At 37.4% G+C, this 72,089-nt stretch overlaps 3 pseudogenes across 2 annotated transcripts; 2 read left to right on the plus strand and 1 right to left on the minus strand.

Moving 5' to 3' along the window:
• Nucleotides 1-16,877: 16,877 nt before the first annotated feature.
• LOC149836103 (dehydration-responsive element-binding protein 1E pseudogene) lies at nucleotides 16,878-17,954 on the plus strand (annotated as a pseudogene). Its single transcript, XR_016432676.1, has one exon. The product of XR_016432676.1 is annotated as a dehydration-responsive element-binding protein 1E pseudogene (transcript).
• Nucleotides 17,955-35,932: 17,978 nt separating this feature from the next.
• Nucleotides 35,933-36,834, minus strand: LOC149836104 (ethylene-responsive transcription factor ERF027 pseudogene; annotated as a pseudogene). The gene is made up of 2 exons (XR_016432453.1): nucleotides 36,450-36,834; nucleotides 35,933-36,383 (listed from the first exon to the last, which is right to left on the minus strand). The product of XR_016432453.1 is annotated as an ethylene-responsive transcription factor ERF027 pseudogene (transcript).
• A 3,064-nt stretch (nucleotides 36,835-39,898) lies between these two features.
• LOC149836105 (calcium-transporting ATPase 1, endoplasmic reticulum-type pseudogene) lies at nucleotides 39,899-40,306 on the plus strand (annotated as a pseudogene).
• The last annotated feature ends 31,783 nt before the right edge of the window (nucleotides 40,307-72,089 follow it).

The following is a 72,089-nucleotide window of genomic DNA, read 5'->3' on the forward strand; positions in this document are numbered from 1 at the left end:
GAAGATGACCGTGTATGGTTGTTGATCACACCTTGCTTATGAAAACTTAGAATGGATGTAGCATGCCAAATTTTAAGGTTTAAGGTCTATTTCGGTTTGGATTAGAGTGCATGGTCCTCCATCTGTTTATTAGTGCAATGATGTTTTTTGTTTGATAACATATGTGTTGGAGGGTAAGCTGAATGTTGTTGATGAAAAGACCTCTGCCCAAGTTCGTTTGCACTTTACAAGGATTCTCGTAGAAGTTCAATCTAATTCGTTGGTTCTGCAATAGTCTTGCAGAGTTTAATATTTTGGCTATAACTCAAGGTTGGGACCTGATTTTTCTGATATGTAACTTGGGTATGATTCTAGACAGGTAAGGATATTTTTTTCTAAAATTTTAGATTTTTTTATGGTAGAGTCACTAGATGACAATGATCATAAGTCAAGTCTGGGTTTAGCATCAGGTTCAGGACAGGGTCTGTAAAAATATATGATCTGACTGTAGTGTGGAGCGACTCAAGCTCAATGGGCATCCAATATTGGTTTGAAATTTTTACTTAAGGTTCTAAAGAGGCAGAAGAGATCACGATGATTTTTTATGGTCTTAGGGCTTCTGATTTGTCCATTTTTTTGGGATTAGGGAACCATAATTGATTATAGTTCAAATCTAAAAAAACCAACATAACAAATGCCTGACTTGAGACTAGAAGATTGGGGCTTATACTACACCAATCGAGGCAAAATAATATTTGATATAGAATTTTGGGATGTGAAGAAGATTTATCCAAAGTTTTAGCTTCCAAATGGATGACTGTAGATCAGGGTGGACCAAACATATTTAGGTGTTTAGACGAGACTGGATCTAGCTACTGAAAGGATTTTGGATGTCGTGCTTGCGTTTGGATGAGTGTAGCCTTACTCCATTTATAGATCAAAGATTTGTCTGGTTCGAGACCGCTACAAGGAAAAGACCCAACCTTGATGCATATCAGATGTAGTGGTGCTTTCGACGAGGTTGATCTCTGCTTTTAAGACTGCTTTGGTAGATCTAATGGTGGAGATGTTAGATCTAATGGAGAAAACACTGGACCGGATTTCATCTTTGCTTTAGCAATTGAGGACAACCTGACTCTAATACCAAATGTTAGCAGCCCAAGTAGGGATGACATGAATGAGGTTGGAGATGGCGATGATTAGAGAGAAACAACTAGGGCCTTATTTGATCCCTATTGTCTTGGGTGAGTTCTATAAGGAATACCTTCATATTGAAGCAGAATCAAGCACACATATTTGTGAGGTGTGTAAATCAAGATCACATGCCATTGTAAATTGCTCACGCAATAATTCAACATCTAATGTATCTGATCTTATTAAAAGGTGACAAAAACATAAGCACAAAGCAAAAAAAGTATGGGTTCTGAAAGTCTTATCTCAAAAACATAATTCTTTTAAGACTCTAAAGGAAAATCAGGATGAGAAAGTGGCTGATATTTCCCACAACAGCCAATTGAGGATGTTGTTGCTCTTGATGATGCTTCTTATCCTAGAAAATAACATGTTCCTTCTGCTGTTCAGATTGATGGTTGTCCTATTCCAAAGAAAGAAGTTGATGTTTGCCTCTCTGCCCCATACATTGATAGCCCAACTTTTCTCATCTTTATGCATGTGCATCACACTAAGAAAGATATCATTGAAGAGACATTTTTTTCCAACCTTTTTTATTTTAACCCTGTTTCTCCTCCCGGCTTTTGTCATCTTAAGAAGCAAGGGTTCAGATGGTGGATAAGGTTTATGGCAGAGATCCTTTGCATGATCTTGCTCCATTACCTTCAAGCATGGTCTTCACATAATCTATTAAGAGGACTTACTGTACCTTTGCACATATGCTTCATAATGCCCAAACTAGTTGCAAAAGCATTTCTTCTATGCCCTCTATCAAGCTAGTGCTCGAGAGCATTAAAAAGATGTGCAGGCAAAAAAAAAAAAACTGGAATTAAGATGCTAAATGTGAACCCAATGTAATATGCCTGAGGTGTTCAAGGAAAAAGACCACGAGATGCACTTAGTCTACAATCTTGTTGACTCCTTTACTAATGAGATGAGTAAGCATCATCTAATGTATATCTCTATCACTTAGAATATCCTATGTAAATATTTTCATCTTGGGAGTTAATACATAATTTTATTTTTCTTTAAAAAAAAAAAACGGATGGTGTGTACTTGTGGTAGGTTGCTTTCTTTCTCTCTTCTTAATAAATTGGGGAATGCTGCTGGTGATTGATTTGTTTCATGCAGTAAGTTGATTAGATTTTTTCCTATTTTATTCTTAGAGTGTATTATCTTGACGGGTGGGATTCATGGCTTGTTTTTGAAAAATAGAAACTTTTACTACTTATTTAGGTGAGGTGAAAAAAAAGGAGAGCAGATCAAGTGATCCGGCAAATGTGATTTGGCATCCTCACCGTTCACATACACAAGAACCATGAGCAATGGATGGTGAAGATGTCAATTCACTTTCATAAAGTGAATCGACACATCACCTGATATGCTCTATGAAAAAACCATTTTTGGCCCACAAGGTCTCTTCTCATTGGTAGGGGTGACTTGTGAATGTCACCAAGTTGATGGGACGTCGCAAGTTTAAAACCCACAAGTGGCGTCCCTTGCTTTTCCTTTGGACTATAAAAAAGAAGAAGAAGTAATAGGCCATTTTTTTAGTGCAATAGCGACTTATAGTAGAGTTCATCCACCAGATATGACATTCTTGAGATTCTCACCACGATTGGCACCACCGTGAATCTTCTTGACCTAGAGTTGGACATGCTAGTACATGCTGACATGGACACTGACACGTGCAGATATTATTTAGTATTTTAAATAAATTTTTTATTATTTTAAAGAATATCTCTTTAAATTTGTATTTTTATGTATTAAAATACCAAAATATAGTTTTTGTCTATTAAAAAATAATAAAAAAAATCTGTGCCTTGGTGTTCCTTTTCTCAGAGAAGTTTTTAATTTATAGGTCACGTTTGCATCGTGTCTGGCAATACCCCTATTTTATGCGCACATTTGACTGGCCCCAAATGAGATTTGGTTTTCTTAGGATTCTCATCTGTCTCTTTCATCACGTTCAAGCAACAATGTGAGAAATTCAGGCAATGAAATTTGAATTCACATCAAGGATCATTTTACTCACTTTTCATGAGATTCTAAATCAGCTTGTGTACCTTGTGTTTTGAAATCACATGAGCAAAATGTGCCCTTCTTTTTTTTTTTAATGAGAAAGTGTAGGGAGAGGGACCCAACCCTTTTTTGAGAAACTATAAACAATATATGCAATTGTAGAGTCACTATAATACGAGAACTAGAAATATGGGCATTTTAGATACTTTTTTTTTTTTTCAAATTCAACCACGTAGATGTGCTCGCATAGTGAATTTGCTAAGAATCAACCATGGGATCGTGTATTTTCGATGATGACAAAAATGTGATTTTTGAATGCTTGAATATTTATAAAAATTATGAGTCATTGATTTTAAAGCCTTAAATTAATCATCAAAATCCGATAATTCAATAACGAGTTTTTTTTATAAAACCAAACATGTAGATCACATCTGTATATTTAGATTCAAGAGAAAAGAATGAAAAATCCATAAAAATTGCGGTTCACACTTTAGTTCTCATATTCTAGTGACTCAGTCAACTGTAAAGGGTAACAAAAAACATTGACAAAAGAATGGAAATGAGATCAGGTCAGAGCGTTTACAGTCGCCGTTAGAGCTCCTTTGAATACCATTGATCTCAAGATGAACGGCATCCAAACCTATACGGATGAGATGCCCATCACTTAGATGGGCCCTACATTTTTTCCTCATGTCATTTGTGTGATGAATGGTTTAAAATGATCGTCTCACAATCAGCCTTATTCCATGTTTGATGGGTGTCGTTTGTTTCTAAGATGAACGGCATCCAAGGCACATCTGAAGGTGTCTAAAAACTGTGGGTTAGAATCAGCCAAAAAAAAATCTGTATACTTATGTCAGACATATGGACACGTGATCCGGGTTTGACCTACAAATTTTGTTTGAAAGGACACAGAATTTTTTAATTTTTTAATCAATAAAAAAAATATATTTTTTTATTTTAACATTAAAAATACATTTTTATTGAAATAATACTCTAAAAGATTTAAAAAATACATTTTCGGGGTCGATTCAACTAGTTTTTTTATATTTTTTATTTTTTAATGACACGTGTCGTCCAATGGTAAAAAGTACCGATTCGATTCAATTTAGAGGTTTTTTTTTTTTTGAGAAACCGATTCACCTACTGAACCGATTTTAACAACATTGAGTGGGATCACCGACTCCGACTCCCAAAGCCTCGCGGGGCCCACTAGTAAGGCAAACCCCACATCCACCAAAGCACCGTCAATAGGTCGGGTTTGACCCGCACCAAACTCTATAAGGTCAAGGTTTTGGTGATAGAGAAGGTCATATTAGAATCTAGGTCAGACCCAAAGGTTTCGATTAATATATGGAGCCGGGCATGGTTTGTGAAATTCCATACCTCGGGTCCCAGTAGAGTTCCCATTAAGATCTGTGATTTTTCAATGTATAAAAGATACAAAAATATTTTTTTACTGGGTATGAACCGGGTCTGGTTCATGCAATCTTTATAGGACCCGGGTATGGTTTTTTCCTCTGGTAGGCCCGATAGGACCTGAGTTCGAATCGGTGCTGTCACCTCAAAGTAAGACTTGGGTTCGGATTCACTTGGGCCTGAACCAGTTGATACCCATAATCACGGCTGAACAATGAAAAATGAAAAAGGTATCTATACACACACACATGATTGAGCGTAATAGTGGGCTCTTAATCGTCAGATGCTGATGGAACACACATCGCGCGTTGATCTGTCTTAAAAAAAGAGGCATTCGCGACAGTCGGCCTAAAGCCTCCAGGGGTTTTAGCAGCGGTTACAACTGCGATAAAGACTTTTTTTTAAGATTGTGCTGGAGATCAGTGGCACGAGTGCGCAGCTGACGTAATGTCAAACACATTGTGTGTTACGTGTATATATAGGGGTGAGCAATGTACTTGGGGACTTGATGGGCAAAGCTGATCCAGCCCACCATGGGTCGGGTTTGAGTCAAGGTTTTAGGTCCTGATCCGTTAACTACTAGGCCGAAACTTGACTTGTTATATACATGGGCCGGGCCTGGGCCAACTCGATGGGCTTAAGCTACTTAATAAATTTTTTAGTAGCTGGTTGCATAGTAACATGATAACTATTACTATTTACCTAATTAGTTGCATTGATTATATGAGAAATATAAAGATAATTAGTTGGATGCATTAATCTTTCATTTAATTCATTGTTTTTATATTATATGAATTAATTTATGAATTTCATTTGAAAATAACCTCTAAAAGGGTTTGGGTTGGACCAACCTGCTGAACATTAACTCATTGAGTCAATGCGTTGTGTCATGGGCAGCTCTTCAAACCCGAGCCCATAATTAAGAATCAAGCCAAAAACCCAACCCATTAATAAATGGGCAATGGGTTGGACCATCTTCAGACCGTGCCACACTTAAAACCCGATGGGTTAAGCTCTAACACTACAAGAAAAATGTTAATTAGCCACGGAAATTTGCGACGGATTTTTTCCGTCGCAAATTAGCGACAGATTAGCTAGAGAAAACTTTCTGAATGAATCTGTCGCTAAGTAGCGATGGATTAGCGATGAAAGTTGTTTCATCGCTAATCCGTCGCTAATTAGCGACGAATTAACGACAACAATTATTTCGTCGCTAATTCTCAATACAAGAAAAACATTTTAGTGAGGGAATTTTTCCGTCGCTAATTAGCGACGGATTAGCGACGGAAAAATTCCCTCGCTAATCCGTCGCTAATTTTCGATTTAAACCGAGCGCGAAATTTTCCCTCTCTCTCCGTTCGAAATTTAAATCGATCGCGCTCGATTTAAACCGAGCGACGTCGGAGAACGCGTTGGAGAGCATGTACATGAGAGTGGAGGACGACGACGCCGGAGGACAGTCAGCGATCGCTGGAGGACGTCGGCGCCGGTTCACGGAGGACGACAACGCCGATTCATGGAGGACGGCGACGCCGGAGGACAGCGACGCCGGAGGACGGTCGACAATCGCTGGATGATGTCGGTGCCGGTTCACGGAGGACAACAACGTCGGTTCACGGAGGACGGTGACGGCGGAGGACGGTCGACGATCGCTGGAGGACGTCGGCGCCGGTTCACGGAGGACGGTGACGGCGGAGGACGGTCGACGATCGCTGGAGGACATCGGCGCCGGTTGACGGAGGACGATGACGCCGGTCTACGGAGGATGACGGCGACGCCGGTTCACGGAAGATGACGGTGCCAGTTCATGGAGGACGGCGACGCCGGAGAGCACCAGTTCATGGAGGACGGCGACGCCGGTTCGCGATGAGACAGAGCGATCGTTCTGTGCATGCAATGCCTGTCGGGTGCGGTATAAGTCCGGCTTAGTGCTGCCGGAATATCGCCCGACAAGGATCAATTTTTTTTTTTTTAAATTTAGCGACAGATTAGCGACGGATAATATCCGTCGCTAATCTGTCGCAAATTAGCGACGGAATTAACGACAAATAATTTTTTTCGCTAATTAGCGAGCAAAAATTCGCGATGGCCTCTATCCATCGCTAATCCGTCGCTAAACAGTTTAGCGACGACTTAGCGATGGATTAGCGATGGATAGAGGCCGTCGCTAATCCACGGTTTTCTTGTAGTGTAAATGGGCTTAGCCCAGATCGGGCGGGCTCGATGCCCACTCATATATATATATATAAAACCTCCTCAATGAAAAACCCTCACGAACCTCTTCAATGGGCATTTTATTGGAATTTTGGTATTTTTTCAAAATTCTAACCTTAGAGATGTGATTTATCTTGGAGCATTCGATTCTGATTCATGGTTGGTTTTTATAAGGTTCAAAATCAACAACGTACAATTTTCATATAGTTTTGATGTTCCAAATACCATTTTTCTATCCATCTGATTATGCTAAACAAATTCAGTGTCAATTTATAGTAAATCAATCATGGTGAACAACAAAAAAATTTCATTGGGGGACGGGGGGGTTCATTCTCTTGAATCTAACGGTACTGATGTGATTTACATTCTTGGTTTTATAAGAACCCACTATTGAATCATCATATTTTAATGCATAAATAAGATTTTTTAAGGTTTTAAAATCAATGACTTATAATCTTCATAAATACATTCAAAAATCGTATTTTTCATCCAAAATACACGTTGTTGATTCCTATCAAATTCACCATGCCAATCACATCCACATGGTTGAATTTGCACAAAAAGTATTGAAATATATATAACATTTGATACTAATGAAGGTAAGAAACTAATGAGGTAAAAGTTGTATAGACTAACTCTAACCAAGTAAATATATTCAACATGGTTTGTTTGCTAAAGGTTAAGCCTTGGATCATGCTTTTGTGAGGTATAAATGTGGTCTTTTGAGTTCCGAAATTTTGACACATTGTGGGCTGTTGACTTTTGGATACGTCTAAAAAACCTAATTACTTGTCATGATCACATGATTCAAAACTAGTTTCGTCATCACATGTGTAAAATTTGATCTGCGAAAATTTAAAAAAAAAAATTGAAGAAAGGAGTGATTTCTACTTATTAATTGCCTTTTATATATATAAATGAAAAATTAGAATATGTTTAACGGGGTTTGCTGATTTGAACCAACCATAGCCACTCTCTCTCTCTGGCAAAAAGAGGAGGGAGGTTGCCCATTCCGCGTTAGAGGAGGCCCCTACTGAAGCCCATGAGCCATCCGTTGGACTCTGTCAATGGCAACGCCCCCTCGAGCCACTTCAGCCATGACGAACTCAGCTTGTCGCGTGCCTGGCCTGACCAAGGCATTTTCAAGTGTAGTTTTTTTTTTTTTTTTGAGCTGAAATCAGCTCACCTCGAGCCTGGCCTAAACAACGTGTGTTCAAGTTGGGCTTGAGCTGAAGCCGGTGAACATGCTGAACTTGAACATGCCAAGCTCAGTATGAGTTCAGCTCATGCGCATTAGTAAGCACCGGTTCTTTGCAGGTATATCTTTTTCATGAAATACTATCTAGCTGGGAATCATTGATGATGCATCAATAGGGATGGCAGTGGACCGGGGCGGGGGACAAGGTCTCCACCCTCGCCCATCTCAAAATCCTACCCTTCATCCCCGTATGAGTTTTGATTTTAACCTCCATCCCCGTTTCATGCCCTCCATCCCCGATTCAAACGGGGCAAGGCAGGGCGGGGCCCCGTTTTCCCTCGGCCCACTGCCATCTCTAAAGAAGCATCGGGAATGGGGTGGGGCAGGGCAAGATGGAGACCGAGAACGGGGGAAAGCGTAAGTCCATCCCTGCCTCCATCCCCGCACAGGTTTTGATTTTAGCCTCCATCTTGGTTTCATGTCCTCCATCCCCGGTCCAAACGGGGCGAGGTGGTGCTTGACCCCGTTTTCCCCCGGTCCACTGCCATCCCTATGCATCAACTCCTTATGGCTCCATCGATGTGTTTAACTTGATCTGTTTGCAGCGGATAGCGCCGTGGATTAAGTTTCTCGATGTAAAAAGTGTAATCTGTAAACCATGAAATGTTGATATATTACGAGTCATTGATTTTAAAATAATATGATTGTAGCTAAAGGTTGATATAGGGCTAAATATTGGCTACTAATGAAGGTACAAAACTAATGAGTAGAAATCATTCTCTTGTTCCCTTTTTTTATTGGAGCAAATGTTACAGTCTACATGCTTTGTTTATTAAGAAAATCATGTATGTAATTATTACAAGTAATTAGATTTTTAAAAGAGTTCAAAAATCAATGGCTCACAATGTACCAAAATTTGGTAACTCAAAAGATCACATTTTTATATCAGAAAAGCATGATCCAAGGCTTGATCATCAGTGGTTAGATTGAGTCGATACAACTTGCACCTATGCTCCTTAATTAGTAGCCAATATTAACCCTATCTATAGACCAAATCACATGGGTAGTAGCTGGCTTGGGGAGAAGGCACTGACTCCTTCGTACCAGGTTCGACTCCCACTGAATGTGTGCGTAGCTTTTACTGGTGGTCTCAGCAATGGCTTGGGTGTGGGTGACTCCACCAAGAGATTACCTGCTTCAGCAGAGAAATACTCATTTGATGGGGTAATATTTGGTATTAATTATGAAGCTATGGAATCATTAATTAAAGTTTGCATTTTTTTTTCACTTTTCTTTTTTTTATCAGACTCTACATGGCTAGTTAAGCAAAAAAAAGAGGGTTTTGCGCCATTTGACTAAGAGCTTCAAAAAATCACTGGCCCCACAATGTGAAAAACTTCACAGTTCAAAATATCAATACTCCTAAACTACAACAACATGATCCAAGGCCTCATCCTTAGCACTGGTAAAACAAGCCAAACTAACTTAACAGGGCATGTTTGGGTTTGGCTTGTTTACCAGTGGATTGAGCCCATGTCTCAGCTTGTGTTCATGTTTAATCGAGCTGAGCTAGCCCCTGAATGAGATGAGCCGAGCCGAGCCGAAGATGAGGTGGCTTGTGTAAAAACATTCAGTGTTATTTATACATAAAATATATATGTTTTTGACACATTATACTTAAAATATTTGTTTTATATATTGTACTTAATAGTTCATACTTTATGTATATATTTTTCATGCATCATTTTTTTTATATATATATTTTATGTATTCTTCCTTCCATATATATATTATACTTAAAATATTATATGTATGTATGTATGTATTTATTTATTTATATGAGTTCTCTCAAGCCAAGCCAAGCTAAACACCATGTGTTTGGGCTCGACTCGTTTAATTTAAAAAGTTGCTTATAGCTCAGCTTGCCAATACGGATGGAATCATGAACGAGTTTGTGATGAGCCAAACCAAACCGAGTCATGAGCCGCTCAATTTGTTTACCAACCCTACTTAGGCATCATTGAGGCTATACAACTTGCACCTATTATTTTCAACGCAATAATTCCAAATCTATATTAGTACAAGTATTTATCTTTGCCAGAGCCAACCCAACTTGACTCAACCAAGTTAGACCTTGATCCATCCCTATCCCTTATGTCTTAAGCTTTCAAATTCATTTCACCAATAAAGCAGTGGAAGGCGGGACCCATCTCACTTTTTCCCTACTTATCTTGTAACAGAGGATTGATGGTGGTGCCAATTGGTTGAGTCAAGGTGAAGCCTTTCACTCTAATCATAAAACAGACGTAATACAATGAACTAATCAAGCAATTAAATGCGCGTCTGCAAAACAAGGGGGGTTAGTGTTGCTTGACCCCACACCCATTTTGGTCGCGTGCCAAGCCCCTTTGGCACGTGACACGCGGTTCATGGAGGGCCAGCCAAACTGCCCACTCCCTTAACTGTCTACCCGTGTGGGTTCCCACTGGCTCAATTATGAGCAAGCGTCCCAGTCGCCTTACATGTGGAGCGGGCTCATTAACTCACTCGGTTCTTGCTAAGGTTCCTCGTTATTAGGGGTGGCAATCGGGTCGGGTCGGCGGGTCAAAATACCTCAACCCGAACATGACCTGTTAACTAAACGAGTCGGATGTGGCAAACACGAACACGATCCATTTATTAAACGGTTAACCCGACATGACACAGTTAACCCGTTTAATAAACGAGTCGGGTCGACACCCAATTACACGACATCGATAAGGGTTTTTGAGTTTTTTCTGATAGCTGCCGACACAAAACCCCTTTTGTTGGAAATGGGTTTTATGATAAGATGCTTGCTGAGGCTCAATGCCTCGCCGGCGATGTCCTATGTCTCACCAGGGTTCATCGTCATGCTGACAAAGTTTGCTGTCGTCAGAGACGCAGAAGGAGCTTTTCCTCTCTTTGGTCTCAACGATGGCCGGCCATCAGGCTACCGTCGATGGAAGGCTTCAAGAACCTCTTTCGGAGGCCGTCATCGCAGGGTTGTCGGATGGTCGTCGGTAAACGACGTGGGTCACCAAGCATTGGCCGACGTTTTCTTCTTTTGACCCTGATCATGATGCTAATGGGGGACGGTTGCCATCGTCAGTGGCCTTTCAGCTGGCTGTCGGTGCCGGTGACCTCTGGCTGTCGCTCAGGCGACATGGGTTGGCGATTGATCTCTTGCGGGTTGACGGGTTCACATAAACGGATTGACCTGCCCGCCTAACCCGTTTATTAAACGGATCAAACGGGTTGGCATACCCCTAACACGAACCCGACCCGTTTAATAAACTGGTTAAGCAGGTCGACCCATTTGCGACACGAACCTGTTTAAGCCAAACCCTAACCCGGCTAAGAAGCGGGTTGGCGGGTCGGGTCAGATTTTGCCACCCCTACTCGTGATCATAAAATGAAAAAAAAAATATGAGCGAGTGAGCTTTCTGGTTTTGCCCTGTTAGGCTCCATAGTTTGAAGCGTTTTATGAAAGATCTGAACGGGTAGATGTGTTTAGCATGCTCGATTTAGTGGGAATAAACACTTGGATCATGTTTTTGGACATAAACATATATTTTTATGAGCCATGAAAAACTGATACCTTCGTAGCTATTGATTTTAGATCATTGAAAAAACTTATATATAGGTCAGTTTTTTGTTATCCAAAAGCCGGTTCCCACTAAACAACACCTATAGATCACATCTATGGTGTTAGATGCCAGAAAAAATACAAAAACTATGATTTTCGAAGAGGCTTAACAGGACAGAACAAGACAGAACCAACACATTACTCTTATATATATATATATATATATATATGTGTGTGTGTGTGTGTGTGTGTGTGTGAGATAAGGTGGTGGCCGCCAACTCCAGTGCTAACCTGGCTGTCAAAAGGGTTTTTCACGTTTTTCTTAAATCTAACCACACAGATGCCTTCTAAGTGCTTGAATTTATTGGAATTGACTCTTCAATCATCCTATTTCAATATGCAGGTAGGTTTTTATAAGGTTTAAAAAAATCAACAGTTTAAGATTATCTTAAATATTTAAAACTTAAAAAAAATGCATGTTTTTCATCAAAAAATTTATCCAAGTATTATTATACATTTATAGGTCACATTTAAGTAATACATGGGAAAAACACTTCAAAAGCCTAGCTAGCACAACTGTTATCAGCTACCACCTTTTCATTTTTCCAAATTTTCCTTAAATCTGACCATACAGATGCAATCTACATGATTGATTTTATAGGAATCGACTCTTGAACCATTTGATTCCAAGTAGGTTTTATAAGGTTTAAAAAATCAAAGGGTCTCAAATTTTCTAAAATACTCATGATTTAAAAAATCATATTTTCATCAAAAAAATGATCCACATTGTTTCTTAGTAAATCGACTGTGCCGAACACATCTTTATAGTTAGATTTAATTAATAATACATGGAGAAAACTCTTTGAAAACCTGATTAGCACGGTAATTAGCTAGAAAGATGCTTTTCTAGCTAATTGCCGTGCTAATCAGGATTTCAAAGCATTTCCCACATTTTCCTTAAATCTGATCATACAGATATGTTTTACTAGATTGTTAGATCATCCGATTTTGATATGCAGGTAGGTTTTTATAAGGTTTAAAAAATCAACGGTCTAAGATTTTTTTTAATATTCAAAGCTTAAAAAATCATTTTTTCATCAAAAAAAATTATCCAAGTATCGTTTCCTAGTAAATTGATCTTGCCGAATACATTTGTATGGTCAGATCGAAAGCCGGGTTAGCAAGACAGTTAGTTAGAAAAGTGGTTAACTACCACATTCTCTCTCTCTCTCTCTCTCTCTCTCTCTCTATATATATATATATATATATATATATATATATATATATATCTTTGTTCCCCTACTGTAGGGAGCTGTCAATGGGTCGGGTTTGTACCAGTTACCCAACCCAACCCGAATCCAAATTTCCGGGCATGGGCATGAAAAGTGTTCACCTGAATAATATTTGGGTCAACCCGAACCAGACCTGAGTAATGTGAGGGCCGGATTTGGGTTATAATTTTCACTGGGTACCCAACCCGGCCCGAGTATTTTATATGCATTCTCAATAAAAGAAAATTTGTGAAATTACCCGGATCTGGGTATGGGATTCTATTTTCGTGACCTGAAGAAACCCGAAACTGGCTAACTGTTATATGGGTGGGTTCAGGTATACTCTGATGGGTCGGGTACCCAACCTGTTGACAATCCTATCTAGGGGTGTCAACAGTTCGGACCTTCATCAGACCTGGTGGTTTCAGACCCAGATCCAGTTCTGTGGCTCTGGTATTTGGTCTAACGAACTTGGCCTCAACTGAACTGACCATACGGAAAGCATGCTCGAGTCCTACAAAGATTATATAAACCAGATTCATTCCCTGCTAGTAAAAATAGTATCTTTTATGTTTTTTACATTAAAAAATTACAGATCTTAATCAAAACCTGGTCGTTCCTAGGTCTGTATAAATTTTTATTAACTATCCCCGGCTCCATATATTAATGAGTCCTTATGGATTCATCCCGAAATTTCAATCGGATCTCTTTATTTATTACCAACCTTTGGATTCTATTGGATCCAGTATAGGTCGGGATTAGGGTCCTTATGGATTCATCCTGAATTTTTAATCGGACCTCTTTATTTATTACCAACCTTGGATTCTATTGGAACCAGTATAGGTCGAGATTAGGTCATACCCGATAATTTGACACAGTTTTGATGTTCTCGCCATTTTATTGTACTAGTTTGAAAATATTGCGATTTTAACGGCTTTCAAAGGTGTGCCAAAATGTCTTTCCAATATCGCCGATATCAAACCTTGCTGGTGCACCGGTGTATCCGTAGCTTTTAGTAGGGGTGGCAAAACCTGACACGACCTGCCAACCCGCCTCTTAGGCGGGTTCGGGTTGGGCAAAAATGAACCTGTTTAATAAACGGGTTGACCCGCCTAACCCGTTTATTAAACGGGTCAGGTTCGTGTTAGGGGTATGCCAACCCGGTTGACCCGTTTAATAAATGGGTTAGGCGGGCGGGTCAACCCGCCAACCCGACTCGCCAACTCGCCGACCCACCAACCTAACCCGCTAACCTGCCAACCCGTTTACCCGACCCAACCAGTTTATTAAGCGAGTTGGTGGGTCGTGTCGGGTTACCCGTTTAATAAATGGGCCGGGTTCCTGTTTGCCACAGCCGACCCATTTAATAAACGGGTTGGGTTCGGGTTGAGGTATGCTGACCCGCCAACCCGACCAGATTGCCACCCCTAGCTTTTAGAGGTGGGCCGCGTAAGGCAGGGTGGTCGTGGAGCTCCACCCGGGGTTTTCCTCATTTCGGCAAGGGTTTCTCGTCATAAAAAAATATCCTGGGAATCACTATTTAATTTATCACGATAATGACATATTTTATCTTTTATAGTTCTTATATTTTTGTGTTTTATATATTTTAATAAACTAATTATGAGTTTCTCTTGCCAAGAATATCCCAATTACTGAGATTTGTTACAATGGGCCTGATGTGCAACCCAACCGGACCAGTACTATGCTCCCCGCATCGAACTCGGACTCGCGAGCCAAAACATGCACTCAAGTGGGGCTGGCAGCGGGTTGGCCTCTGCTGGATCTGGACGGATCCCAACCAAGGTTTTATTTTGAAGTGCTAGTATTGAGTCATGATCCAGCTCAAACCACACCTGAGGCAGGATCCAGGTCTGGCCGCACTTGACTTAGAAACAACCAGACCTCGGTCCTATATATTAAAGAGAGCACAAACCACACCTGGTCAAATAGCAGATCCTAATTGAAACACGGGTCTATAAGGTACATGTGTCTTACAGGTTGATCCGATCCAATTAGCTAATGGGACCTGTGTCATTAAGTGCAAATGGGATCCTAGCAGTACCAAGCCAGATAACTGGGTCATACCCGACCATGGATCTGGATATTACTGTTTCTTGGTGTTTCATATTCTTAATTTCGACCAACTCGAAATATGATTGATCCAGATGACTAGGTCAGACCTTAAGATATGGGTCCACGTTTGTATAGCAAATCCATTAACAGCCTTAATATTTTTTTACCATCATATCAAACTTATTAGAGTGTCTCAATGACATGGGTATGTATTGAAGTTGGCATGGGACCCATGCCAGGTTCATGTTTGAGATCTCAAGTTCGAGGTCTGAGATCCAAAATTTTGGAGAGATCATGAATTTCTTGCCCAAGGAAAGGGGTCTCTCTCTCTCCTTTGTCCTTGTGCAACTAGGCTTTAACTCAAAGTAGGCATGCAGGGGTATGGATTGCCCTTGTGCAACTAGGCTTTAACTCAAAGTTGCCATTTGCACGTTAGCTTTAACTCAAAGTAGTGCAGGGGTATGGATTTGATCTCCTTTGTCCTTGTGCAACTAGGCTCGGGTCGATATCCATATCATAATTGCTCTAGTGAATAACTAAGGAAAATAGTGGGGATAGAAAAGAATTAATCATGAATATATATTTCTTAGAGGTTCACTAATTACTTTACTCTTTGTTCGTATGTGTTGCCCTTAAATGACTCAATGATTATTGGTTCGCTGGAACCATAAGTAAAGATTTTGGGTGGATAGGGGATCTCATAAAAACTTTATTCTAGGAATGGGCCAGACCCAGCCATTTTCTCAGGGACAATAGCTAAGGGCCCTGAAACCTACATAAGCGCTTATGCTCATGATTTGGATAGCCATACCAGTGATTTGGAGGAGATCATCTGAGAAAGTATTTAGTGATCATTTGGGTCAACTATCCATCATCTTTCTTTTAGCTAAGCCCGTTTTTTCAAGTATGGCTGATTGACCCTACTCACATCAGACCCAGTGACCAGGTGCTAAGTGGACCATAGAACATGCATTAATTGCTCCATTGGTAGTCCCAAGTCACATCCTCTTCATATGGGTCCATCTCAAAAGTTTGGACCCAAAGAGAGAGAGAGAGAGCTCATAGTTTATTTAATGCATGTAATGAACCAGCTATGCTCTGTGACTACAATCATCTAACCCTTTTGCAGGAGTCCAAGTCAAAGTGTGCTACCCGTAATACCAAAGTTCACACCTGTGGTCCCCAAATGCATCTGGATTCGAAACAGAGTACACCCTGAATCTAGCAAAACGTCACCGACCATACATTGAATGGGGGATCAGGTTCAATGTAATAGCACAATTTCAGTGTGCAGATGCACCTGATTGCCCACCATCTTTGGGATACAGCCTGTCAGCTGGGCTGGGATATTAGATATGATACAATCCCATTGTACACTTTGAGTGTGCTGCTACACCTGGCTGCCCTAAATCTTCTCTTGAGCCATACAACAGTCTGCCAGCCAAGGGCCATCAAGGCGCAGCGGCCTGGCACAATCAAATTGTGCAATGTGATTGCTAGCTGTGGAACCCAATGATCATAAGCAGCAGCATACTAAAAGCGTGCAATAACACCGCGTGCCCACTGGAAATCAAACACGGCTAGGACCTCCCCGGCATGGGTGTCGTGTCACGCCCCGTTTGAAGAGTCACTTAGGAATCGTTAAAAACCGGGCCCACTGAATCAACAATTCCTGCCACATCAGCACCAGCTCCGTTTCTCCTCAAAACGCGTGGTCCACCTGGGATCCTGCCATCCACGTAAGCACGACGAAAGTGACGTGTGATACAGCTGGCGCTCAATCAGCGGGCCCAGAATCATCCGTTTTCTGTCCAGCCTGGCAATTTGCGGATAACCGTGTTCGCGTCTGCGCGCCCCCCCCCCCCCCCCCCACACACACACACACGACTATAAAAACCCCCCAAACATTCCCCTTTGAGGAGACAACCAAAAATCTTTCCCACAAAATAAATCATCCAAACGTACCAACCGAAACAAAACGCCCTCCACCAAACTCCACAAACTCTCATCTCTCTCTCACTGCGATCATGAACGATCCCAAGCACCGCTTCAATCTCCCACCACCGGAATTCCCGTTCCCCGTCATCGGCGTCGGCGACAGCGAGAAGCTCCACATAGACAGGCCGGTGGAGTCCTCGGTCTCCGACCCCGGCGCTCTCCCACCGAAACGCCGGGCCGGCCGGACAAAGTTCCGCGAGACCAGGCACCCCATCTACCGCGGCGTCCGGCAGCGGGACGGCGGGAAGTGGGTCTGTGAAGTCCGCGAGCCGAACAAGAAGTCGAGGATCTGGCTGGGGACGTACCCGGTGCCAGAGATGGCCGCGAGGGCGCACGACGTCGCCGCACTGGCACTGCGGGGGCGGTCTGCCTGCCTGAACTTCGCCGACTCGGCATGGCTGCTCCCGACTCCGGCGTCCCCCTCCTCCAATGACATCCGCCGGACGGCCGTGGAAGCTACCGAGAGGTTCCGGCCTAAGGAGAAGGAGGCATCGGCGCTGGAGCTGCAGGAGCAGCAGGCGATACCTGGAGTAGCATCGTCTTCGGCGGCAGGGGCGGGCAGCGCGCTCTTCATGGACGAGGAGGCGGCCCTCGGTGGGCCCGGGCTGCTGGACAGCATGGCGGAGGGGATGCTCCCCTCTCCTCCCTCAGCCGTCGAATGTGGGTGCCTCTTCGATGATGTGGACGGCGAAGCTGACGTGCAGCTGTGGAGCTACTCTATCTGAACAACTCGGCAAAAGGACATCCCGGGTCATCAATGACTCGCTCTCCCCTGACGAGGCGTGTCGCTTGTGCTAGCAGAAACTCTGTTTTTTTTCGGTGTGGAGTCGGGAAATATTCGGCAAAAACTCGGCTCATCTTAGTGGAAGAAAAAAAAAAAAGTGTGTTAAGTTTTATAACGGTGTACATATTCCAAAATAACAATTTTTTTGTGTGGAGTCAGGAGTCTTTTTTTATATTATATATTAAAAACAATTAAAAAAAGAGGAGGGAATTTCAAGCTGATTTTCACCGCAATACAAATCAGAAGCAGGTTATATGCCCCCCCCAAGATGCACTGTTTGCTACAGTGCGTGTTCGGGGATCTGAATGAGTGCCACGAATATAAGCACGTGGGGCTCGTATCCTCATGTGTCTTAGCATCACTTAGCGTCGGAGTCCGGTGCGATTGCAAGACTTAATTAGTACCCTTTTCCGCCATTCTTGTCATGAAACGACGGTTCAAGAAAAAGATAAAAATGTATTTCATCCAAAAAAGGGAAACAATGATTCGAGAAAAGGACAAAAATGTCCTCCTTCAAAAAAGTCGAGGATGATGTTAACTTTTTAAAGTCCAAACGTTCCATTTTCGCCCTAAGCAGTAAACTTTTGCACCATCTACTGTAATAGGAGCTCCCTTTGATGACGCACCCTTTGCTATCGTCTGTTGTCATCGGGCCTTCTTTTGTTGTCGTTTGCTGCCACCGAAACACCCTTTGCCGTTATCTGCTACCGTCAGAGCAAGCTTTGCCGTCGTCTGTTGCTGCCAGAGCATATTTTGTCGTCGTCTGCTGCCGCTGAAACATCCTTTACCGTCGTCTGCGTAGTGGCAGTATCGTTGCCACCATCGGCTGCGTCTAGCTTCTGAGTGTTTCTCCTCCACTGTCGGATTACCAAAACTCGTATCATTTCGGTAAGTTTCGTATAAGGTTTCGTTATGCAAACAAATCGATTTATAAATCTGAATACTAAATCTTACAACTGGTTGTATTATTCATGCTAAATAACACCTATTTTCATACTAAAATAAATCGATTTATACTTATCCACCTTCTGAGCGTCGAAAAATAGTTAACACGATTTGTTCTTATGAAGCAGTAACACTTTATACATTTGAAGCATTAACGATTTAATGAAATTACCACGATTTGTACTTAAGTTTGATAAATCGTACAACAATGTTTACGTATGAAGTCCAAACGTTACAACTATATGTACTTATAAAGGTTGTGATTTCTACAATGATTTGTAAGTTTGAAGCAACAATGATTTATACATTTAAAGCAATAGCGATGTGTATTTATGAAGTTACCTCAATTTGTACTTAAGTTTGCTAAATCTTACAACGATGTTTACTTATAAAGTCAAATATTACGATAATTTATAATGTTGGTGATTGTTTAACGAATGAGATAATTTGTATTATTATATACTTGGGGAGGTGGTTGTAACATATAATGATGCAGTTGAATTTATGTGTTGTGCAGGTCAGCAATGTCTAAAGCTCGTCTGACAAAAAATCCCTCGTCGTTCAATGAGATGACTATTAGAGAAATTATCCGCCAGTCTCATCTATATGAGCATTATGAAATGTACCAAAATATAATGAAGATTGAGAATGATAAAGACAAGGACAAAGCGTTAGAATTGTATAATGCAGAGCATTATCCATCAGATATTGAGACAAAAGAGTAAAGAAAGTATGAGGAAGAACTAAAGATGAAGAAGAAGAAAAATGATGAAGAGAAGGAAAAGCAAAGAAAGGAGGAGGAGAATGAAAAACAAATGAAGAAAAGGCAAATGAAGGAGGAGGAGGAGAAGAGGAAAAGGGAAAAGGAAAGGTAAAGGCAAAGGAAAAAGGCAGAGGAGAGGAAAAGGCAAAGGAAGAAGGAGGAAGAGGCGAAGGAAATGCAAATAAAGAATAAGGAAGATGAGGAAGAAGAAGAGAAGAAAAGACAATTAAAGAAGAAGAAGAAGGAAGAAGAGAAGGAAAAACAAATGATAAAGATAGAAGAGGAAAGGCAAATGAAGAAGCATCGGGATGAGGAAGAGAAAAAAAGGCGAAGGAAGGAGGAGGACAAGGAAGAGAAGAAAAGACAAATGAAGGAGAATATAGTGATTAATATGATAATGATTAATGTGATAGTGATTACTGTGATAGGTATTATTATGTATAGTGATTACTGTGATAACGATTACTATGTATAACAATTATTGTGATAACGATTATTGTGAACAATTTACTATTATAGGTATGATTATGTATAACAATTACTGTGATAACGATTACTATGTATAGCGATTACTGTAATAACGAGTGTGCAACGATTATTATTTATAGCGATTATCGTGTACAACGACGTGTAGAAGTATAAATGAGACTAATTTTGATTTGATACAAATAATTTGCTATTTTGTGTTACAGGGAGGTCAGAAGAGAAGTAGAGCACCAGATGAAAAGCTTAGAGAACGGTGTCAATGACCTGTAGTTCTATCTTGGTATGGACAACTGAGTGAATATCAGAAGCATCAATTACGAAATATGCACTTCAGTGACCTTCTGGACTAGCATTATTTTAAAACGTGCTGGAACACCATGACCCACCTGGTAAATAAGTGAAATAATAAGACGAACACATTCAAGTTTGATTCTTTTGATATCACCATGACCCTAGAAGATGTGGTGCGGATTACGGACCTTAAGTGCCATGGAAGTGCTGTCCTATTACGAGATTCAAACTATAATACAAGGGACAAGTACACGACCCTTCTAGGAATTTCGATGGAGGACTGGAGTCAATGTATTTTCAGTAGAATCAATTCTACATCGATGAAAGTTTATTCTTTTCGTAATAAATGAAAAGGTCGGTCCGCTACATGTGCATCTGAAAGAGCTGACCAAGAGTTGCGCGACTGTCTTCTTTATTTTTTTGGACTTACTTTATTTTTTGATTTGTCTGGTTCAAGGATAAGTTACCTGTGGCTGCAATTCTTGAAAGACTTAGATAAAGTTGACAACTATGCATGGGGTGCTGCTATGCTCACACACTATGCAGTCAACTTTACCGTGCAAGTAAGGGTACAAAAACCATCGCAAGGTTTTGACCATTTATCCAGGTAATTGTTTATTACATATTTTGTAGTTGTAGACTAAGATCGTTGATGGTTATAGTCTTACTAATATATTGATTTTGTAGGCCTGGTTGTGGAGTATATTATCTCCTTACGTCCTTAGTGTGGCTCTGCGATTTATGATTTTTCAAAGATCGACCGGTGGGCTAGAATAAATGTTAAGAAAGATAATGCTAAGTTCATTTTAGATGGTCTGCAATTAAATGAGGTAAATGGTTTAAAATCATTTACAATCGTTTCAGCATTTATCATTCATTAGTATAAATCATTGAAATGTTTAGTATTCTTAATTAATCATCGCTACAAGATTTTGTCTTCGTTAATACAAATCGTTCTAATGTTTAACATTCTTAAGTAACGATCATTGTAGGATTTTGTATTCTTTAGTACAAATCGTTATTGCTTTAGTATTTAACTTTTATTAGTGTAAATCGTTGTAATCGTTAGCATTCTAAGTAATGATCATTGCAGGATTTTGTATTCCTTAGTACAAATTGTTATCGCGTGTAAATCATTGTAATCATTAGCATTCGTAAGTAATGATCCTTGTAGATTTTTTTTCGTTAGTACAAAGCGTTATTATTTTAGAATTTAGCATTCGTTATTGTAAATTGTTGTAATATGTAGCATTCATTAGTGTAAATCATTTTAATACAAAGGTCTCATTAGTAACAATTATTGTAATATATTTAGCACTCGTTATTGTAAATCATTATAATATGTAACATTCATTAGTATAAATTATTTTAATATTTAACATTCATTAGCATGAATAATTATATGTCTATACCTAAACCATAATCTCCAATATACAAGTTATTTGAAAACCGTATGGAGATGGGGAGGACAAGGACCAAAATGTTGTTGCTCAGGCTGCGATATTTGGCTGTTTAGCAATTATGAAGCTGAGTTACAGCATGGAAGTCGAGTTCTCCTATAAGCTGGCTTGGGACAGTCTACCCCAAAGCAGTCTATGGAAGTAAGAAGGAAGATGAATAGTGGCAGGGGCAAGAATGTGAATTGGCACAAACGTTTCAGGGAACAATTGGATAACTGAAACAAAAGAGGTGTTTGTGCCATAGCATATGATTATAAAGAACAACAATATGACCCCAACTATTTCAAAAAATATTGAAAATCGAAGCGTCAAAATCTGGAGATTGAGAATAAGCAACGTGAAAATGTTGGGAACCCATGCGTCCCTTTTGTCTCCCATCATGTCGTCTCCCAACATAGAAAATATGTCTATTATGTCCCTTCAGCTACAACAACGATTCCCTTAGTTGCAGTACACGATGATAAGCGAACACAACTCACAAAAAAGAAGGTAGTCTTCGCCACAAGGTTGGAGATGTTGGAGAGGGAGAATAAGAAGTTACGAAAGCAGGTGAGGAATTTGGGGAGGCAAATGCGGTCACAATATGATACACTGATAGAGATGATTACCAGTGTTTATAATAAGATCGATGGAACCAAAAGGCCACCGAGGAAAGAAAGTCTACCAAGAAAAATAAAGAGACCATTTGTATGTCATAGTCCATCTAAGTCGTCAAGTGCCACTGAATAAACATTATATAAATTTTTTATCCCGATATTTATTTATTATAATTCTATGATTCTTTGTTGTAATTCTATAATTCATTTTTATAACATGATAGAAATAAATGTATAATTCTTTTTTTAATAAGCATAACACACAAGTGCCACTGAACAAAGCGTTGTAATATTCGATCTTCATAAAAAAAATTGAAGAAGCGTTTAGTGTTGTGTACTGCATAAATTATGAAACACTTTTATGAGCTATCTTTATATCGTGATTTGCACAAACATCGATAAAAGACTGAAATGATTTATATGTATAAAGATTACATACTATCACGATTTGCTTGATTCTGATTGCCTTGCAACCAGTTTTATAAGAGATCACTATTTGTTTTTTTATAGAAGATGTTCCATCATGATCTATACAACCATCCCACAAAAAACCATCAAATAATCGAACCAAATCCGTTTGAATATCCTATTGTGATTTGCCTTTATGAGCTTTGTCTAAGCGAATGATACGTTCAATCGCGATTTACACAATGACTGATTCATAAATGACAAAAAAGAAAAATAAACAAATCGACACAATGTTTAAACTTAGTAAAGAACAAATCAAGTTAACTTCAATGATACGGACGCCATTGTGTAAATTGCTCTGGTGTAATATTTGGTATAACAATTCAGATATAGTATATGTACAACGATTTGTCTTATCGTGATTTACATAATGACTGATAAAAGGCAAAAAGTAGAAAGGAAAAACAAATCGACACTATGTTTATTGGTGAAGTACAATTCTAGGTAACTTAATAAATGCAAATCGACTTAGAACCATAATTCTTTAAGTTTCAAAATATAATAATATTTTTTCTTACCATGATTTGCTTTTACGAGCTATGTCTATGTGAACGATATATCCTATTGCGATTTACACAATGACTGATTCATAAAAGACGGAAAAGAAAAACAATAAACAAATCAACACAATGTTTAGACTTAGTAAACTACAAATCGAGACTTAGTTGCAAATCGATTTCACTGTAACGATACGTGCTATCACGATTTGCTTAATACTGATTGTTCTATTGTAAATTACTTTTATGAGCTTTGTCTATGTGAACAATATGTCCTATCGCGATTTACATAATGATTGATTCATAAAAGGCGAAAAGAAAAAACAATAAACAAATCGACACAATGTTTAGACTTAGTAAAGTACAAATTGAGGTAACTTCAACGATACATCATGACCAATAGTTTGGCTTAGATACAATACATGACTATCATCATCAAAGAAAACAAACATCATCATCAACATCACCCCCACGTCCAAATAGTGATGTACTTCGAATGTAATCCAGTTGCGCATGAAATCCAGCTTGTTAGTGCAGAAAACTTCGAGGCAGAACTGACAAAGTTGCATATGGTATGAATTCCAACAAACAAAGAAGATAAAGCTCACACGACTGTAGAATATTTGTCATGAAGTATATCGAAGATTAGACAGATATTAAGTATAATATAAAAAGAAGAATTCATGAAAAATATGAATTGTTTAAGTTTTATTTTTTTGGATACGCATGAACTATTAAGTTTATTATATAAAATATATATTAAGTATAATATATAAAAAAATATATATTCCATCTTTCCATGTATAAGTAGCATGATTTTTTTACATCAACCGACTCATGTTCAACTCGTCTTGTTCAAGGATGAGCCAAGCTTCGGTTAAACATGATCATGTGCCAAGTTTCGAACTCCATCCACTGGTAAACGAGCTGAGCCCAAACATGCCCTGTTCAACACATTTACAAGCCCTAGCCATGCGTCCTATTGCTGGGGTCCACCATCCTCTGAGATGGTGGTCACCCAACATGAGACTCCCCCTGGGTCCTACACTGGCTAACCACTGTCCTAAAGGATGGTAGGCCAGAGGACGCACAACCTGAACAAATGTGCCAAGTATTTTGCTAAGTACTCTGCCCAAGTATTGGATCAGGCCTCAATATTCTATGCATGGCTAGCTTAAAAACTGTGATCAATGTCTTAATGCTGAACCAGACTGGTGGGCTGAGCGGGTTGGGTCAGAAAAGCACTCGCATTTGTGCCGACTGTTTGAACCTTGGCATGAGAAAAATTGATGGATTGGCGAATAAACCAGATCCAATCCCTACTCGGTAAAAAATAATAATAATAATATTATTATTATTTATACCTTTTACATTGAAAAATTATTGATGGATCTTGATCGAAATTTGGGTCGAACCTAGGTCTATAAAATTTTATCAACAATACCCAGCTCCATATATTAAACGCAATTTTTTTAATTGAACATCTTTATTTATTGCCAACCCTAGATTCTGTTGGGATCTATTGCGAGTAGGGATTGGATCATACTCAATCCATTGACACCCCTACCGGCATACTCATGCCAAGTTTGATGTTCTCACGATTTTATTTCAGTCTATTTTGAAAATATTGCTATTTTAAACTGTTTTTGAAGGTGGGCGATAAAATCACGATGTCTTCAAATATCGGAGATAATATTCTGTCCCCATACTAGCACATTTTATATTTTTATATTTCATAATTTTTGCATTTTATATATTTTACTAAATTATGACCACTTTCAATTGCCAATGGAGGTTTGTTGCATTGAGCTTCGGTGCTACCCAACCCGACTAGTTCTATCAGCCCCGTGTGGAATTTGGACCTGTCGACCCAAAAGATCCACTCAAGTGAGATGAGGTGTCCCAGGTGTCTGCCATCCTCATTTGCGTGGGTGTGTGGACCCCGCACATTCAAACTCCCCCTTAGGGCACATTTGATTAATGGGACAAACGCTGCATGGTGTGCATTTGTCCCTAGGGCTGTCGATGGGTCAGGTTTGTACCGGGTACCTGAACTGAGCTGAACCTGAATTCCGGGTTATGGGCGCAAGATAAGTGCTGATCCGAATAATATTTGGTTCAACCCCACCCGAGCAGTATGCGGCTGGGTTTGGGTTATAGTTTTGTCGGATATACGACCCAACCCATCTTTTTTGCCAGTTACCCGACCCAATCTGAGTACTTTATATGTATTTTCAGTGAAAGTAAAATTTTGAAGTTATGCAGGTCTGAATTTGGGATTTCATTTTTGTGACCTGGCAAAACCTGTACCCAGCCATTTGTTATATAGGAGAGTATGGGTATACCTTGATGGGTCTGGTCTCGAACACAGGTCACACTGGGTTGGGACTGGTGCATCTTGTGCAGAGACAAGTCGTGCATGAGGCCACTTTCTCCTCCATGCAAGAAATAAACAAAAACAACTTTATATATAATTCATGAAGCATGCAAATGTACATAAATTTGCATGCTAAAAATTTGAGTATGTCAACACATATATGTAGATCCCATTGAAGAGAATTTTGTCCAGTTCTAAAGCACTCATAGTGAAGATCGTTCATTATTTATGAAAATAGCACCGTATTTGTGATCTTTGTATAATAGTGTGAAGGTCAGGGACATTAACAAAAGTTATATCCAAATGTCGTCACACATTTATAGATTTTCTTGAAAATCATTTACTTAAAGAGGATTTTGTGATCATACTATATATGCGAAGGTAGTACCTTATTTGCAGAGAATGTCAAGGACATTCACAAACATTAATATGTGAATATTACAAGACATTTGCGAAAATCAATTATTTAAAGAAGATTTGCTCATGAATGTCATCTATATATGTGAATTTTGTACTGTATTTATGAAGGTAAGCAGATTTCAGTTTAATGAGGTTCATAAATTTGGTTGAGGTCTGCAAAATCATCATGCAAATGTACTTTTTAGAGAAAGGTTGTGAGATCGGGATAATATGCCTGTATATCACGCCAGGTTCACCCATGTTAATGGCAAAAAGGTTCTAAAAAAGCTGGGCATTTGCAAATTTGAACATGGGCAGATTTTAAACATGCAGTTAACTAAATGCATATCTCAATGAACATCAAAAGGTGAAATGGGTGATCTTAATTTTTAACCTCAGTGGATCCTAGACCACGGGCTACAGTCTGTTACAAAACATAGTTTTTTTTTTTTTTTTAAATTTTGATTTCTCGCCCTTCTGTTTTTTTGTGTGGGTAGTCAGGAAAGCAGCAGCCTCAATATTGACTAGGATGAGCATATGAAGCAGGCATGAAAGAAATAAAGAAAGCCAAGAACACAAGCGTCTACGTACGGTCCTCTCTCAATCACCAAACCAAGAAAAGCCTTTTTGGATTTCATAGCCAACTGCAACACTCCAGCTTGCAAATATTCCAAACTTCACGAGTCAAAATAATTTTATAAGGAACCATGATCTGCTATGTGTTGAAATATGTAGCATTAGGTGGGTACAAATAGGATATATATTTGCAGGATAATATTTGCTACTATACCCTGGTGGGCAAAGAACCTAAAAAAAAAATCTCTATTTTTTAATTTAGTTAAATCATGTTTTCCTATGTGTATATCGGATTTTCCAGGGATTGAAAGTTCAATGGCATACAAAATATACCGATCAAAGTAAAAAAAAAATCATATTTTTTGTTAAAAAAGAAAAAGAAAACCAAGGATTAATTCTATAAATGTGTGACGGCATTTGGATATAACTTTTGTGAAAGAAAAAAAAAAGAGAAAAGAAAAGGTAAAAGTCAAAACTTACTAAAGAAGTTAGTACCTAGGCTAAGGGGTTGGAATTTGGTAAGTTTGAGAGCACAAGGGGGCGTCTTATGCTTGTGGACCCTATGTGCTTACATGGACTTTATGACATACATTATATAGTACCAAATGTGACTATATAAAATTTAATGCATAGTTGGGTAATATAGTAAATAGAAATAAGAAAAATAAATGAGAAGTAATTTAGAAAAAAATATATAAAATGCATTTAAGAAAGTGTGGAATGTAACTTAAGGAATTAGAAATGTTTGAGAAAAAAAGAGAAAAACTATAAAGAGCCAAGGAGGGGCGCACGACTCCCTATTGGACCCTTTAATTTTTTTTTAGTCTTTTCTCTTTTTTCTCTTCTCTCTCATTCTCTCTCTTTGCCCTCTTTTCTCTTCTCTCTCTTTCTCATTCTCTCACTTTTCCCTCTTTTCTCTCTTGTTTTCTTCTTCCTCCATTATGTTTGGGAGGTCTGAAACTCCATTAAAGGAGTGACTGATCAAGGAGTTTCAACTACACATTGAAGGACTTGTGCGGATCGAGCCATGAAACTGGTTGTTTTGACTTTCGCTCCTACCTATTTTGACAAACCAAGGTAGAGAGTTCTATTCGATACTCGTAGATCGAAGCTCATATGCACAAGCATATTATGAGACCGAATATGTTTGAAATCATGCATCGATCATCACATATGAGAAGTCAATGTCGATTCCAGCCTATTGAGCATCAGATCGGTCTTCAAAACTGATTTTTGAAATCATGTACTGATTCAAGTATGAGTCGGTCATGAACATGGTTCAATATGAAACTGAATATGTATATACAATGTATATACATATATATTGATATGTATATGTACATATACATGTATATAGATATGGAGTTTTTCAAGAAAAATAAAAATCAATTTTTTATGTTATACAATGGAATTTAATCGGGTAATTCGGGCATAGTCGAAACGGGCCATGCGAGGGATCACAAACCGATCCAATTGTGGATAAGTTCTGATCAACTTAGGAACAGTTTGACCAGACCTTATTGGGTTGGGTCAGTTCAGTTCTTAACAAAGAAAAAAAAACTATATAGTTACATATAGAGTGAAAAACACAAAAAACGTTTTCTAAGAAAATCGTTTTTATGGTAAAGGCCAAATTGTTCGTTTATGTGGTTGTGTGTGTGTGTGATTGTCATAGTCATGATCTCATGCTGAAAATATGTGGATTTAATACTTGTAATGATGTGTGAAGTCGACCATGGATTCAGACTATGACTATGATGCAAAACTGGAAAAGCATTTCAAAAACGATCTTTGAAAAACGTTTTGAAATCGTGTATGTGTTCTGCAAATCTTTATCCTTAGGTATATTAGATTCATCCTTGTTATACATATTGATATTATGGGAGTGATATGCTTATGAGTACGCATGCATTCAGTTTGTCATGACTGATAAAAAAAAAGGTGAGAAATGACACTGTAAGTTATTTATTTATGAAAGCCAAACAAGTTTTTGAAAGAACACACATGTGATTATCGTTTCAAAATCATTGGTGAACTTGAATAAATCAAGATTTGGGGTTTCGTTTAATCTCAGGCTATAAAAAGAAAAGAAAATCAGAAATTTTGGAGTTTGTTTTGAAAAGCATTGAAAGGAAAATAAGAAACATGTGTTAGTAGTTTCACTCGAATATGTTATTCCTGGCTATGTGTGTAAAATTTGACATTGGTCTGGTAAATCAATCGTATCTTCCTTGTCTGCATGCATTTTTATGAAGGGTTTACAACATCGAAAAACTGGCAAAATTTTGCATATTTTGTAGAAGTTTGAACTTTGTTATCGGACTGTGCACATAACAGTGATAATTGAAACAATAAAGCATGTATGAGCCTAAATCGATCTTATCTCTCTCATCTAGAAGGGTTTTTTATAAATGGGTTATGGCATTGAAAAGCTGACAAAATTTTGCACATTCTGTAGAAGTTTGAGTTCTGTTCTAAGGTTGTGCAAATAGCAATGACAATCGGAACAGTAAAGCAGATATGGGCCTAAGCGAGTCCCCAACCGGCTATGAAACAGAATAAGCAATGCATGAAATGAATGTATGATCTAAGCCTATGTTTACATGTTAAATAACCATGCAGATATAATATATAATGATATGTATGTGAAGATTCTAAGTACTTAATGGGGCATAACATCGAAAATGCTTGTTACTGTATGTTTATGATTGAATGCACACTGTTATTGAAGTGTATATGTTGTGCATTATGTGGTTTTATGTGATTGTTTTGGATGCATATAATTAATCACGATCAATGCCTATAATTGAATGCATAAACAAGTTAAATGTGTTACAAGTTGCACATATGACATGATAGCATCTTTGGCATTAAATTTTGCATTCATAAGTGCAAATTGGAGGCCCAAATCTTAGATTAGATTAATTTTGTATGTGCATGAATAAATAATAGAAATAATGGATTAAAAGAACAAGCATGCAAACATTAGTTCTATTGGACTTACACAGAGAGGGTAAACAATACTTTAGGCTTTGTAGAATATGTTTTGAGCAAAGAAGGTTGCTCCTCCCCAACCACAAAGATATGGGAAGGTTTCCATATTAACGGCATGGTGGTAAGTCACGAAACTCATGAGTGAAAGTTTGATGCCTAAGGATGAAGGTGATGTGAGCTCTCTCTCAACTAAGTCATCCCTCACTCGGGACTAGTGAAAGTTTCTAGATTACAGTTAAGCCACAAATTTTTGAATATACCCCGCCAGAGTCATGGTCCTGATCTAGGTTAAGCCTGTGTAGTATCACAAGAATAAGGTTAAGAAAGTGAAAACCATAATTTGTTTGTGCATTTAGTTAAGCATGACATACATCACATAAAAAAAAGTAAATAATGGCAATTGCAAGCCACATATGCTTGGAAAGGTTATCTGATCAACATTGGTAAGTGCATACATTATTTATCTATTCATGCATAAAACTCTAATTGCTTTTGAATGATATTCTCATTGTGCATTGTAATGTTATGCATATTTGAATTAGATAGTTTCATGAATAATTGTGTGAAATTATCGACATATGTTTATGCATACTGATTCTGATTTACTTGTGTTGAATAACACTTCTTACTGAAGACTTGATGAGTTTGACCCTAATATATATATATATATATATATATATATATATATATATATATATATATATATATATATATATATATATATATATAGGTACTGAGTAGAAGACCACTGCAATGGTGGGACGTTGTGGCGGGACTTGAGCCAAATCTTTTTTTCTTTTTAAAGAGTTTTGGATTTTGAACATTCATGTGTCAATTGGACATTTATAACTCTAATATTATTTTTAAACTATGATATTAAATTCAATTAATTATATAATTGTTAAATTCAATGTGATACAATGAATAGTTTGATAGATCTGTAACCCGCCCAATCTCTTTATTCAATTTCCGTTGTGATTTTTAAACTATTTGAAAAAAAATTTCATAATTTTTGGGATGAAATTTTGGGGCATTACATGCCATACTCACGATCACTTTTTCGATGGTGTAAACTCGTGATGCACCCCTTGCCCCCAAGGAGTTGCCTTGCTTTGATACAAGCAAGCGACATAATACTCTTTATCCTTATATATAAGGGGCTGGCACCCATGAGAATGAAACCCTAACCACCCGTCTAAGAGCGAAGGCCCTCTCCCATTACCCCAAATCCCTTGGGGCTAGATGCTCTTCATGGTTAGCAAGCAAATTTGTAATTGAAGGCTGAAGTCGATTGATTAATTTTTTAAATTAGTAAAAAACAAAAAAAATTGCTTGTAAAATTCCCTAAACTTAGAAACATGATCAACGTTGCCCAACAAACTAATGGTTTTCTTCTTCTTCTTCTTCTTTTGGCGTTGTAACTTTTTTGTGTAACATTAGGATAGCACGGACTATTTTTCTTCATTAATTCATTTTTTTTCCAAATTTTGATGTGTGAAACAAGCATGCTACTTGATTAAACCAACTCCTGCTTATTTGACTAGGTTTCCCCATGATCTTCTTTAACATTCCAAATTTTGATTATATATATGAAGAGGGCATAAAAGGTCCTACACTTCTTCAATTAGTGTGACAAATATTGGCATTAAAAAAAATACAAAAGAAAATGTCATAGTTTACCTAAATGGTGTTTACAAATAAATAAATAATATATAGGATTAATATTTTGCGCTATTAAAGGCACAAAATTATGTGGAACTATTAAGCTGAAAATCATAGGTTCAAGCTTTATTGGCAAAATCTGACCACATAGTTGTGTTTAGGAAGGTTTGATTGCTAAGGATCAAATCTTGGATCATGTTATTTCGAATCAAAACTATGATTTTTTGAGTCATGAATTTTAGTGTATTGTTGACTGTTAATTTTTTAAGCCATTAAAAACCTTGCTTATCTTTGACAATCATATGATTCAAAACTCATTTCCCACTAAACAAAACTTCTAGATCACGTTCATAGGATTTAATCAACCAAAGAAATCTAAAGCCTAGCTCAACAATCCCATATAATGCAGTGCCTTCAATAGCAACAAATATTAACCCATGTATGTGTGTGTGCACACGCTAAACTGCCCTAAATGCTTCTAAAAAACATAGCTTCCTATATTTTATGCTTATTCACTAAAAACCGTATTTCTATTTCACCAAGTTTTGATGCAATATGAACTGTCAATTTTTTATGGCTCTAAATATGCATCAAAACACTAAAAATGTCTAATTAATTAATACATGTTTCCTACTATAAAACTACAGAGAATACATTATAAGTTGGAATCAACCAAACAACTTTCTTTTAAAAACAAAAAACAAACAAACACCTGAAACTGTCCTTTGAAGCCCTTTAAGATCATGTAGGAGATACGACTCCTCAGGAGCTACTTTATTACTCTCTTTATATATATATATATATATATATATATATATATAGTATGATTAAGGTTCAGTTTTTGGCACACGGTACAAAAATGAAAACTTGCAGAACTATCAATTGCAGTTTATGCTCCAAATTGGAGTTTAACGAAAAGACAAACATAGTCTTTGCTGCTGTAAAGTGTTGTTCAATTCCAGCAAACAGAAACATTGAAACACAAAATTCAGCCACAATAGTGATTAAAAATTTATGTAACGATTACGAAGATACAAAATTTTTGTCACAGACATTAATAGAATGGTAAGCACAGTCTAACGCAAATCAATAAGAGGCATAGAGAAGATAATCTGTTAATGCTAAATGTTTATCAAATGTCAACAACAGAAATTGAAGCCACTTAGCTACACTATGTTGTTTATTTGTAAACCAGGGTAAGACAGGATTGACTCTAAAAACAAAAATAAATACCACAGGATTAAATGCTTTAAAACAGGGTTCTTGTAAATTGGAGTAGCACAACAATTCAATAATAAACGCCTGAAGGATACAACTTGAATCGTGTTAGCGAACAAGAGAGCGCAGATTCAGATGGGCATCCCAAATGTTTTCCAGTTCATGTTCAGAATAATGACAACAGAAAATAAAAATGCACAATTTTCCTATCCTAAGCAAACTCTAAAATGTACGGTATGCTATCAAAACCTTAAACTTTTTTTTTGAATCATCAACAGGTAAAAGAAATGGCTTCTTCCTAAAAACACTGCATTTTAGAACTAGGAAGTATACCGAAAGAAGTAAAATATTGTCTAAAAATTAACAATTAAAACCATTTATGTAAACCATCCCTAGTTTCGTGTGCAGTTCTCCATTAATCTCCTAGTTTAATCATAATTTGATGAAACAAAAAATATTTGGGGATGAACACCTTTGAGTTATTTTATGTACTCGAATTACACTCAGGAGCGAAGGGTGTCACATCGCTCAGGAAAGTTTTGACATACATGGTTTCTCCTTGGCTCTCACCATTTTCGATCTCATCGAAGATAGGTTCGCCATGGATTTTGCAAAGGGGTTCATTGCAAGAATCTTCCAAAAATATTATAGAGGTTTGGACAACCTTTTTTCCCTCTATATCTTTATCGAAGATGGCTTCGCCCTCAAATTCACGCAGTGGATCTTCGTGAACTTCATCTACGAATATGACACAAAACCAACACCCATACGACATCTCAAGCAACATTGACCATACCGAATTAGGGTGAGCTGCACTTTGATACCAAACTGACGCAAGAGGAGAAATAGGGTGAGATGCCAAGGGACACCCTTAGATGTTTGGACCCTAAGGACTACGTGCCTATGAAGGTGGGGAGACTCTCTAAAAGAGTAAGTAGAAATAACAATTATTAAATTTATCTTATTAATGTTAAATTACTATTATATTAATTATTTAAAATTCAAAAAAATTACAACAACAACAATTACGCCTTCATCCCAAAACAATTGGGGTCGGCGATATGAACCAAAAAAAGAAAATCATTCTGGGTCTTCCACATGAATCCTCCTCCTCCAATCATTTCTATCAAATGCCATGTCATCGGTGAGGTTCAAAGCATTCATATCCTTTCCTATCATCTCCATCTTGGTCCCCAAAAAATAGATGACCCAAAGGGATCTATGCAACCAAGTTGTTTTAGCCTAATTAGTTAGGTTGGGGCGTTAACAAGTGGTTGATGTTTTATATATGCTACACAAAAAGGACTGAAGGGATCAGAATCTTATGGTTTCTGCCATAAATATGCTCGATTAGCATTCTAGTACGATTAAGGTTCAGTTTTTGGCACATGGGACAAATTGTAGTTTATGCACCAAACATGAGTTTAACGAAAAGAAAAACAGTCTTTGATGTTGTAATATATATGTTGTTCAGTTAGTTCCAGGAAACAGAAACATTCAAACACAATATTCAGCCACAATAGTGATTAAAAATTTCTGTAACGATTACGAAGATATAGAATTTTTGTCTCATATTAAGCACAATCTAACGCAAATTAATAAGACAGAAACATGAGCAACATAGAGAAGAAAATCTGTTAATGCTAAATGTTTATCAAATGTTAACAACAATAGTAATTGATGCCTCTCAGCTACTCTATGTTGTTTACCATAAAGGTGAATTTCATTGTTAGACAGGATTGACGCTAAAAAAACAAATAAACACCTTGGGGTTAAATGCTTTAAAACAGGGTTCCTGAAAATTGGAGTGGCACAACAATTTAATAATAAATGCCTGAATATTACAGCTTAAACCGGTGTTAACAGGGCATTGCCGAACAAGACAGCTTAGATTCAAATGGGCATCCCAAACGTTTCCCGTGCATGTTCAGAACGATGACAACAGAAAATAAAAATACATAATTTTCTTATCCTAAGCAAACTCTAAAATGAACGGTTTCACAGTATAGGATAGATTATAATAATTCAAAACCATAATCCAATCATTAAGGTTAACAACACATTCTAGATTGATTTCAAATCCCACAAACGATAATTATTTTGATTCAGAAAAATTATTAACAGCTCTTACTAACAGGTTTAGCACAAATCATTCTTAACAGAACCAAATATAGTTGCAACAAACAATAATCAACAAGAAAAATAACTGAGAACGTTAGCTCTGTTATGAAGTTGGCCAATGCTGAACACATGTCTTTCCATTGGGTCTTAGCACACACATGGACCACCTGTCAGAGTTCAACACACAACCAAAGTGTCCTTCACAGCACCCATCCTTGGACGACTGTAAAGGAAACGAAAGAGAGAGGGAGGGAGGGACGTTCATGTCCTAGGATCCTCTTCTTTCTTTTCGTTAAACAACAAAAACTCCCTTTTTTCTCTTTAGGGTTTTCTTTTTAGAGAACCCTCTCCAACATTTTTTTTGGAAGAGGAAAGGTTTTAGGGCTACCCCTCCTAAGTCCTATGGGAGAGATCATCCATCCACCCCACATTGGTCCAATAGAAGGAAGCTAGGTCCAGCCACCTCAATTTTTAGGCCAATGGGTTTCCTTGGTTCCCAACAATCATATTTGGGAATTCAAAGAAAATGAAAAATTCAAATTTAAGATCCAAACCCAAATTAAAGAAGATTCAAACCCAAAAAATAAAAGAAAACTACATAAAAACCTCACACACCCTCTAATAGCCCTAAAGGATCGTAACAGGCTATCAAACCTAGATCCGGGTTGGATTATTTAATCAGATTTGAAAACTCCTAAAAAATCAAAATTAAAATAATTCCTAAATCCTAATAAATCGCATTTCCAAATAAAAATTAAATACCAAAAATTAAAAAAATTAAAAAATACCAAAATTGTCTATAGGATGTCTAAGATGGACCGAGTTCGCTCGTTCAGATTCAATGAAATGTTTTTTTCGAATGCGTCTTCCAGATCATATATGAAAAGTGGTACGTGTTAAATCCGTCTGTTCTTGATGAAAATGCATGTGCATTGACCATCCATCGCGCATCGTGATGAACGATCAGTGCGCAAAAAATGTGAAAACAACAAAAAATACGCAAAAATGTGTTTTTGGTCTTTAGTTTTGAAGCGCCACTAAAACTCCTAGGTCCGCTGGGTCCTTTAGGAGCACTTAAAAAAAAGATGCTTACATTTTTTTGGATTTTTTTTAAGTACAAAGACCTATAACACATTTTTGCATGGTTTTCAGCATTTTTGTGGAGAAAAAACACTGAGCGTCCATCGTACAGCAATACTTTGTTTTCATTGAGCACGTATCGATTAAGCACCTACTACTCTCTCTCTCTCTCTCGTTATTATCGTTGTACGTTGATGCTGAAAATGTCGATACATGCACCTAGTAAACTCAAAACTTTTTAGTCTCACAGCGACAAAATTGCACATGCTGCTATCATCATCCTCTTCATTTTCATTATCACGACCACTGTGTTACTACTATTACTGTTTGTATCAATTCACTCTGAAAGTTCAAATTAATACGCAAAAATTTCACACATCTCATCTCCAAAATCCCATATTCCTGCGTCAAATGATTGCGTTCTTTCCCTCCTCCCCGAGAAAGCAAGGAGAGAGAGAGAAGAGAACTCAGCTGTAGCTCCATAGCTTCTCTTCCTCTGAGTTATCCGGCGAATTTTCCGGCGACAATGAGCGCATTCTCGGTGGACTCATTAGCAAGCCTTCGGCCATGTCCGCCAGCAGATTCGGCATGTCAAACAGTACCTCTTCGTCGATAAATTCGCTTGACTCCAGCATCTGCTCGCCGCTCTCCAGCTTCCGTGATTCATATGCCTCAGCATCTGTTGATGGTCCCTGCAGTGGCTCGCCTGCGGGTGCTGAAACTCCTCGTGGCTCGCCTGCCGGTGCTGAAACTCCTCGAGGACCGGTTGAGTCACCATTACCTGGTGGCCGGAACCTGGACGCAGCTTCCATAGCTGCCGCCCGGACGTCGGCCCGCGAAGTTGATGCCGGAACCGGGAAAGTCTTGGCAATGTCCTTGAAATTAAGCAAGGCAGCTCCACCTTTGAGTGCAAGGGCGGCGACGTCGTAAGCGGCAGCAGCCATCTCAGGTGATGGGAATGTGCCGAGCCAGATGCGAGTCATTTTCCCTGGCTCCCGGATTTCCGACACCCATTTGCCGCTGCGCCACCGGATTCCGTGGTATAGGGGATGCCTCCGGAGTCCAGGAGGTGGATTCCCGGGCAGCTGGCCGACTCCACCGCTGGAAGTAGGTGCCACGTTGTTCGCTCGGCGCTCCTGTGGCACCTGAGGATGAGGGTTGTCCATGCAACAATGATGTTAACCGTAATAATGAGAAGAAGAAAGGATTAATAACAATGGAGTTTGAGTATTTTTTAAGTGATTGGTATGCAAGGAGGGACGTAGGAGAAAGGGGTGGGTATGGTTGGACTTGGGGGTTTTGTTTATATTGGGAGGGAGTATTGAAAAACTGAGGGGTATTAGCGGATAGGTGAGTGAGGTGACTTTAGCTTCATATATAGCTGTTCGGCACTCTCTTTCTCTCTTGTCTGCTGTTTTTGCAACTTGTGGATATATATATATATATATATATATATATATATATATATATATATATATATAGAGAGAGAGAGAGAGAGAGAGAGAGAGAGAGAGAGAGAGAGAGAGAGAGAGAGAGAGAGAGAGACGCCTACGCTTCTATGGCGATTAGTTGTTATTGAAAATTCGATATTATGGGCTAACATATTCAATGTTAGCTACCTTGTGGGGGTTTAATAAGGCTTGTTGGGTGGGGGCATCGACTTTGTTTTGGACAGTAAATGTGAAAGATTAAATTCTTGGTTAATGAGTGCATGTGTGCATTCAATACTGGAATGGGTAAATAATAAGGGTCGAATAAGACAGCTGGATTGTTACGTCTCACTATGAGAGCGGAGGAATTTGCCTATCAAAAAACAAAGGCAAATAATTTGTGAAACAAAATAAGGAGAGCTTGTGAAAAGTTCAATTGGTTGAGGTTTTCAGGTTAGGTAAGCAAATAGATCCTCTCATCACTCACTCCACATTGGCAAGCCTCGGCTTGGTAAAAAAACCCTTCCTTACCCATCGGGCAGTACACTTAATTAGCTTTGACCTTGCAACATGACACACTTTTTTGGGTTTCAAACCATGATGGTCGCCCTAGGTGGGAAGGGGTTCTAGACTCAAGAGTTTTACGCTGCAACCGTAAGTATGGCAGGCTGAGCCAGCACGACCAGGTCATCGTGCCCCGGTTCGGTTTCTTTCTAAAAAAAACCCATGATTGTCCCATATATATCAGGTGATATAATTCCACTGTCACCCCTAGCCAATAAGGTAGAGCCCTTGTAGTCTAACTCGTGTTTTGAAGATGTTGGTATCAAGCATTTCTTAGTTAGTAATCTGAAAATAAAGGCCAAAGTTCAATTCACTACGAATACCTAGTCCTGTTAATAATGGTGCTAGAGACAGCAGTAAAAAGTCTAAGTTGATAAGCCAATAATTTCAAAATAAATGCCTCTTCCAGCCAACTATAATGTTTCTAAGTTGGTCCAGAGTATAACTTGTTTTGGGTTTATTCTGGAAAACCCAAATTTTAAGTTGGCAAGGCCAGTCACATGACATGTCCCCAGGTGGGACCTACCACCAAACTCAGTTGGACATATTCGAGTTGGACTTATGTGATCCAAACGCGGCAATGGCATGGTAAAAAAAAAATAAATCAATAGTTTTTTTACCATTTTTAGCAGCAGTTACTGTAATTATCAGCAGAATAGATAGTCGATTCTATTTCAACTTTGGAGCACATCAAAAATCAGGGAACGGTTAAAGGTATTAGATCAAAAATTCGATCAAGATTATTATATCCACCCGGTGGCAAGCATTAACCTGCGATATAAACCTACAATTATTAATAATCATTGAACTTCATGGTTCCTTAAGGTCTCCCCGCACACGTGGTTAGGTGGGTCAGCTTAAGGCTTTTAAGTTGAAATTGGCCAAGACTTCGATACCCAAAGTGTGCTCGCCGCATGTCCCAAGCCCAAAGCTAAATGAAAATTATCCTCGGTTTGCAAGTGCTCGTACAGTTTTACACTGCAAACATCGATCGTCCGTAACAGGATGTCCAAACCGGTCAACGATCATTGTGAGACCTCTCGGCCCGTAACTGGATGTCCGAACTGTAGCGGTGGTTTTTCAGTTTTAAAACAAAAAAAATCACTGAACCTCGTAGGCAGAAATAGGGCCATGTATAGAAACTTAACAACTAAGGGTACGTTTGGTTGCTTTTTATAAATTTGGAAGTAAATCTCATGAGAATCACACTCACGTGATTTACTTTCTCAAGAGATTTCACTTCTCATGTTTGGTTGGTTTGAGAAAAGGAATTTCATTTCTATGAGATTCATTTTTTTTGTTTGGTAAGTTGACACAGATTCCTTTTCACATGTTATACATAATTGGATCATGTATTATATCAATGTTTTTTTTTATTTAATGACCATAAATTGGATCTAATGGATCAATGGATTTTTTGGATTTAATGGATCATGGTTCACGGATTGTAACAATGGATTTAATGGACCTGAAAATGGATTTTTATTTGATCATTGATTGGGTTTATCATATTTGGATCCAATGCTAGAGCTTGGATCCAAAAAATGCTTTTAAAAAAATTATAAATATTTGGACATGGATTGTTAATGCATTATGGATTGAATTTATCATAGTTGGACCCAATGCTTTAATTTAGATCCAATAAAATGGTTTTAAACAAATTATGAATTTAATAAAAGAATGCAGATTTTAACAAAAGAATGCAATTTTTTTTTTAAATTTTCATTCTATTAACAAAAAACAGACTGTAGCCCATCCCGCTCGATTGAAGCAAAAAAGAAAAAAAAAATCCAGCGGCAGGCATGGAGCTTGCTGGAATCCAACGAAAATACACCTGATAAAAGAAAAACATAAAAACAAAGAAGAAAAAAAAATATAAAAACAAAAAAGCCCTAGTGGGATTCACCTTGGATCAATTCATCGCCAATCGAGGACCTCAGCTTTTGCATTTGCCAAAAATCCGTTAGGATTAGGTTGTTGTGTCCTTGCCCTAACCGTTGGAGAAAGGTAGGTAGAACAAGGGGAGGCCTAGCCCATTGATCCCTTCCCGGTGTGGTCGAGGGACGACACTGAGTGTGATCCACACTACAAGGTGAATGTCGAGCAGGGGCTGTCCTGGGACATGGCAGACAATCGTCAGGCGATCTATGGCCCCAACGAGTTGGAGTGTCACCAGGGGCCCTTGGTGTGGCATCTGAATCTGGAGTAGTTTGAGGATATGTTGGTCCTGTCGGTCATGGTCATCATCTCATTCATGCTGGCATGGTACAATGATGAGGAGGAGGGTGAGATAGGCATCATGACCTTTGTGGATCCATTGGTCATCTTCCTCGTCCTCATCGCCAATGTTGTCGTTAGAGGGTGGCAGAAGAGCAACATCGAAAATGCGCTTGAGGCCCTCAAGCGCATCCAATCGAAGATCACCGTGGTGAGGCACAATGGCGACTTCATCCCCAACCTCCCCACCCGAGACCTTGTCCTCAACAACATCGTCGAGCTCCACGTCAGCGACAAGGTCTCGACGAACATAAGGATCTTGCGCCTAATCAGTTCCACGGTCAAGGTGGAGCAATGGCTGCTCACTGGTGAGAGCATCACTGTAAACATGACACACCATCTCGTCGAGGAGGATGCCGACATCTAGGGCAAGGAGTTCATGGTCTTCTCTGGCACCACCGTTGTCAATGACTGCTACATTTGTGTCATGATGCACACGAGGATAAACATCGAGATTGAAAAGGTGCATTCCCATATTTCATGGGTGTGATTTCGAATCGTGTGATTTGAAATCACACCCCAACCCGTGAGATTTGAAATCTCATGACTGGAGTGATTTTTATTCTTGTGAGAATCAAAATTAGTTCAATGTGCAAAACTCATGTTTGGTTGAATATGAGATTTGACATGAATGAGAATCACTCCCTTATTTAAATGAGAGTGATTCTCGAGTGATCGAAAAAAAAAGTTCCTTAAATGATTGAGTTAGAATTGTCACTTTGGTTAGAGAATTCTTTGAAAGATTTTAACCTGAGCATGAATCTGGAAAGAAGGCCATAATTGGATGTCAGATGCAAAAAATTTGAGGAGGGAATAAACTTTAAGGGCTGAGGCTGCTACTTCCTCATTCTATCAAGGCGAGAAGAATACTTTCTTTGCTAGGGTTTCAAGTTGTGTTTTCCTCTTCTTCTTCTTCTGCTTTGCCTTTTGGTAATTTGATGTTTTTTAGGTTTTTTTGTGATAAAATGTAGTGTTACAGTTAATGTTCGGGGTGATCTATGTTTTTGGTCATTGTTTTCAGTAATTGCTTCTTTTTAAGTACATGATTTGTGCCAATTTTTGTCATATTCTTGAGTCCACATGGAATTATTTGTTTCTACTGCTATTTGGTAAAGTTTTTCATTTTTTTTGTGTTTTCATGCCTTTGGTGAGGTTTCGAGGTTGTTTCTAGACTCTCTTATGTTCTATAAGACAATCTTGAGCTTTTTAAGGCTATTTGTATTTCGTAGTCTTTCCTCATTATTAATGGGTTTCAACATGTCTAGTGAGGTTTTAAGATCGATTTGGGATGATCTTTTTAGTTTTGTTTGAAGAATTGTCATTTTCAAATACTTTTTAATAAAAGAATGGAGTTGATTTTGGGATTTTTATCTTTTGTTGTGCTTTTTTCATGTTCATGTGTGCGCTTGTGTAGATATATTCCATCCTAAACTTAAAGGACATTGAAACATTGCATACTAGAAGATAGATGTTGCCACTAAAACATGTAGGCAAAAGCAGAAGAAATGGGTCTAGGACTGCTGAGGAGAATTTGCATCCATTTCAAAGTACAACAAGAAGAATGGTTTGCTTTAACAAAAGTAGTGAAGTCTCTATGGAGATAGAATCGAAATATGGCATAGTTTATGTAGTTAAAGAGCTCAGTGACAAGAAATTTTCTACTTTGCAACATCGACACATAAAATACATTGTGAATCTTATCAAAGTGCTACGACAAAGCTACTCGATATGCAGAACTACCAATCTGCTCTATAATTTTGAACGGTCCAACAAGCCTTTGACTCAACTTTCTTTTTTTCTGAAGCGAAAGATGCTACGGGAGGACAAGATCTTCAAAAAAACATGGTCTCCCACTTCAAAAGTCAGTGAGCGTTGCTTTCTGTCTGCATAACTCTTCTGCCTATTTTGCGCCATAAGCAACTTATGACAAATCATCTGCATTTGATTTATGTAATGTTGAATGATCTCTAGTGACTCTAAAGCTCATCCACCAACCTTGCTTAAACAATTCAGAGAATGACAAGGCCTCTCATGCAAAGCCTCATACGAGGATACTATACAAATATAAAGCTTACTTACAAGTAGAAGAAATCTACATCTAACACGTGTCAATTGTCTTGTGTGTGTGTTTGTTTTTTGTCAAGTTATTTTTTAATGCTTCATTTTTCCTTTTTCGTTGTCTCACTTGGATTTATAAATTAGTCTTTGTGTTTTTCTGTCTTATCATCGACATTAATTGGACTACATAGAAAAATTTTGCTTTGGGAGTTCTGAGCGGGTTCTTGATTTTCCTTTTGATCCTTGTTTTAGATCAAATTGGTGAGGCTTCCATATGTGGGGCTTTTGCATTTAGTTTTGTAAGTTTTATCTATGGTGTTTTGTGTGGATTTCTTTTAGAATCTCATTGTGGTTTTGAAGCCTTTGAAAATGATACCCTTATTTTGTTTTTGTTTTTGTTGGTTTGTCAAATGCAAGGCAAATTTTAGCTCCCTTCGGCCTTTGATTGTTTTTTTTTTATTAATCTAACATTGAGCAGTTCTAATCACTAAACTTTTTGTTAAAGATTGCGGAAATTTCATTTTTTATCTTTATTAAGCTGGGGCATGGTCATAGAAATGATTCGAGCATGAGAACCTTTGGTTAACATGGTGCAATTCTGTTGATTCAACTTTCTTGTTGATGCTGCATAGTATGAGCATTGTGTCCTTTTTCTCTTTCAACTAAGCTTTGTATAGTAGACATGAATGCTGAAAATGTGAATAGAAACCAATAAAAATAAAAACTACATCGCAATGTTGTATGCTTTAAGCTTTTCAGATCTAACATTAATATGTAATTCAAGGTTACACCCTTATATATTGATTAATGGAACATTAATGTTTCCACAAATTGTCACAATTTCTTCCTCTATCTTTTCTATTTTCATAAGTAAAGAGCAAATACATCACAAAATAGATAAGAAAAAGTTGCATCTTATGATTTTTTTTTGCAGTAGGATTAGGTGATTTTTGCGTTGTTGATTCCAAAGAGAACAAGTGATAATTGCTTTGCTGGTTTGGTGAGGTAAAACTTTGTCTACCACTCAACTTCTCTTTTTTTTTAAATGATTATTTTTTGGATATGTTATTCATAGATTTATGTTTTCTTTTTCTTTTTGTATATGTGATTTTGATGCTTTTTTTTTATATGTACATGATTCTATATCATACTTGATGAATTTTTGGATATTTTATTACAACTCATCAAGAGAAAAGGACATGTGGCCCAACTCGTGCTCTTGCAACAACAATGTTAGCTCTAGGCATGAAATTTCATGTCGCAATGAATAAGTATGTTCAGCCCATAAGTCAGGAGGCACAATATTTGAGTACATTTTTAGGAATGATGGCACGAGATCATAAAAAAATACCACTTCATTATTTTACTTGAAAAACACTACCTCAAAGTTACAAGGATGATGTGTGGCATTATGTGTTGGTATATAACTGAATTTTTCTTATTATAAATTTTTGATATATCTACATATTTAAACATGATTGTAATATGATTTCAATTGTATGTGTTGCAAAAAAAGTATGATATGCCTGAGTGCATGAAAGTTTGGGTGATGAAAGAATACACAAGATGCTTTAAAAATGGGAGGTATGAGATAAGGCATCTATAAAAAGTACAACACACATGATGAGTGTATGAACAACCGTATGAAGAGTATTTCATCTATTCAGAGGGCAGAACTTATAAGGCATTTTTATTCTTGTCAGTCCAAGGTATGGTTGTTAGATCGTGGTAAAAGCAAGTTATAGTTGATAATTTCAATATTTATAGTTATTTATATTGTTAACTTGTTTTACTGTTGTAAGCACAAAGTGCAAAGAATGTTGTCAATTATAAAAAACAAAAGTTTTCTTACACTATAGGTACAAAAAACTTTGCACAATATCACACTGAAAGCGTAAATTTTATTTTATTAATTGGATATATTTGCCTTTATGATCATACTTATATTATTATGTTATCATTATTAATTTCTTTTGACAGTTGTGCAAGTTAGAGAGGATTGAATCGAGTCATCACAAGTTGAGTTCTTCATTATGCCTTAGTTTAGCTCTGACAAAAATTATTATGATGCTAAAACGAGTAAAGCAATTGTAAGAGTTAATTGCTTACACGATTAGTTCTATTTGTGTTGAAAAGTGGTATCTTACTTTTGCATTTATTTTTGTATATAATTGGATGTGTATATTGTCTTGTAAGCTAAAATGAATGACATAATATCTCAACTGCCTGAGGTAACTCAAGATAGCCCGCCTCATAACGATATCCTTTCTCAGGCTAATAGAGAGGACATGTATGAACGACTTCGTACTTATGGCATGGGTGTTAAGGCATCTCAGTTATTTGGTCTAGGCCTTACTCAAACCCAATCGATGCAACAAAATGTAGAATATAGAGAAGAGATCACTGAGCTGTTGAAAAGAGTGAATGTGATGGACACTCAAATTAAAAGAATGCATGAGTTGGAGGCCCGAGTGGAAAAAATGAATGACCTAGAAGCTCAAGTTCAACAATTTATAGAATTTATAAGGATCAACCAAGCAAATGATTTACATCAATCTTAGGTCATTTAATTAGAATTTAAAATCTTTATATCACAAGTTAATTCGTTAATTAACTTTGAATGATTGATTGTCTTTTTTTATTCTTTAGATCATGGAGTCTGACATGAGACAGTGGTGTTCACTCAAGTAATTGATGATGAAGATGTGTGCCTCATACATTTGGCCATATTTTGAAACTTTTTGTTGATAAAGTTGGATGTTATGTTAAACCTTTTTTGAGTCATTTTGGATGAATGCTTTTTGGACAAATAAAACTTGTGGTTAATACCTTCTTGTATAGCTAACATGTTTTTCTCTCTTCTTTGCATATGCGTGTTGTCAATTTGACATGTGCTTTTTTCTATTAAATATGTTTGCACAGGACAAGACTTTTATTCAAAAGAGGAGTTGATATAAATATAATCTTGTTTGTTCTATTTGCATGTGGATGTATTATGTGATATTCGTGGGTGTTGACTCTCATTCTAAATGTTTTTGTTGTGTGTATACTCCTTGTTGTGGTATGATTGCCCATCAATTCTCAACTTGTCCCCTTGCAAGTCTAAGAATGGGTACATTACCTTTACTCAAAGCTATGTTAGGATCAGCATTGTTGTAATGCTTGTGGTTATCTCATGTTATTTCTAATATGAGGGTCCTGATGACTGAGGATTCAAACAATGTTATGAGCAATTTTTTCTTGTTGGATGATGATTCCAGGTTAGTGATATAATTGTGAACTATTCTCTTCTACTCTAAGAAAAAGATGATCAAAAGTGCTCATCATATATTCTTTTCAGAGCATTAAGTGTCACTCTTTCAGCTCCAAAAGGGATCCCATATGAATCATGTGCACAATCTGATCTCTCAAGATTCAATATTTATCTTCAATGCAAATGTAAATATTCTATTTACTTCCAGCTTAATAACAGTTTTGGCATTTTTATTTCATATTTTATGGATTATGAATTCCTAGAGATGAAAATATAATAGAAGCTCATGTTCAACAATTTCCCGGTTGCAAAATGAGAAAGATGCAAACTGGTGCCTGTTGAAGACTCATATGAGTTTGTTTGCAGCCTTTGTAAGAAAAAGACTTCTGAGCTTAATGGTAAAGAGGCTGATAGGATGGAATTGCCACTGGTGCCTGTTGAAGTATCCCAGTTGACATGCATTCAAGAAACAAGTTTCATTTTTATTTACATATCTTGATCTACAGTTCAAGGATCTCAAGTTATGAATTGCTATATTCATGAAGTTTGTATTTGTAGACTGTGACATTAATTATTTCAGTCAATGAAATTGTTGCAGGATTCTATTAATTTTTGTCCACATTATTTATGAACCTCAGGATTCCATTCAATTAAATTGTTAATTGAAGTCCACATTATTTGTGACATAAGGCTGAAAAAAAAACTATTGTACACTGGCGCAACACTGCATCAGTACAAATGAATTCACTGGCATAACTCTGTGCCGGTAGAAACAGCTTCAACGGCGCAAGTCTGTGCCAGTACTTGCCAGTAGAACCGGTTTCACTGGTGCAGTTTAGTGCCAGTGAAAATCATTTCACTTGTTCAATTTTGTGCTAGTAAACGATTTTTCACTGGCACAACGTTGCACCACTAGTGAAACCATCAGCGGTGAGACTTTTACTGGCGTAGCTTCTGGCGACCATTTTGCACCAATCAAGGCTTTCATTGGCATAATGGCTGCTCCATTAAAGCCCCATTTTCTTGTAGTGTGCGCATAGTTCGCCAAGTGAGACACAAGAATTTTTATCATTATTGGGGATCTTCTTTCACTATAATAGGAGCTCAAAACTTTACAAGCAATGACCATTTTTTCATACAATATGTTATGTGTGCATTGAATTCAAGACCTGCTTTGCTCCATTACCCATTTCAATCTAATTTGGGAGTTAAAAATGGAGGTTTGTAATGGTAGTGGAGGGATTAGGACGTTAAGTTCAAGACAGTTAGGCTCGAGACTGCAATTTCTATCAATCAGCAAGTAGGAGTTTCCTTGTATAATTGGGAAATGGTTTTATTCTTGAAGAGGGTTATTAGAGTTTTGGGTGTATTGAGTTTTCTCAAAAGTTTTCAGAGGGAGTTTGTGACACATATGAACGTAGGTTACAGACCGAACAACCTGTATTCTGTGTTCTTTCTTTCCTTGCTATTATCTTTATTGTTGTGTTTTGGTTTCTTGCTCGTGGTTTCTTAACACTATTACAAATAAAAACTTCTAATATTTTTTTATTATCAAAAGCCAAGAACGTATAGCTCAAATAATTGACTTGGAAGTGACTGCTGCAGATCGGTCGTGGAGGACAAGGAATGCAACTGTAGTTGTGTGATTTTTCCTAATCGTACGATCTGTCCAAACAGATGAACTATATACTCGTTAGTTTAACAACAAACACATCTGACAAACTTCTGTCTCATGGGGCCCACCTCCGATCCGTTATACTGGATACGTACGGCTTCCATTTCGCTGCACATGGCGCTTTCATGAACAATAATGTGACATAAGCAGCCATAGTGATGATAGTCATCCAACATACTGCTACGACCCAGAATCACTAACACGGTGGCCCCAAAGAATCTACAAGAAACCTCTGTCTATCTCTCATGAAGATCTTGTAAAATACATGTTGATAATTTCTAATGGCTAAACTGCTATGAAAAGTATATGCAGCTTTTTATGTACTGATGGACTCTAAAAGGAAACCCAACTTTTCCAAATGAAACGATTGAGGGAGTAACAATTATTGAAAGATTCGTACATCATGAGCATCCTATCCGCATTCCCCAACAGGATAATAGGTAATTTCCTGATACAGACTCGCCTTTTACTTGGTATTTCATGTCAGGTGTTATCTCTTTTGAAATTCCTGATATAGACCAAACTTTTTATGATAATGGTCAAATTAGGAGCTGTTAAAGTTACTGTTAAACTCAGTCACCTAGTCTGAGTTAGTATATTAAAATATTGAAAATGCCACTCACTGTTAGTTAATATTTTAAAATGTTGAAAATGCCCTTTTGCTGTTTCTTTTTCTGCACTATGTTTAGTAGAGGAAAGTTGTGTACATTATTTCTGTGTTTCAAAGATTAATCATATGTTATTTTAGCTAAGGGGAATGTGGAAACTTCTTATACCTGTACACATTTCCTACTGCTTGATTTGATATGTGGAGTTTACTCAAAGTCCTTATTTGGCCATTGTCCGGGAAAGTTTGATCTGTATCATGAATTTCAGAAAAGATGGCACCTGACATAAAATGTCAGAATTTCATAAAGTTGTGTACGTCATGTCTGTGCATGAGAGAGAGAGAGAGAGAGAGAGAGAGAGAGAGAGAGAGAGAGAGAGAGATTTGCAAACAAGTTGAGTGGTAGCACTTTCAATCTAAAGGTATCCCCTATGTCATTCCTATCATCATCACCATATGAGATCTCATTGATGCATTTTTCTTTTATCAAATCTGACTCCATAGATGGAATCAAGATGATCAATTCGATAAGAATAGATCCTTGGATTGCATTTTTTTTGTACAAAAAATGCATGATATTTAGAATAATTTTTTTTGGCATTTTTACATTCATTGGTTTCTTAATCGCTAGAAAATCATGCACAGTTGTCAGATTTGGCGATTCATATGCTGATATTCACTAAATGGACCATGTGCATCACATCAATGTGATGAGATTTGATCAAAACAACTTGCATCAATGAGATCCGAAGATGGGGTATGACGATATGGATGACATAGGGGATGAGTAGAACCGGATTGATTCCAAGGGCCATTGTCATCAATCCAACTGTTCCATCGCCATCCATCCCAACTTTAATCAATAATCAGACCCTAACTGGTCAACTGGTAAACGACTCCAATTCTATTAATTGGGCCAAGATCTACCCTATACTAAAGGAAGTGAAGATCCCCATGTAGAACCTGGATTTGGGCCTAGATTCAACCCACAAGTAGCCCAGCTAAGCCAAATGGTGCTGGGCTCTAAAAGGCTAGGGCGAGTAAGAATTTTTGCAGGGTAAGGATGCTTCTAGATCTCAAGTGTTGCTAGATTGGGGAGACTGAACCCCTATTTATAGATTTTTTAGCAGATTTTGGCATGATTGCTACATATTCAATATTCCGGGATCCAGATCCAACCAAAAGTGAGATGGTGGAATCTGATTGGCTACTAACGACAATCCATGTGTCGTTAGGAAAATGCTGGCTACACATTATGGATCCAACTGTTTACTAACGATAATCCATGTATTGTTAGAAGAATACTTATGACATAAGTCTATTCAGGCCAATTACTAGCAACACTTTAAAAATTTGCTAATGACACTTCAAAGTCCCCTAATGATAATCCATGTGTCATTATGAACGATTGACTTATTTTGGTCATAACTTTTGATTCTTATGTCAAATTGACTTGATTTTTAGCTTGTTTGAAGACTAAGTTCCTCTAGTTTAATTCTCTTTTAAACAAAAACCTTTAAGAATGTCGTTTGAAGGCTAAAAATGAGCTTGAAGTCAGTATTACTTTAAAATTAGCCAAAAACATGAGATTTTGGTCACATGAAATGACTCAATCAAAATTAGGGTGTCTACAAATACCTCTTTTTATTGTCTAGAGTATGAATCTCGGTTAACAACAAAGAAAGTAGACACATTAATTTTGGAAAGGGCAAAAGGTTGGTTCAGATGTTGTATTTTTTAAAAGGTTTTATGAAAAACAAGGATATTAACAGCCCACAATGTGGGCGATAGCTAAAGGTATGTAAATAGCTCAATGCGAGCATCTCTTATTAATGCATGTCAGCACTTTGTTTTGCACGAGGGCTTTCCCTTGAAATTGGTTACTTTGAGTATAAAGTCTTTATTGAGTGAGGTCAAATAAAAGATGAAACAAGTATCTTATCGCGTAAGATCACACAGAAAATGACTGACAATTTTTGCTAAAGTTGAAGACTTATTTTTAAAAGATAAGGACAAAGACAAGATTTTGGGCAAAAGCATTGAGATAAAGATAGTGAGATAGTTTACACACTCGTCGAATAGGTTTTGGATTGCTCTATTAATTCATGGGATAACCTATAGACCTAATATTCATCTATCTACAATATGATCCTAAGATAAGACTGAGTATGTTCACCTAATGGGTTAATGAATTTCTGCACAAAAACTTGTTAGCAAAGTGCAAAATGGAATGCATGTGAATGCATAAAAATGCACAAAAATGCATGGAATGACGTCTAAAGAGACCTTTTGGGAGAATTAGATTCATTTATGGGTCACTGAATTTGTTCCTATATATCAAGAATATTTGTCAAAATACCACTTGTATCAAGCAACTCGTCTCTATAACTTTAATATGAATTGCAAACTAGTTACAACCCTAGCCGAGAGGTGGAACCCTCAAACCAACACCATTTGGCTTCCCATGGGAGAATTAACCATTACATCAGAGCCCATTCTCAAGCTGGGAAAGGGACTCTAGAGTCGATGTCGAGAGACGCGACGACAGACCGTGATTTATGAACAAGACATCGTGGCACCCCAATACATCTTGTGTAGCACCAAAGGTAAGGCAGTTGGCGAAGCCGAGGAGAAGGGTTCACCTTGAGGCCATAAGCAGATGGCTGAGACTGTAAATAGACTGGTGGTTGATGTGACTTTACATGAAGAAGCAATTTCACGTGCAGTTGAGTTATTCAGAGGACTTGACGATGAGGTGACGAGCCTGCGAGAGCAGGTGAACTTGCTGATGGGATAGGTTACTTCACTGACTACGATAGTAACCATCCTTCAAACTAAAGTAGGGGAGATTTAGTTAAAGAACCACACTCTGCAGCGAACAATGATCCTAAATGGCAGAAATGGCGATAAGCAATCAAAGATAGATGTGCCAAGGCCAACAAAGTTTAATGGTTCAAGGGATAGCAAGGCCATGGTGAACTTTATATTCCAGGTGGAAGACTACTTGGATATTTAGAATATATTGGCTAAGGATCTCACGGTGAAGACAACAACAACGCTACTTGATGGAGATGCTATAGCCTGATAAAGAAGGAATTGTAGCGACATGGAAAGAGGGCAATGTGTAATTGATACCTTTGAAGCCTTCAAAACTAAGCTATGAAACTACTTTATGCCGATAAATGTACAACGTTGAATTAATTGGATGGTGTCAAAATTGAAGTACACTAGAGCCTTGATAGACTACATCAAGACATTTCAGAAGCTCATGCTAGACATACCCAATATGCCAGATGAAAACAGACTCAATTGGTTTATTGTGGGACTACAACAGTGGGCATAGTTTGAAGTAGAAATGAGCAATCCTGAGACTTTGGAAGATGCGTATGTGATGGCCGAACACCTAGTGGATACTCAATGCAAGCCCTTCACTCCATCGACCAAGGCTGGGAAGAAGCTAGACCATGGAGGCAAGAAAGAGGATTGGCGCAATAATAATGGCGAGGCATCGACCCAACACCATTTCGACAAGAAACAAAATTACAAGAAGTACAACAATAACGACAACAAAGAAAGCGTTGTGACTTGTTAGTTCTATGGCAATAGACATATCACAAGGCAATATCCAAAGCATCTTGTGAAGGACGACGACAGGCCAATACAGTGCAGGCAGAGAGTAGTGATATCGAGGTCATGAAAACAAGGATGGGAGTCATGTGGTCGCTCAACGCAGCTAGAAGTTATGCAACTGAGAGAATGTCGGTTAACAAGAAGCTCATGTATTTAGAAGTCATTGTAAATGAAAAGTCTACTGCGGCAATGGTAGACTCCTGGGTCACGCATAACTTTGTCTCGCGGGAAGAGGCAGAGCGATTGGGCTTGAAGCCCGAGCCAAAGTAGAGGACCATCAAGACGGTGAACTCTGAGGCCAAGTCAAGCCTTGGTGAAGCAAGGGATGTGGCTATCCGAATTGAGAGTTGGGCTCGCAAATTAAGTCAACTTCTCAGTAGTGTCCCTGAACGATTTTGAATGATTTTAGGCATGGAGTTTCTTCATAGCCAGAATATAATGATACTACCGAAGGTTAACTCATTGACAATCACAGGGCCAAACTCTTTGTACATGGTGCAATGCATTACTCTTGGAGGCAAGACTTTAATACTATCTGCTATGCAATTGAAGAAGGGTGTCAAGCAGGAAGAGAAAACATTCCTAGTTGTCATGCACACCGAATAAGGGAAGGTAGAAGCAGTAGTGTCGCCGACCCTTGCCCATTGTTGGCAGAGTTTTGAGGAGTGATACCCCCAAAACTTTTGAAGTGTCTACCACCGAGATGCGAGGTCGACCACAAGATAGAGTTGACCCAAGGAGAAAAGCCCCCTGCCATGGTCCCTTATCGCATGGGACTGGTTGAATTGAGGAGTTGTGTTGGCAACTCGATGAGATGTTAGAAGCAGGCATCGTTCGTCCTTCAAAAGCACCCTTTGGTGTCATTGTACTCTTCCAGGTGAAACATGATGGTTCCAAAAGGCTATATGTGAATTATCGTGCATTGAACAAGGTCATGGTGAAAAACAAGTATCTGTTGTCACTGATAGTGGACTTGTTTGATCAACTAGGCAGTGCCCATGTCTTTTCAAAGCTAGATCTGTAATCGGGTTACTGACAAGTGAGGATTGCTAATAGTGATGAGCCCAAGACAACTTGTGTTACTCGCTATGGTGCCTATAAATTCCTGGTAATGCCATTCGGGTTGACTAATGCTCTGGCCATATTCATGATATTGATGAACAAGATCTTTTACTCTTACTTAGATAAGTTTATGGTAGTCTATCTTGATAACATCGTGATTTACAACAACAGCATAGAGGAACATGTTGGGTACTTGCAAACAATATTTTAGGTGCTGAAGAAGAATAACATATGCATCAAGTGAGAGAAGTGTCTCTTCGGCCATGAGAGGATCAGTTTTCTTGGCCATGTTGTGGGGCATAGTTTGCTGCGCATAGACAGACTAAAGATAAGAGCCATCCAGGAATGGAGTCTATCAATCAAAGTGCTAGAGTTGCGGTCATTCTTTGGTTTGACAAACTACTATCAGTGGTTCATCGAAGGCTACTACCTCATTGTTGCACCCCTCACAGATTTGCTGAAGAAGAATCGGGTATGGCTCTGGATAGAAGCCTGCCAAGATGCCTTCGATGGCTTGAAGAAGGCCCTGGTGAAGAAACCAGTATTGCGGTTGCCGGACCACAAAAGACCCTTTGAAGTCCACACAGATGCTTCAGTCTTCACCATCGGTGGAGTTATCATACAGAAGGGTCATCCGATTGCTTACAAGAGTTAAAAGTTAAAGGATGCAGAGAGACGCTACACTATGTACAAGCATGAGATGATGGTCATCATGCACTGCCTTAGGACCTGGTGGCACTATCTTTTGGGTGTCCAGTTTGTCGTCAAGACGGACAATATCGCCATGAGCTATTTCCAAATGCAGAAGAAGCTGATACCTAATCAAGCTCGATGGCAAATGTTTCTAGTTGAGTTTGACTTTGCTTTAGAGTATAAGGTAGGAAAGACCAATGTTGTTGATGATGCTCTGAGTCACAAGCCAGAATTGACGGTTGTGTGGGCGGAGCCTTTCAAAGTTCACTTGGAGGATGCGTTGTTGGACCGCATCCGTGAATGAATGTAGTAAGACATAATGGCACAACACCTTGTCTCTCTGATGCAAGCAGGAAAGACTCGACAATTCTAGCTACAGGACGACCTCCTTGTGATTAAAGGAGGATGCATCTTTGTGCAGCGGTGGGAAAGTCTTCGCCATGAATTGCTTAAGGAGTACCATGATACATTATGGGTTGGTCATCCAAGTCAAGAGCGGACCTTAGCACTCCTTGAGTGGGGGTACTATTGACCGCAGATGAGAGACAATATAGGGGGTATGTGCGAATGTGCCTCGTCTGCTAGCATGACAAGGGCACCAACCAGAAGACTGTCAGCCTCCTTGAGCCTTTACCTATTCCAGAACATCCTTGGGAGAACATTTTCATGGACTTCATTGTTAGTCTGCCAAAGGTAGATGGCTTCAGCTCCATCCTGGTGGTGGTGGATCATTTTTCTAAATATGTCACCTTCATCCCAACTTCCAAAGAGTATATTGCAGAGTTGTTCATCAAGTATGTTATGAAGCACTAGGGTATACCAAGAAGCATTGTGAGCGATCATAATGCTCACTTCATGGGCAAATTCTGGTGTGAAGTATTTCGTCTACTTGGCTCTGATCTGCTATTTTCAACAAGTTTACACACACAAACCGATGGGCAGACAAAGCGCATCAACAGACTGTTGGAGCAGTATTTCACGCACTTTATTAGTGTCAATCATAAAGACTGGGTGAAGCTCCTAAATGTGGCCCAATTCTACTATAATCATCAAAAGAGTGAGTCTTCAGGCCACAACCCATTCGAGATAGTTATAGGGTAGCAGCCGCTGACTTTGCATACTCTAGCCATGCAAGAGAAGGAAAGGTCATTCTTTGCCTATCAGTTCGTTCGAGACTGGCACAAGCAAACTGAGTTGGCGAAGGCATTTCTGCACAAGGCAGCTAAGAGGATGAAGAAGTGGGCGGACAAGCATTGTCAGTCTGTTGAGTTTTGTGTTGGGAACCAGGTGTTGGTGAAGCTTTACCCAGATTGCATAGGCATCTTCTATGGGCAGCAACACAGACTGATCAGGAAGTAAGAGGGACCGTTCACCATCACCAAGAAAGTGAGCAATCTAGAGTACAAGCTGTATCTGCTCCCGAACTTCAAGATGCACCCGATGTTTTACGTGTGCAACTTAAAACTGTTCTATGCGGACGAGGGGCATCTAGAACATAGTGTACCACAATGCGCTCCTATCCTGCAGAGAGCCCGGATAACACAATGGGTCGATAAGTGTATTAGCAAGATCCTTTGTCACAAGGTCAACTACTTGGGTGAAGTAAAGAAGTATTTTATGCAGTGAGAGGAGATAGCGGAGCCGACGTGAGAGCCAACATTCGGGATGAAGAGCCGCTATCCAGATCAAGTCAGGGCCTACCATGAAACAGATGGTGTCAAGGGCAGTGCATGATTTGAAGGGGGGTGTTTGTTCCCCTATGACGTACTTTGTACAGTTGTGTCTAGAGTCTGTTTTGCTTTGGTTGAGTCTGGATGTAAGTGTCGAGTCTTGTAACTTTCTCTGGGCCACCCTTGCACTTTGGTTCAGGTTGATCAATACCCTGAATGGTTAGCCCGTAGATCTGAACTGTAATGAGCTTGCTTGCAAAATTGTGAATGAATGCAAATGCATTGAGCTTTCTTTTGTTCACCCTTATTGTAATTACTTTCAGGTGATTGCAATTTTTCTCCCTCTTTGTTCTCTCTCGCTCTCTTGAACTCTCTATTATCAAAATTTCCGCAGTGACAAGTGAGCGACCAAAAGGCTTGCGGCGGTAAGGAAGAACCATCGTGTCACACTGGCCTATTGAAAAAATAGGCTCGTGACAAGATGTGTGTATAGAGATTCTAGAGTTTTATTCTCCTCCACAGGATGAGTCAATTTAGAATCAATTTTTTCTAAATATCAAGCCCTACGATTAGCAAACTGCTTTAAGGAACTTGACCTGTGTTGCTCAATGGATGAGGACAACTTGTCATGAGGTTCCCTACCTAACTCTAAAGATGCTATAAGAAGCTTACCGGTACATAACGAGCAATCACAACTTGCCTAACCAGTTCAAGATGCGACTTAGAGGTTGCTTCACTCTTTGTGTCGTAGCATTCATTGTCTTGGAAGAGACTCATGAAGTCATGGATTTCTGTCACGTGCATCTTCTGAAACACTAGGTTTGTCTTAAGAAATGCCTTTCCCTAGGCATGGCAGCCTTGGCATGTCTCTACCATAGCTTGAGTACTCTTGCTTATCGAAGAGACAAGTGTTTTATGGGGAGCAAGATCCTTCTGGAGACATGGTTTTATAAGCATATTATGGACATGCAACCAAAATGAGTAGTCCCTACAAAACACCTTCAAATGCAGTATAGTGACTTCGATGGTGATTTAAATTGGAAATCTTTAAGGACATATTGGTTGCTGCTGGAGAATCTTGAAGAGGGCTATGTCACCTCGAATATCATGTGTATTCATACACATAGGAAACCCAAGTTCACTAATCCATATCCTTGGAGAGTCCTTTTGATGGTTGGTCCCTTCTACAAGGTTTTATATCATCTTGACAGGCGTCTTCACCAGTTTTCACAGGTCCTTGAGACCATGAACAACAAAGTTGAAGAAAAATTGTCATAGGTTGCCATTGACACTGCTGAGTGGGATTCCTTTCTAAGGTTGGTGTCTTATTCATGAGATTACACTACACCTTTCCTTCCATGCAACAATCGAGACATTACCCAAGATTATTTTAACTGGTGGAATAATATCCATCTGTATGTTGACTTTCTATATCTCCCTTAGGAATGTTGTAAATGCGAGAATTTGAATGAATGAATTATTGTTTTTTTTTTGCTCTTTTTTTTGGCTTTTTTTTATAGAGATAATATTTTTGAGACACTTATACTAGCCTTTTAAAATTCTTTTGCAGAAGAAGAAACATGAGGAGTACCATGACAAGCTCAAGTTTGCGGTCAAGGATTAGAGATCTATTAAGGAGTTATACACCCAATCAAAGGTACTTTTGGCATTCCATCAAGACAAGTTTGAGTCCCTTGTTGTTTAGACTAGGCCACCAGAGGCTAGCTCTTCCCAAGGGAGGCCTCCACTACCTGCGAGGAGTGGCATGGACCAGCCAGAGATCTCATATTTGACTAGGGGCACCACGACTCGAAAACTTGCCGAGCGCATGATGAGCATTGATGGGTGAGATGATTATGCATATAGCGAGTCTCAGAAGGGAGCTAAAGAGAGCCTAGGGGATCACAGTGGAAGGAAGCCCCCTAGTCATGCCTTATTTTCCTTCTTTTGGATTGTACAAATCATGATACTATTATGATTTTTTTTATGTTGATGATGTACATTCATGATTTTTTATTATGACAATATTTTTTGGCCATTTCCTTACCTTGTGAATGCATGTGATTGTGAACATAAAGATACATGAATAAATGAGCAATACTTTTTCTCTTGGGGAGAGAACATCTTTTCTCATGAACTCATCTGACCCAGAGATATATATTTTTGAAAAACTTTTCCATGAACTTGTGACCTATGTGTGCATACATATGCTTCTTTTTGCCTTCATTCAATGCACTTTTATTCGAATAGATTTCAAATTTTGGTGCTTCAACCTTTCTCCCTCTTTCAGTGTTATCCCAAGTTAAGAAGGACTGACTTGTCATTTGTCATTTGTCATTTATCATCACCTTCCATGTTGATTCTTAATAGGGATAAAGAGAAAACTAGTCATAAGAACTCATAATTAAATATATGTAGCATGAGACTACCATATACGACCTTTCATATATTAGAACTCTATATGCCCTCAAATAGGAAAAGTGCCACAAAGATATTTCATGCCCCTGGGAAAGAGAATATTGGAGATAAGTTCAGGTTCACCCTAAGTCAGTTCACCTTTCAAAGATTTTCTCAACTAATAACCTCTCTATTTTCTCTTTAGATAAACATAATTTTTTCACTCTCTCACATGTGACCCTTTCTTTTTGCTCTTTTCAATTTTCTTATGCATGTGGCAACTTTGGCTCTTTTATTTTTTAAAAATCATTGCCACTTGAACCTATGGCTAGTTGATAACTTTACGGGGAACTACCAAACCTAGGGTTATGACAAGTTTTTTCTCACTTTGAATACACATTTTTTCCACACACTTGGCCTATTTTTGACCTTATTCACCTAACTGGTTTGGCTACTAGGTGAGGTCCACCTAAGATCAGTGACTAGGGATCTCCTAAGATTGAACAAAGGAAATTGAGAAGCACCAAACCTAGGGTTATGACAAGGTTTTTCTCACTTTGAATACACATTTTTTCTACACACTTGGCCTATTTTTTACCTTATTCACCTAACTGGTTTGTCTACTGGGTGAGGTCCACCTAAGATCAGTGACTAGGGATCTCCTAAGACCGAACAAAAGAAATTGAGAAGCAAGGCCAAGCAAGAGGTGACTTAAGCATGATTTTAGTCCCATAGAGTTTGTTATCTAAGGAGGTCTTATATGGTTTTATGTCCTAGAACTCGAAATATTTAGTTATGAATTCTCATGATTTGCTTCTAGAAATTCCTAGTTAGGATGCAAATGATTTGAGCAATTTTGCTTCATCTCTAATATTTCTTCCTTAGGATAACCTTTTTATCAAGATTTTGGATTTTCACGGTTTCATCTCTAGCCCATATTTTTAAAAGACATATTTGTATAAGACAAGTGTGTGTGTGTGTGTGTGTGTATTACAAAGATTTTCAAAGAAGATCCAATCTAGCAATAAAACCTTTTCAAATACATGACATTGATTGGATTATGCAATTGAACTCTATCAAAATTGATTGGCCGATATGAATTCCTGGATAAGACTTGTTTAACAATGTATGGTCCTTCCAAATTTGGGTGTCATTTCCCCAAGGGGTGAAACCTTGCATGATGAATGAATTTTATAACCAAATCATTGACTTAGAAGGATCTCTGAATTACATGTTTTGCATAGTATCATTAAATCCTTCTCTAATAGTAGTCTTACACCACCCTTGTAATAATTTTAAATTCAGTTTTTGGTGGGTTTGGATATCTCCCATTAGTATTTTATGGATATGATAATCCAAGTGAATGTATGGGGTATTAGGAGATACTGAGATGGGTATAAAAGTCCATTAGGGTCAACAAGAGTAGCATGGGCAGCATTTTAATTGTAAGTGATGCAGCACATTCAAAGCATACAAATATTAGTGAGGAGAAGGAGAGTGATCTGCTTCTGAAAACTCGATCCAGAAAGTCTTACCCTAGAAGATCCAAGCCTATATCAACATGTTTGGGTCTAAATGGATCTTAAAGGAATTTTGGTTATTTTGCATGCTTATTTTTTTTTGAGAATTTTTTTGTTCACCCATCTTAGAAAATTAATGTTATTATGTGGTTCCATTTTTGTCTTTTGGAATCACCCATTTATATTTTTTTTGCTTTTTTTTAGGTACGTACCAGATTTTATGGATTCGGATAGTTCTTGTATCTGTTAGGATTAACTTTGGGCATTAGAGGGTGTATGGGGAATATCAGTAGTTTTTTTTTTTTTGATCCAGCTTTGGATCTGGACCTTGGGTCCATTCTTTTGCTAAAGGTCCAATTTTCAAGTTAGATCTTGAGAGGGATCCAACATTCAAACTTTGGATCTACATTGTTCACCTTGAGAGGATGCATTTATTGGGCCAATGTGGATATGAATCCATTGTGTTGTAAGGATCATTACATATGACCTTGTTTCATTGAATATGAGGTGAGGTGGTCAACTCCTTTTTAGCTACCTCACCATTCATCCATTTGTCCCTCTTGAGGTGCCACCCAGTTACCCACTTTTCTTTTGCAGGATGATTTTCTATTCTGCAGTGAGTGGTGCAAAGAGAGTGCATATTTTACATTGAGGTCTCTCGTTGGCCTCAAGAGCGGCTGCCTCCCACATGGCCAATGAGAGACCATGCTAGTTTTGACTTCTTTATAAAAGTATGCTGGGAAAAATGGAGAGGGTTTTTTGCCTCTTGTTTGTAATGTTCTGAAGCTCTGAAAATGGCTGGAATGCCTCCACTGAAGGTGACATGAGCTTCAATCCTTGAGATTTCAATTTTGTTATGAGTGAGAAAATCATGGGTTCTTGAGGAACTCGTGAGAAGTGTTTGGCGTGAGCTGCAAGGTGGGGGAGATTGCTGCTACAGGAATTCATGGTGAACCCTTGTTGTTGTCGTGAACCCCTGTACTATTGGTGTTAAGTTGTGGCAGTCGTGGGCTGCATCCTTTTCATTGTTGCCATTGTCCTGAAAGAACGTCGTGCATGAATTGACCAATCTTCATCATTTTTGGTTTGACTAGAAAAACTTATTTATTTTGCTGAACTTGTATTGTGAATGTTATTGTATCTTGAATCCATCAGATTATTGTTGAGCTCTTATGTGTCTGCAATATTTGAAACTTGAACATCTTTTGAAACAATCTGAATTTGTGAAGTTATAATTTTTATAAAAGCTTGTGTGGTTGATCATCTCTCGTGTGTTGCCTATATTTTTTTTTTATCTAAATGAAGTTGGATTAAGGAGGAAGGGATATTGACATTGTAGAAATCACCATTGGAACTGTGTTTGAATGCAGGTTGAACTTTAAATACCTAAAGACAAAATCAGACCATAATTTGGTGTGTTTGTGCTTGCTATTTGAATTTTCAGAATTCTGGTCTATCTGACCTAGTCACAGTATTTTGAGTATATCTCTCTTGTTTTAAATCGGATATGTGTGTGCTTGAATCTGTTGGAAATTTGACAATTTTTTCAACAACTTTCATGTCTTGTTCATTGACAAATTCTATTCCTATAGTCTTTGAAAATGGACCTGCACAAAGAGCTCTATCATTCTCATGCCTCCTTCTAGTTTATCAGTCAATCTCGATGTTTGTGCGATATCTTGTCACCCCGATGTCAAAAAATTATGTTCTTGGATTTGTTAAAAAGATAACAAATATATCTTTAAATTTTGTGTTCTATCTATTGCCAAATTCTATCCTTATAGTCTATGAAAATAGATCTGAATAGAATAGGCAGTTTCTCGAGAGACTGTCTTATTGACCCGACAGTTAGGTCTGATAATCATTGTGTATCTCTGTATCCCAACATCAAAAAATTCTAATTTTTGGTGTGTTGGAAAGATTATTTTGTCGAATGTAGTTTTTTCAAAAATGAATAATCTACTATGTCAAATTTTAGTAGTGCCAGTCCTTACCATATTTCTGAAATCTCAATTTGAAAGCTTTCGCAATAAAATAGTAGGTACAATGTCTTGGTCGTGAGCCGACTCATGGTCGGTCTGCACCCATAAGAGGACAAGAATGTCATTTTTCTTAGCTCAATTCCCCCCATAAAAATTTGTTTGTTTTATCAGACTCAACTCCCCCTAGGGGCGATCTCACACCTTGGCTAAGGAGAGAACCTTTCCCTCATACCTTTCCTAAGGCCTCACCCTCTCTCATGACCCACACAAGATCCCTTTCTCTCTTTCTCTCTCTCACCCTCTCATGCCTCTTTCTCTCTCTCTCTCTCATGTCTCCCTAGTTGTTTCTCTCTAATCCTCGCCATCTCCAACCTCATTCATGCCATCCCTACTTGGGCTGCTAACATTTGGTATTAGACCCAGGTTGTCATCAATTGCTAAAGCAAAGATCAAAGCCGATCCAATGTTTTCCCCATTAGATCTAACATCTCCACCATTGGATCTACCAGAGCAGTCCTAAAAGCAGAGATCAACCTCGTTGAAAGCAACACCACATCTGATATGCATCAAGGTTGGGTCTTTTCCTTATCACGGTCTTGAACCAGACAAATATTTTATCTACAAATGGAGTAAGGCTACACTCATCCAGACGCAAGCTCGACATCCAAAATCCTTGCAGTAGCTAGATCTAGTCTCGTCTGAACAACTGAATATGTTCGGTCCACCCTGATCTATAGTCATAGATTCAGAAGCTAAAACTTTGGATAAATCTTCTTCATATCCCAAAATTCTACATCAAATATTATTTTGCCTTGATCGGTGTAGTATAAGCCCCAATCTTCTTGTCCCAAGTCAGGCATTTTTTCTGCTAATTTTTTTAGATCTAAACCAAAATCAATTATGGTTCCCTAATCCCCAAAAAATGGACAAATCAGAGGCCCTAAAACCGTAAAAAATCATTGTGATCTCTTCTACCTCTTTAGAACCTTAAGTAAAAATTTAAAACCAATATTTGATACCCATTGAGCCTGAGTCTCTCCGCACTACAGATAGATCATATATGTTTACAACTACCCTGAACCTGATGCTAAACCCAGACTTAACTTCTAATCATTGTCATCCAGTGACCCTACCATAAAAAAATATGATATTTTAGAAAAAAATATCCTTACCTGTTTAGAACCATACCCAAGTTACATATCAGAAAAATTAGGTCCTAGCCTTAAGTTATAGCCAAAATATTGAACTCTGCAAGACTATCGCATAATCGCTGCCTATAGTATAGTCATTTTTCATCCCTTAAAATCGTTCTAAAATCCAAAAAAAATACCTTAGACATTAGACAGAAAGACCAAACCTTTTACCCAACTCAGATCCTCACCTAGATCCCCAAATCGATAGCCAAATTGTGCCAAATGCACTTTGTCCTAAACATATACTACCCTCTTTTAAAACCATGGCGACCCATGGAGCCAAGGAACTTGTGGAATCCTTGAGAATGGTTACCCAACACCAAATAGATGAATTGAATAGAAAAATTGATGATCTTGTTGCCATGATACACAAGTTCATGGCCAATCAAAACTCTGGAAATTCTGGAGGACATAACCAATGTGGTTTGGATAACCACAACACCCATTCGAGAAACACGACAAGGCACAACCATATGCAGCACCTTTGTTTAAAATTTTCCTCATTCGATAGAAAAGTCCCAACTAGCTGAATCTTTAAGGTAGAGCAATACTTTCAGGTAATGAAAACCCCATAAATGGAGAAGGTATCTGTTGCCTCCATCCATTTGGAAGAGGATGTGGTATGTTGGTACCATTGGTTCAAAATGAACCTAGGAGTGCTTAGTTGTGATGCATTTTCACGTTCCCTAGTGATTTATTTTGGGTCATCCTACTACTGAAAGAATTACAAAATGACAAGTTTTACTTATGTAATTTGATTTGAAATATGTCTCCTAGAAATCGATTAAGGGACAAGCTATAGTTGATCATCTAGCAGACTTACCTATAGATGAGAAAACAAGAGTTAATGATGACTCCCAACCAAAATATCTTGGCAACAAAAGATAATCATATAAAAATGGCACTTGTATTTTGATTATTCTTGAAATACTAATGGATTTGGGATCAAATTTGTTATCATCACTCCCAGAGGTGAAAAGATCCCATGTGCTTTTAAGTTGAACTTCGTATATACCAATAAATTATGAAACCTTGATCCAAGGGTTAATGACATTGATTGAGGTGGGAGCCAAGAAAGTTTATGCCCAAGGCAATTTGGTTTTGGTAATCAGACAAGTCATGAGGGCATGGAAGATCAAGCAGAAAAGATTAGCTTCCTATGTGGACTTGGTCTTAGAGTTGATAAAAAAATTTAATCTCGTGAATTATCTCATGTTGGAAGACATAATAATCAATTTGTTGATAGCCTGACAAACCTTGCCTCCATTATCAAATAGAGTAGGGGCAAGACCAAACATAATTCTCAGTTGGGAAATTAGAAACACCAACATGTAATGTGAGAGAGAAGGCAAGTTCAGAAGAGGTCAACTACCAAGCTCTAAAAGATAGAAAACCTTAGTTTTATGACATCAAGAACTTCCTAAAAAATAGGACCTTTCCTAGGAATACCCATCTTAGAGACAAGAAAGACATTAGGATATTGACGCAAAGATATTACCTTCTAGGTGGGGTCCTCCATAAAAATGAATATAGTAGTGAAATCCTTAGGTGCCTGGATGAGAAGGAGGCCAAAAAATTCTTAGAGGAAGCTTTGGTGTTTAGATAATGGTAAAAAAATCATAAAGGCATGATACTATTAGTTTATGATTCCAGACCCTTTTTAGGTCATCTGCCGATGGGGTAGTGGTTTCAGCAATACCCAATCTCCTACTCAGAGTTCCCTATCACATCTATGCTTGTTGTGTTGTTGTTTCATCCTGTTTTAGGCTCCTTCAGGTTGAGCCCAAGTCGGATCAAGAGCTGGTCTTTTTTAATATGTAGTGAGTTCACAAACTCGATCTGTGCAGACCCATCTGTGTATTGAACTATGAAAGGAGACTATCTTTCGTATAATGCTTTGAATAGGGTCATGCAAATGGTAGAGTGTTGGCTGGTGTTATAGGACCACTCAACCATGGGAGTAATTTGACCCACTGCTTGGACTGATCGCCTATGAATATCCGTATGTATGTCTTCAGACATCGATTTTGCGTATCAGTTTGACCATTTGTCTAAGGGTGATATGAAGTACTCATGGCCAGCTTGGTTCATTGGAGTTTAAAGAACTTTGTCGGGAAGGAACTTAGGAAGGTAGGGTCACGGTCACTCACAGTGATATGTGGCATCCCATGGAGTTTGAAGATGTGTTGAACGAACTTCTCCACCATAATTTAGGTTGTATAGGGATGAACTAGGGCAATGAAATGCCCGAACTTGGTGGGTTGATCTACAACAACCAAAATCATGGTGTATCCATGGACAAGTAGAAGTTCATCGATAAAATCTAGTGAAATTTCTTATCAAACCTGCATCAAAATTGGTAGGGGTTGTAGAAGCCCTATTGGAGACATTGTTTCGTACTTGACATGCTGGCATGTGTCACATTGCTCCAGTAGTCAGGAAATGAGTGAGGATCGGATAGGCAATAGGATCGTGCCTTTGTAGAGAACCAAGGTTTCCTATAGATCATAATTTGGCTTAGGTCGCTGCTCTAGTTGGGCCTTAAGTTTGGCAAGGACCTCATCTTGTTGGTACTCTTGTTTTAGCTTACCCAAGAAAGGGAATTTCACCATAGAGAGCATGAGTAGCTCTAGTTCGGGTTGTTCTCTTCAGAATAGGGCATCAACTACCCTATTTTTTATCTTCTTTCAATACTAAATCTCGAAGTCATAACCCATGAGTTTGGAGATCCATTTATATTGCATTCGGGTAAAAATCCATTGCTCTAGCATGAATCTCCAACTCTTATGGTTTGTTCAAACTATGAAGTGTCAACCTAGAAAGTAGGGTCTCTATTTATGGACTGCCATGATGATCGTCAGGAACTCTTTTTCATAAGTGGACAAACCTTTCTTCCTTTCAATTATAATTTTGCTGAAGTAGGCCAAGGGATGATTGTTTTGTATCAAGACTGTGCCTATCACAAATCCAAAAGCATTAGTATCAACTAGAAGGTTTGTTGGAAGTTCGACAAGGCTAATACTAGAGTGATACTCATAGCCTTCTTAAGTGTCTATGCTTGTTACATCGCCTTTTCATCTGTGAACACCCCAAATTTTTCAAGTTTGTTCCAGACATCTCTTTTCTCATATGCTAAACCCCTGTAGGGTGATATAGAGTCCCCCCTTAGGTTCACTCCAGTCTAGAGGTCAGTTTTACCTTGTTTGATTAATAAAATTACCATTTTACCCTAAGTCGCCCTTAGACCTTTCGTCAGTTAGGTTTAACCAAACTCATCTCAAGTTTAGAAAAGTTAGAATGTTTGTCATTTCTAGCTCCTTTGAGCTAACGATGAGCAAATCCTGATCATTTTAGCTAATTTAGCTCATTTCAGGCAAAATAAGCTCATTTTAGCTCGAATTTTAACTAAACTATCTCTGAGTCAGTCAAATCCATTAGATCCCATCCTCGTGAGTCTAATCTAAGTTCACCAGGAGTTTTAATCACTCGGTTTCAGTTCAAAGTCACTTTTTCACACTTGGACCTTCGTTTTAGCTCATTTGAGCTCATTTTTAACTCGTTTGAGCTCAATTCAATCCAAATTAAGCTAACCTCAACTGGTTGAGCTAGTGTTCAAGCTCCAGATTTAGTTCATTTGAGTATAACTAGCTTTGAATTCAGTTTATTATAATCCAATCCAGTTCAGACCAGTTCCGTACTGTGTTTCTACCCCTGCAGGGCGAAAACAAAAAAATATAAATTTCTTCAGGACACTATTTTTGGCATTTTTTCTGAATTGGGGCAAGTCCCAATTTGGACTCGGATCAATTCCTTCATCTAATATTTCATCAATATCTGAGGTCCAATCCATTTTAGTTCAGATAGTAGATCCAATGTTGGATCTGATGTCTAATTTCTTTCCGGACCTGGATTTTTCATCTGATTCATTCAAAAATCCATCTTCAGAGTCCAATTCATTCTTTAAACTTGGAGTATTTCATCAGATATCCAGGATCCAATTAAGCCATTTCGGATCTATTTCAGTCTAGATCCACATTTTGATCCCTTCAAAAGTTCAATTCAATCAATTTCTAAACTTCGATTCATCTAACATCTGAGATTCAATATTCACTTCTTGGATTCTGATCTAGATTCATGATCCAATTTCATCTTTTGAATTGGATCCTAGATCCAAATCCAAAATCCTAATTTTATTATGAATTTGGGAATTTTCCATTTTCAATTCTTCAGAAATCCATATTCAGGGTTCGATTCCCATTTTCGAACCAATTTTCCTTCAAATCGAGATCCATATCCAATTTTTTTCAAAACCTCGGATTCAGATCCTTTTCAAAATTTAATTTTTATCCTAATTTCAAAATCAATTCTTGAATTTCAAATTCAAAATCCATTATTTTGCAAAAAAAACCTTTGAAAAATACCTTGGATCCAGTTCAAAATTCAGTCTGGATTTTGAAATGTTAAAATGGATTTGGATCCAGTTTCAAAATCTAATTTTTACTCAAAATCAATTTGGGGATTTCAAATTCAAAATCAAAATCCAATTTTTATCCCCAAATTCAAAGAAATAACATTTGAATTTCAAAAATCCTTTAAAAAATACCTTGGATCCAGTACAAAATTCAGTCTGAATTTTGAAATGTCAAAATGGATCCAGATCCAATTTCAAAATCCAATTTTTATTTAAAATTAATTTAGGAATTTCAAAATTCAAAATCAAAATCCAAATTTTTATCCTCGATTTCAAAATAATCTTTGAAATTTTAGAAACCAAAATCAGTGTTTTACAAAAATTATCAAAATTTCAATCTGGATCCGGTTTTTGCCCAAATTGGATTTTATAAATCAAGATTGGATTTTTGAAATCCAATTATTTCCCAAATCCTCCTTTCACTATTCATTCCCCTTTTTCTTAAATTTCAAAATAAAAAATAAAAAATAAAAAATAAAAAATAAAAAATAAAAAATATGGTTTTCAAAGAAGGGCACCACTTAGTATTTTTCAAAATCAAAAAACAAAAATTGTTTTTTAACAAAACCTTTAAAATCCTTCTTGCTTTTAAAAATCCACATGAGCATCACCCACAAGGTGATGCCATGTGTCAAATTTTCAAGAGAAGGACCATTCTACCAATTTATAAAATTGAAAAATGACTCACATGGACACCCTCTTGCAAGAGAGTGCCACATGCCAATTTATTTGACAAAAGGGCATTATGGCCCATGCACTAAACACAAAAACCCACATGGGGTAAGCACCAAACCCTCCCCCATGTGAGCCTTGCCATGTCAGCCCTAAGGGCAAAAAATATCTTGATTTCCATTCCCTTTTTGCTCCCACCTCTTGTTATAAATAGCCCCCATGGAGAGGGGGGGAGCGAGTTTTTCAGGAAGCATTTTGGTGGAAAACTCTCTCTCTCTCATCTATTGGTGGCTGAAGGGAAGAAGAAGCCCAAGGTAGGCTATCTCTTTCCTTTTCTTTTGATTTGTCTCTTTTTTTCTATTTTTTTTTTATTTCTCAAAAATCGCCCCCTCCCCCCCCCCCCCCCTTTCTTCTCTTCTTTCTTGCATTTTCTTTTAATATCATGTAATAGCAATGTAGATCTAGTTTAATTCAATGTTAATTTTTATTTTCTATGTTTTGATCCATTCAAATTTCTATTTACATTGTGTATTTTTATTTTAGCCATTTAGAATTAGGATTTGATCTTCAATAGATCAAATTCTATGTTCTATGGGTCAAATCAATTTCAATTTATGCCCCAATGCTTTTAATTTTATTTTATATGTATTCATTTATATTTTTACATCATTTTCATTATCATTTATGATCTAGAATGGTAGATCTCATGTTTGATCATTAGATCAAACCACTTATAAGATTTTATTCCATTCAATTATGTTGAGATGATATTTTCAATTTTAGTCTATTTTTGCTCTCATCATTTCACATATAATTAGGTTTTATTTTAATCTGATTTTTTTACCACATCTTTATCAATGTGTTTTAGAGATCCACACCAAAAATTAAATCAATCTGAGTTGGTTTGATTCCTTAAAAAAATTGGGATTCAGATCCCACTGTTTTGAGTCATCCAAATTTTTTCTTTAATTAGACCAACTTGTTGGAGTGATTTCTCCCTAACTAGAGATGATCTTTCAAATATGTAAAACTAGAAGTCTCCAAAATTGAGTTTAGTTTTTTTATGTTAATTTTGCTCAATTTCTATGGTGTTTTGATATCTGATTTTGGTCAAAAACCATGACTCTATTACTCTGTATCATTTTAATGGTTCTGAATTTTATATATTTTGTCAGAGTCATATCTCCCTAATGGGAAGTCATTTTTAAAATCTATAAAATGTATCCACTTAATCTTTATGTCTAGTTTCTGTATGTAAATTGTCATTAATTTATATAGAATATTTTTATTTCTTTTATATTTTAAGTTGAGACACTATCAGTTTTCAATTTCAGGCATTATTCAGACTTAAAATCAACTTGTTGCTTTTATATGTCCCTAATGGAAGATCATTTTTTAGATCTGTAAAAAGGAGCTTTTTTCTTAGAATGTCTAGTTTATTCATGTCATTTTTTATAAATTTTTATTAAGTTTTCATCTATCATTCAAATCAAAAATAAAAAACCTATTGATTTTTCTTTTACATGCTTTTATAGATTTTTTGTCAACTTGATCAGATTGGATATCCTCAATGAGAGATCATTTTCTAGATCTATAAATTGGAAATGTTTCAAGGTTGAAATGATCAACTTGTCCCATAAATTTGGGAGAAATTGAATCAGTTTAACTTTTAAAACTAGAAAATTATAGAAACTTGTCTATCAAGACTCCATTTCCTGACTTCAAAATTTATTTCTCAATGTTTCAATTATATCTCGAGTTTTAAAAATGATTTTTGAGATCTGTAAAAAAAGATATTTTCTTCATGATCTAGGAATCTATGGAATCAATTTTTAGATCAATTTGAGTTGTTTTAAGCTTCTATTTATTCAAAATACTCTGATAGGGTCAATTTGCATATCTTAATTTTGAAATATCTTGTTTTACTTGGATAAAAAAAACTTTAGGTTTTCATCCAATCTTTTTCTGCAATTTTTTATTCTAGGATAATTTTTAGGTTATTAGTAACTTTTAAATCAAATTTTATTAATTTATAATATATTTATGGATTTTTTCTTTATTTTTAGGGCATAAAAAGGCTAAATTATGGATTTTTTTTAATTTTTTAATAATTAAAGAAAATCCATAAATGCCTACATTTATTTCTAACATGTTTGCTCATTTTGCAGAATTCTCTCTTTCTTTTATTTTTAATTATTGTAATTCATTCAAGCATTATAATAATTACATTAATGAGAATTTTTATTTTATGCTTAGTTTAAAATGAATGAGCATATAGATTAATTTCTCATAATTAATTATTGCATTTTATCTTTTATTTTAAAAAATACACTATGGAAACACAAATGACACATGCATCATTTTAATAAAGGGTAAATAATGTTAAGTAAAGTTTGTATTTTCGGCCCTAGTTGGAACACGAATAATACTTAAAGTTATTATTTTTTTATTAAATAAAAATATGATCTACACTTTTAGATTATTTTTAAAAATCATCATTTCTCTTATAATTCCTTTTTTTCTTTACTTGAGTTAAAATAAAAATTAATTCAAAATGTATTTGTGACCCTAGTCATGAATATGCTAAAAATTAATTTTGTTTTAATTCTATAAAGGCACAAAATCTTTTCTTTCTTTTTTTTATTAGAATTTTAAATAAAGATTAAATTAAAATATATTTGTGACCCTAGTCATGAATATATAAAAATTAATCTTGTTTTTAATTCTATAAAGTATGAAATTTTCCTTAAAATTTAAATAATTTTTTAAAGAAATAGCATATTCATCATTTAAGATAGAATTGCATCATTCTTTTTCAAAATTATTATTCAAGTTATTTTCAAATTTTCAAGTGATTTTTGAAATAATTTTCATTTCTAAATTTAAATATCTATTTTCAATTTCCAATTTTCGATTCTTATTTTCAATTCTAACTTCCATGTTTGAATTTCTAAAATTAAACTTTGAATTTCATTTTCAATTCCAAGTTTTAATTTTAATTTCCAAATTTTAAATTTTTATTTATTTCAATTTTAAATATCAATTTCAATTTCCATTTTCGAATCTTAAATTTTTACTTTGAATTTCATTTCAATTTCAAATATTGAATTCAATTCTTTATCTTTTTTAAATTTCAAGTTTTGAATTCTATTTTCATCTCAAATTCAATTTCAAATTTTCCATTCTAAAACTTCAATTCTTAATTTTGAATTTTATTTCAATTCTCAAATTTTATTCCAAATCAAATTTCAAATTTCTTTTTTGAACTTCTAATCCTAAAATTCCAAATACAATTCCAAGTTTGATTTCTGAATTCAATTCTCAATTCAGAAATCAAACTTCAATTTTGATTTTCTATTTGAAATCAATTCAGATCTCAAATTTCAAAACTTAACTTTGAATTCAATTTCAAAAACTTCAAAATTCAAACTTTCAAATTCATTTCAAGTTCCAATTTTCCAAATCAAAATCGATTTTTGAACTTCAAAGTCATCTCTTAAAGGATATTTTCAAATCCATTTCAAAATCACTTGGAAAATTCAGATTTCTAAAATCCTTTCAAAAGCATACATATTTTCGAGTTCAAAATCATAGTACAAGCATGATTCTATGTGCATTTAGGACTTAGAATAATTTTTTAGACAAATTTGAATAAGTCAAAGGCATAAATTTGATCTTTGGTTCAATTACCTTTAGTAAAGGTGCCAGAAAAGGTTAAACATTGTACCGAGTGAATCTCGTCTCTCCATTTTCTCGCATTTTTCTAAAAATGAAGGCGAGTAAATTTTTAAAATCTTTTTCAAAAGGTCAAGTGGACCTTGCGAGAGTTCTTCTCTTTTCCCTAAAAAAAAAAGAATTTTTTTTTTATAACGATCACATCATCCTAAGAGAAAGCATTCTTCTTGAGAAAGTGGGTTAATGGCTGGTTGATTTAGCCATAGTTCTGTATGAACTTTTGGTAGTACCCAATTAGCTCCAAAAATCCCCTCAAGGCCTTGAGGGTCTCCATAATTGGCCAAGCATTCATGACCTTAATCTTCTCAGGATTAACCTTCATTCTTTATTTGGAGATGATATGGATCAAGTAGTGAACTCGGCTATGCCCAAAAGAACACTTGCTATTTTTGACGAAGAGTTTATGTTCATTTAGAAGTCCTAGAATTGTTTGGACATGTTTCAAGTGTGAATCCCATGTTTGATTGCATATCAGGATATCATCAAAGAACACTAAAATAAATCACCATAAGTAGGATCTGAAGATCTCATTCATCAGACTCTGGAAGGTGGCAAGAGCGTTGGTTAGCCCAAAGGCCATAACTATGAACTCATAGTGACTATCATGCATCCGAAAGGCAGTCCTATGCACATCTTTTGGGAGTAACGCAGATCTGATGATTACCAAATCTAAGGTCTAGCTTGGTGAAGTAGGCTACTCTATGGAGTTCATCTAGAAACTTCTCTATCATCGGAATCAAATATTTATCCTTGATGGTGATTTTATTCAAGGATTTGTAGTCAACACAGAATCTCCAAGATCCATTCTTCTTCTTCATTCGACTTTGTCCTTCTACACTTAGGCATACCAACGGGGCTTGACATTGACCAGTTGGGCCCTGACTATGATGGGAATGTGATGGTCATGAGACCTCTTCGGTGGGAGCTCCTTGAGCTTAAAAAAAACTTCCTCATATATGTTGAGTATCTTCTCCAATTCGGAAGCAATGGGTTCCTCGAAACCCGCATCTAAGGTGTGGTGCAAGAATAACTACCCACCTTGCCGCATAGCCTTGACATCAGTTTACAACCGATTATCTTCAAGAAAGTCCGTGGTGCTACAATATCCACACGTTGGTCCTCATGCTCAAACGTCATCTTCATGGACTTAAAGTTCTACATGATGATTCCTAAGGTTTGCAACTATTGCAACCCTAGGACTAAGTCTGACCCTTTCATGGGATTGACAAATACATCCAAATGAAATGTAGTACCTTGGATTTAAAGAGCTATATTCATGCATTTGGCTTGAGAATGAAGCTTGCTATCATTTCCAACAACAACTTCAAAAGGGGCAAGTGAAGTGGTTGAGTACTTAGCCTTTTTTGTTATTTGGGCACATATAAAGTTGTGTGTGTTGCTTGTGTCAATGAGGATTGAGATCATGGTGCCTTTGAGAGTCACTTGGACCATCATAGTTTGTGGCACTTTCACTTTAGTAAGTGCACGAAAGGATATCCCCATGACTACATCTTATGGGTCGACATCATTCT

This window comes from Nuphar pumila, chromosome 6, assembly GCF_984573655.1.
Source record: "Nuphar pumila chromosome 6, dmNupPumi1.hap1.1, whole genome shotgun sequence".
Taxonomy (NCBI): Eukaryota; Viridiplantae; Streptophyta; class Magnoliopsida; order Nymphaeales; family Nymphaeaceae; genus Nuphar; species Nuphar pumila.